Source organism: Podarcis raffonei, chromosome 17 (genome assembly GCF_027172205.1).
Source record: "Podarcis raffonei isolate rPodRaf1 chromosome 17, rPodRaf1.pri, whole genome shotgun sequence".
Lineage (NCBI taxonomy): Eukaryota > Metazoa > Chordata > Lepidosauria > Squamata > Lacertidae > Podarcis > Podarcis raffonei.
This window is the reverse complement of record NC_070618.1, coordinates 23,339,816-23,410,549: the sequence shown is the minus strand read 5'-3', so window position 1 is coordinate 23,410,549 and position 70,734 is coordinate 23,339,816. Positions and strand designations below refer to the sequence as shown.

General features: G+C 41.8%; 3 protein-coding genes across 8 annotated transcripts; 1 reads left to right on the top strand and 2 right to left on the bottom strand.

The window, feature by feature from the left end:
* Positions 1–2,123: 2,123 nt before the first annotated feature.
* On the bottom strand, positions 2,124–27,350 carry PLAA (phospholipase A2 activating protein). Of its 2 annotated transcripts, XM_053372155.1 has the most exons (14): positions 27,102–27,350; positions 21,258–21,451; positions 20,182–20,282; positions 19,951–20,071; positions 17,474–17,641; positions 16,670–16,805; positions 14,870–15,039; positions 13,951–14,108; positions 13,602–13,821; positions 13,178–13,249; positions 12,148–12,219; positions 8,148–8,249; positions 5,034–5,198; positions 2,124–2,844 (listed from the first exon to the last, which is right to left on the bottom strand). In XM_053372155.1, the coding sequence occupies exons 1-14, from the start codon at positions 27,248–27,250 to the stop codon at positions 2,279–2,281; spliced, it is 2,394 nt and encodes a 797-aa protein (XP_053228130.1). In that variant the 5' UTR covers positions 27,251–27,350; the 3' UTR covers positions 2,124–2,278. The 2 variants fall into 2 exon arrangements, with proteins under 2 accessions (XP_053228130.1, XP_053228131.1); XM_053372156.1 differs by lacking the exons at positions 2,124–2,844; positions 5,034–5,198 and adding an exon at positions 7,586–7,729.
* Positions 27,351–27,942: 592 nt separating this feature from the next.
* IFT74 (intraflagellar transport 74) lies at positions 27,943–70,520 on the top strand. 4 transcript variants are annotated; one of them, XM_053372158.1, is made up of 20 exons: positions 27,943–28,137; positions 29,427–29,570; positions 30,771–30,906; positions 31,624–31,672; positions 33,219–33,317; positions 33,963–34,023; positions 34,176–34,235; positions 35,463–35,524; positions 48,486–48,624; positions 49,436–49,498; positions 50,022–50,165; positions 50,525–50,565; positions 51,603–51,682; positions 54,329–54,382; positions 56,453–56,550; positions 58,476–58,602; positions 64,795–64,958; positions 66,851–66,976; positions 68,939–68,999; positions 69,925–70,520. In XM_053372158.1, the coding sequence occupies exons 2-20, from the start codon at positions 29,451–29,453 to the stop codon at positions 70,038–70,040; spliced, it is 1,800 nt and encodes a 599-aa protein (XP_053228133.1). In that variant the 5' UTR covers positions 27,943–28,137; positions 29,427–29,450; the 3' UTR covers positions 70,041–70,520. The 4 variants fall into 4 exon arrangements, with proteins under 4 accessions (XP_053228133.1, XP_053228132.1, XP_053228135.1 ...); XM_053372157.1 differs by having other exon boundaries at positions 29,378–29,570; XM_053372160.1 differs by having other exon boundaries at positions 27,943–28,196.
* LRRC19 (leucine rich repeat containing 19) lies at positions 38,852–46,508 on the bottom strand. Of its 2 annotated transcripts, XM_053372166.1 has the most exons (6): positions 46,389–46,457; positions 45,361–45,412; positions 44,658–44,735; positions 42,580–43,090; positions 41,374–41,565; positions 38,852–39,859 (listed from the first exon to the last, which is right to left on the bottom strand). In XM_053372166.1, the coding sequence occupies exons 3-6, from the start codon at positions 44,724–44,726 to the stop codon at positions 39,546–39,548; spliced, it is 1,086 nt and encodes a 361-aa protein (XP_053228141.1). In that variant the 5' UTR covers positions 44,727–44,735; positions 45,361–45,412; positions 46,389–46,457; the 3' UTR covers positions 38,852–39,545. The 2 variants fall into 2 exon arrangements, with proteins under 2 accessions (XP_053228141.1, XP_053228140.1); XM_053372165.1 differs by lacking the exon at positions 45,361–45,412 and having other exon boundaries at positions 46,389–46,508.
* Positions 70,521–70,734: the final 214 nt, after the last annotated feature.

Genomic DNA, 70,734 nt, shown 5'->3' with positions numbered 1-70,734 from the left:
TTGTTGACAAAGGACAGCTGGACATATACCGAGGGCCTTCTCGGTGGTGGCGCCCACCTTGTGGAATGCCATCCCATCAGATGTCAAGGCAATAAGCAACTATCTGACTTTTAAAAAGATATCTGAAGGCAGCCCTGTTTAGGGAAGTTTTTAATATTTGGTGTTTTATCGTGTTTTTAATATTCTGTTGGGAGCCATCCAGAGTGGCTGGGGAAACCCAGCCAGATGGGCAAGTATAAACAATAAATTATTATTATCTCTTTTTTGATACAATTTATTAGACAATGTCTAGGAACACAGGGAAAACAAGTGACCTCGTTAAACTTTGAAATGTTGCAGAGCTTTCAGCAGGTCTGATGTAATAACCCCTATGGCAAAGGTTCATCTAGCCCAGGGTTTCTTAAAGGGGGTGGATACTTGACCCCCTTAGGGGGTCTAAGGGACTGGGCAGGGGGTGAATAAGGACCTGGGGTGGAAATGCCCGGACTCTGAGGTCCACCTCCGAAATTAAAAACTATCTGACTTTTAAAAGACATCTGAAGGCAGCCCTGTTTGGGGAAGTTTTTAATGTTTTATCATGTTTTTAATATTTGGTTTGGAGCTGCCCAGAGTGGCTGGGGAAACCCAGCCAGATGGGCAGGGTATAAATAATATATTATTATTATTATTATTATTATTATTATTATTATTATTATTATTTAAAGGGCCCCATTACCTTCAGTAGCTTAGGGCCTCAACAAATCTAAATCCGGCCCTGTGTGGGGCTCATGTGTTTCTCATGTGAGAAGAGCAAAGCTATAATTATGTTCTCTGGCTGTTCTCAAGACAACTCATCCGCAATGTCTCAGCCTATATGGTTCTTTTGCCAAGGAATTCTTCGCACGTTGCAGGAAAATATATTCTTCAAACCCCACCCTCCCACTTGTCTTCTTCCCCTGTCTACTCGGATGCAAGTTTTTACTTTTCAGAGACATTCTTTACACAGCTCAAAGTGCATGTTTATTTTTATCTGAGCTATTTCAGTTCCAGACACGTTTTATTTTTATTTTATTTTTTAAAAAGGAACATGCGTTGTCCACTTGGTTGAGCACACTTTAGCAGCAGTGTTTGAATACGGTCAGAAACGGGTGACCTTATTCGGTGGAACAAAATGTAATTTGTCCAGACCGAAGCTTAGTATCCTTACATGTTTAGCCAAGTTCGGAAATGCATCAAGGGAGAAAGTGATAGGGGAAGTTTTACAACATTAGCAGACACCAACTTTGGTTATCGAGTGAGGTGTTGCTATCAGAAGGGGGGATTCCCCAGAATAACATTTAACATCGCTTGTTTGAATTTCCCAAAATAAAACGGTACGTTCTGATCTCAAAATACTTATTTGCATATTTAGTATTATTGCAGCTGTATTTCTAACTGGACAAGGACAAAAATAAAGGATAAACGCATGAGCTGCATGTGTCTGATAAGGAACTAAGAAAAAATGCTGACATTTAGGTATAAGGGATTAGACTTTAGAATGAACATCTCATCAATATGAATGAGACAGCTCAAACTTGGCAGCAATATTATTGCACTCTGGCTGGCTGCAGATAACATTGCACTTCCTTCAGCATTGGGAAGGTTATCGCCGAATCCCAAGAAAGATAAAACTATATATATATATACATATATATATATATATATATATATATATATATTTTACAGAGGATCAAAAAACAAAAAAGCCCGCACCAGACACCAGAAAACTCAAAGTACATGTTTCCTGGCATACTAGACATTATCAGATAAAGTGGCTTTTAAAAAAAAAAACTATGTGAAAATTAAAAACTTTTGCATTATTCTGTTCCACAAGAAATCAGGACCATGTTAGGCAGCGGTGCCTCACAATCTAAAAGCTGGAACAATGAGTGTAGGTACTAGAACTTAAAATGCTGTGGTTGTACACTGATGTGCTTTCTTTTAAAATATGACATGAAAAACAAAGCTAAGATAGCTCGTTCTTAAAACTGTCTCGGTCAATCGAGACTGCTTTGTTGATTTCTGTTGACCTTTGATTCCAAACACTCAAAAGCTACTGCAGACTGACTCTCATGCATTGCAGCTTTGAAGGACAACAAATTCCGTATCAGTGCAAAAAAAGATTTTATTTAGGTTTTTTTACTTAATGTCCAGATAGTTAACCCACAGTATTTCTTCTCTCCATTGTTGTAAAATATGAAAAAGTTTATCTTCAGCATAGCCATAGACTTTCAAGTGCTTTTTTAAAAAAACGAAACAGTTAGAGCAAGTTAAGCACCAACCTACAGCATTCGTTTACCTTAGCTGGTTCCGACACAGAGGAATATTTCTTAATTTGAGAATCAACCCCCAGAGACTTAGCTAACTGTACAGCATCTGAATCACCACTGATCAATGTCCCAAGAGCCACAAGTAGTCTAAAGATAGCTTCGAGGTCTTGCACAATTTCCATGACTGTGCTGATCACTGATAAGCACTGAGCTTTCCCCTCAATGTTATTAATTTTATGTAAACAGACAGCGTAGTTCAGAGCCAGGGTGGCTAACGCAATGTGAATGTTCTTATTGCTGCTTATTTTCAGCTCTATTGCCTGTGACATTATCAAGTCCCCCTGTGACATCATGAGCTTCTGGCCAACTGGGTGGATAAAACAGTTGCACAAAATTCTAAGCGCCAGCATCTGGTTGGCTTGCTTTCCTCCAGGGTTCAGGAATTGGATCAGGTGGCTGCTGAACTGTAGGCCATCCTTCTCGCTGCAGAAGCTTTCGTTCACGCTGGGATGCCTGATGGATAACCGGAGGATATCGAGCGCTGGAAAGACAATGTCTAGGAACACAAGGAAAACAAGTGACCTCGTTACACTTTGAAATGTTGCAGAGCTTTCAGCAGGTCTGTTGTCATAACCCCTATGGGAAAGGTTCGTCTAGCCCAGGGTTTCTTAAAGGGGGTGGATACTTGACCCTCTTAGGGGGTCTAAGGGACTGGGCAGGGTGTGAATAAAGACCTGGGGTGGAAACGCCCAGACACTGAGGTCCGGCTCCGAGGCCCTTCTGGCGGTTCCCTCTCTGCAACAAGTGAGGTTACAGAGAACCAGGCAGAGGGCCTTTTCGGTGGTGGCGCCCACCCTGTGGAACACCCTCCCGTCAGATGTCAAGGAAATAAACAACTATCCGACTTTTAGAAAACATCTGAAAGCAGCTCTATATAGGGAAGTTCTTAATGTTTAATGTTGGAAGCTGCCCAGAGTGGCTGGGGAAACCCAGCCAGATAGGTGGCATGTTGTTGTTATTAATGATGTATAGTAAAAATAATATTTATGAACTCTGAAATAAAGGGTATTAAGAATGTAGAGAGTATACCTCCCTCACCCAATGAGGAACTTCTGTGTAGGACAACTGCATCTAACATGGAGGTTCAGTTCTGAGAGTTCTACCTATACAGTGGTGCCTTGGTTTACAAACTTAATCCGTTCTGGAAGTCCGTTCATAAACCGAAGTGTTCTTAAACTAAGGCGTGCTTTCCCATAGCAGCGGGGGACTTAATTTACAAATGGAACACACTCAACAGGAAACAAAACCATGTTCTGCTTCCAAGGCAAAGTCCACAAACCAAAACACCTACTTGCGAGTTTGCAGCATTCTTAATCCAAGTTGTTCATAAACTAAGCTGTTCTTAAACCAAGGTACCACTGTAAATGAAAATCAGCTATACACAAAACCTTGAAACAGAGCTTAAAACTCTTGCTGCTCAGGAAATGCCAAGTGGATTAGGCACAAAAAGTTTTTAAGCTTTCCGCCTTGCCTGCATTTAACTTGTGCAATTTCAACCAGCTTTTGTCTTCAACCATGCAAGGTTGAAATCGCAGAAGTTAAATGTGTGTAAGAGGCCATTGTAGTGATTTTTAAAAAGACGATTCCACAATACAACGGTATTCTCAGAATGTGCTGCTGTACGAACAGTGAAGCAGACTAAACAACAAAGAACATGGTGACTCAAGACTCACAAAACCTACAGCCCAATATTCATATGCTTGTTAAAAGCCCATTAGGCCCATCCATCTCATTAGATAAGATTTTTTTAAAATGTTGTCATTATTTTCACTCATTTTTATTTTTTCCTTTTTTTACATTTTTATCAATTGCCATTACCAGGAATCAAAATTAATAAATTATTACATATTATTTCTTAAACTTTTTCATTTATAGTCCTAAGAATTTGGGTTGGGGCTGATGACAATTTGATGAACTCAGCAGCTTGGGAACTGATCTAGCCTGAATTACATCTCTCTATTTTAGGAGAATAATGGAATCCTTAGCATATTTATGTAATTCAGACACCTAAATTACAAGTGTCATTGCTATTAAAATAAGCTGGTGTGCGGGGGCGGTAAGTAGGATAGTCTTAAGATTAAACTTCAGAACTCTAACCAGCATAAAATCTTCATCCTATGGGCAATGGAACAGCATTCCCACCAGCCACTAATATATTAAACTGCCAATCACCAATACAAAGAAATAAAATTATTTGTGGTATAAAAACTGGTGTATCTAAAAAGGTAAAGGACCCCTGATAGTTAAGTCCAGTCGTGACCGACTCTGGGGTTGTGGCGCTCATCTCGCTTTACAGGCCGAGGGAGCCGGCGTTTGTCCGCAGACAGTTTTTCCAGGTCATGTGGCCAGCAGGACTAAGCAGCTTCTGGCGAAACCAGAGCAGCGCACGGAAACGCCGTTTACCTTCCCATTGGAGTGGTACCTATTTATCTACTTGCACTTTGATGTGCTTTCGAACTGCTGAGTTGGCAGGAGCTGGGACCAAACAACGGGAGCTCACCCCGTCGTGGGGACTGAACTGCCGATGTTCTTATTGGCAAACCCAAGAGGCTCAGTGGTTTAGGCCACAGCGCCACCCACGTCCAGTGTATCTTAATGAGATGTGAGATAAGGATAACTTTTCAAACTGCTACCCACCCATCTAATTTGCTGACCTACTAGATGTCCCCAACAACAATTCCATACCATTTGGCCAGTTAATTGCCTTCCACAAAGTTTGCAGTTGCTGGGCTGTGGGAGCTTCAGAGGAGGTGTTGCAGGTTATAGAGAGCATCTTCTCCAGAAGATCTAAATCATCTTCAGTTAACTGCTGTTCAGCAGGGGCACTTCTGTTAAGTTCTTTCAGTTTGCCTGTGAGACAAATGGGAGACAATTTGAAATGCTCTATTTAAACCTCTTCACGTTATGAATACGAAAATGAATTCTCGATCCAGTTCAATTCTAATGCTGCCTGTCGGCATATTTCATGTCAACCTAGTTGCCTAGTATATCCAGTATATCTGAAGGAGCGTCTCCACCCCCATTGTTCTACCCGGACACTGAGGTCCAGCACCGAGGGCCTTCTGGCAGTTCCCTCACTGCGAGAAGCCAAGTTACAGGGAACCAGGCAGAGGGCCTTTTCGGTAGTGGCACCCTCCCTGTGGAACGCCCTCCCACCAGATGTCAAAGAGAACAACAACTACCAGACTTTTAGAAGACATCTGAAGGCAGCCCTATTTAGGGAAGCTTTTAATGTTTGATGTATTACAGTATTTTAATATTTTTTGGAAGCCGCCCAGAGTGGCTGGGGAAGCCCAGCCAGATGGGTGGGGTATAAATAAATTATTATTATTATTATTATTATTATTATTATTATTAGTGGGCAAATCCCCATTGAAAAAACAATTTTGCTTCATCTCAAATGTGCTCCAAAACCTGATTTGCGTTATGCATAAACAGTGTGCTCTCTAGGATTTGTACAGGAGATATTTCCATGGCATTGCTTCACAATTGTTTTATGTTCCTTTCACCACACAAATGTTAAGATGTTTAAGTAAGAGTTTGGGAAAAGTTGTAGAATCAAAGTGAATGTATGAAACATATGATCTGTAGTCCAAAACAATTTAAGATTTAAACCTCAAATCATGAGACAGAGGCTGCAGTCCCAAGGTGTACTTACCAGGAAGAAAGCACCACTAAATTCAGTGTAAAGTACTCCCAAGTAAACCTATTGAAGTTTGGTGTGGAAGATGTTTACAATAAATTCAAAAGCATTTGTAATTGCTTTGAGCTTCTGAAAACGAAACTACAGTGGTACCTCGGGTTAAGTACTTAATTCGTTCCAGAGGTCCATACTTAACCTGAAACACCACTTTAGCTAATAGGGCCTCCTGCTGCTGCCACGCCGCAGCAACAATTTCTGTTCTCATCCTGAAGCAAAGTTCTTAACCTAAAGCACTATTTCTGGGTTAGCGGAGTCTGTAACCTGAAGCATATGTAACCTGAAGCGTATGTAACCTGAGGTACCACTGTTATAGCCCAATGGGAGAGGGAGAGAGAGAGCATGTGAGCAGCGCACCGAAGTTCTCATTTTCAGACCCTCCAGGATGAAGATATTTGCACAAATCACCCAGGAGAGCCGCTGTTCGACAGAGCAGACATTGCTGGCATAGACAGTCAGCCTGACTTGGTATAAGGCTGCTTCGTGTGTACCTCATTCTTGAGACTTTTAAGTCTCTGCCCTATGGATGCGTCCTATGAGAACTCCCAGCCTGCTCTTAATTTTGAAAGTCTTATGAACTCTGAAAATCATGAAAGGTGATAGGCTCACTAGGTAACCAGTGCTAAAGACAGTACTGCTTGCCTTAAAAAAATAAATATTAAACTAGGTTCCAGTTTTGGGGTTCCAGAACAGTGACCCAACTTACATAGCAGAGGAACAGGTAAGTATCCCTTCACTACATGCCTGAAAGAACATGCAGTGGGGGGGGGGGCAGTTGTACAAGTTGATTGGCACTGCAGCGTTGTGGCGCCGGCTGGGTGCGAAGGGGGAACTTACCGTGCCAGTGGAGCTGCACTGCACCACCTGCCTGTCCACACAAGGGGGAGCCCAGCAAGATGAAACGACCCTTGGTGGACAACCCCCCCCACCCCCATGCTGGCCAGGGGGCCATTCAGCAAGGGGGCAGGGGTTGTGGCAGCAAGCCCAGGCTGGGCTGGACTCGGGGGCCCAGAGGCCCCTGGCGGCAGGCAGGTGGGATGGGGATCCCTGCATGTGGGCGCCTGGCTCGCACCCCCTTAAAATTGTGTGCCCAAGGCTGGGGGCCCCCTGCCCCTCCCCCCTGCTATGCCCCTGAATGGCACAAATTGAATACACAGTGGAGAAGAGAGCCTGCAGAACCCATGGCAGATTGCGGCATGAGTTTGGTGTCAGCAGCAGGTTTGGGTTACACTAGCACAGGGGTCAGCAAACTTTTTCAGCAGGGGGCCGGTCCACTGTCCTTCAGACCTTGTGGGGGGCCGGACTATATTGGGGGGGGGGGAATGAACGAATTCCTATGCCCCACAAATAACCCAGAGATGCATTTTAAATAAAAGCACACATTCTACTCTATGATTCCCAGACCGCCGTGGGCCGGATTTAGAAGGCGACTGGGCCGGATCCGGCCCCCGGGCCTTAGTTTGCCTACCCGTGCACTTTTCAGGAGTCTATTCCAATATCCTTGCAAGACATTAATCACGTAATACAAATCAATAAGCTTGAAACTAACCTTCCTTTTTAATGCCTTAAGAACATAAAAAGGTTTGTACTGTACAGCTTTGCACAAAAGTCCTTTGCCACAAAAGCAGATCCACTGATTATGTTGCTGCTCATTGCTTGCACCCCTTGTCATCTATTCCAGCTGCATAGAAAGGGGAAAGTAGGCAGTGCTTTTAATGCTCCCAGCTATCCAGGGAGGACTGCGGTCAACTGAATACCACAGGGGCAAAATGGCAAGTACATTCGATATATTTAGCAATTGGTCCAGTCCTTACGGCGTATCAAAATATTCACTTCTTCTCAACAGGGGGAGATAAGCAATACTGGAATGAGCCTGACCTGCAATATTTCTAATTCACAAGAAGCAAGTGGCTGCTTTATTATATTAAAAACACAAATCTTTTGTGTAATCCAACCTTCCTATGTTTTATTTCTCAGACGTAAAACTAGGCTGAAAATAGTTTCAGGGGAGTAAAATAAAACGTTTTATGGGACTGATGTGTTTGAAGGATAATTGCTCACCACAATCATCATTTAACAAACCATATAAATACACTCACCCATTATTTGTGTAGGGTTGGCCTGATCAAAAGCAACAGCTTCCTTCTTTGGAAAATAAATATTTTCATTTTTAGGTATAGTTAATTTGTAGGCACCCGTCCCTAGAAGGGAGAAATAAATTGTTAGAAACTTAACAGTATAGCTTTGCATCCTATAGCAGGGAAAAAACATTAGCTTAATTGTCACACATTATGTAGCTATTTAAAGGATTGCTAAACCGTAATTTAAATTATTCCATGTCTACATGTTTTTAATAAAAATAATGCTTTGTTCACTGTGTGGCCTTGACCAAGTAATTTAATCTAAGGCTACCTCAAACACCTCTCTGCACTCCTGGGAGAAAGCGTGGGATAAAATCTAACAAATTAACTCCTACAGAAAAAATGGTTACATAAACAGCACTTCATATCCTAAGCATTTCAGCTTTTTAATTAGCTTAAGTGGCCTCCAAAATTTAGTTCAAAGGGAGCCCAGTATAATTAATTTTATTAACTCCATTTGTGTTTATCCATGCTCTATTACAAGCCAGTAGTCACATTTCACACCCTTCTGAGAACAGGGATGGAGAATCTTTTGCAAAAAAAATAAAAATAAAAATTATTAAAGATTTTCTTGTGTAACAGACAAATACAGGCAAGGACACATAGTGTGTCTCTACTTTCAATTCACACAAGTCTTTTTCACAGTTCATTTGCATTTGGTATGAGACACTGTTGTCATATGTGGTTCGGGGAGGAGAGAAAGTTGATTTTATCTAGGCTTCCTTGCCTTTTTGAATAGCTTCTCTTCTAAGGTTGTTGCTGCTTCATGGCGAACAGGAAGGAAAGGAGCTTTTCAAGGCAAAAGGCAGGCAGGCAGGTGAAAAACTCTGGGAGTCTTAGCGATACGACAACTGATAAGTTTCAAGGAGGGAAGCTTTTAGCATTGGTCACCTGTGAGATTTTTGAAAGCTCTCTCGGGTTCAGTAAACCAAGAGAATGTGCGCATGAATAAAGTTAACAGCTTAAAACAGATTTGATAGAAAAAATTCCCTGGAGTCTTAATTTACTTGCTACACTTTTATCTCACCCTTCCTCCAAGGAGCTTAGGGTGGTATCCATTTTCTTCCTTCTCTATTTGGCCTCTCCTGTTTTATGCCAAACAACGGATGCTTCACTTGCCGCTGCCCCAAACACGCACACCTCTAGGCTGCTCACCCCATCTCTCTTTTCCTTGCCCTACCTCACCTTACTTCCACCCCAACTTTCCCTTTATCTGCATTTCTGCCATCTGAACTGCAACCAACTTATCCACAGGCATGAATAAGTGGAGAAGTCAGCTATTATAATAAGTGTGGTCAGGACTTTCGGGGTGGCGCCATTGGCAATGGCGGACTCCCTCTGAACTGGAGGGACCAGCTCCGCACAAAACGGGTCGTTCCCGCTACGGCGAGGCGGGGACCCTTTAAAAAATCACAGGCGGATGAAGCCTGTGACCATGGGACTCGGCGGGCACTCTTAGCGCCCCCCCAACCCGCAAAGGAATCCATTAACGGGCTCCGAAGTGAAGAGGGGGAAGTGGCGCGGTGCCGTGAGTCAACTGCTTTTTCCCTGGAGCGAAGCCACATAGCCGTTGCCGGAGAGCGCTGCCTTTTTCCTGGGACAATTTGGTATTTAAAGAATCACCCGTGAGTACTTAAATCTTGAACAACTTGACTCTAAATAAGGACTGGCTAGTAGAGAGGAATTGTACTCAAAATTTACTTCAATTTGGTACTGAAACGGGAAGGTCTAAACAGGAAGTCAGCCTTCCGTTTCTTTGTAGTCAGAATAAAGCAAAGACAACGTAAACTAGAGCTTAGAAAATTACTTTTAAAGGATTGGCTTTCATCATTTAAAATCGTGGAACCCCCCTTCGGTAGCAGGAGAAGAAGGGGGATCTCTTTTTGGACTGTTTAAACCTGCAGAAGTGAGTTTAAAGTAAAGTAACTTTCCACCGTCCTGATCCTGGAGCGGAGTGTCAGGACTGATGTTTGAAGCTCATTGACCAGAGACAAATGTTTTTGACAGACAACTAAAAGAAAAGTAATATTGTGATTCCATTGTTTCCTTTCGCATTTCAAAGGAACAAATATTGACAGAATATCTTAAAAAAGAAACTTTGTTGCTATTGTTCTGAGAAGAAAGAATAAACAGAAGTTTTCCCCCTAGAGGGAGACTGTGAAACTGTAACTAATTTCAGGAGCTTGCAGCTGCCACAGATTACAATCGTAGGAAAGGACTGGTGACCTTGTAGGACAATGTTTTCAGAAGCTCTGTTGGGTGCTTTCTGTAAAATAAATGCCCTATTGGATCAGTTAAGCCAGAAGACGGATTTGATGACTAATGCGGCCAGAATTTTTGAACAGGCAGCAGGAAACTACATGGAGCCTACCCAGGAATTAAAACAGGAGTGTGCTATGACAGCACAGATGAGAGAAGAGGATGCTGTTGAATCCTGGGTGCCAGAAATGGAGGGAGTTGCGGCCCTGCAGGAACATGAGCCTTTGGATCTGATAAATGAATTTGGAAGAAACCAGATTTGGAAGGATAAAGTTTGGTTTGGTTTGGAAATGGGGGGTTGGATTGACCCTCCTATGCAGGGATGTTTGGACTTTCTGAGTCTGGCAATGGGCCGTCAGATGTTTGGAGTTGTGGGGGCTCTTAATTTTGGAGGGAATCTGAAACAGGTGTTTAAATACCACATGGAGTTTAGTCTGGACTATGGAAATGGGGCTGATTTGCTGAAAAGGGTCAAAAACATTATTAAGCTGGAGTTCCCACAAGTGAAAGGAAAACATGAAGAAGAGTCGCGGAAGGGACATGGAAGAGACTTGAGAGCCTCGGATATAAGGATACCAGGTTAATGCGCTAGATCAATGGGACAAAAAGGACTGACAAAATCCGGGACCAGGAGGAAGGGACGTTGGATGAAGATTGGATTGTCTTACCTTTTTTTATCTTTTATCATTAGGACTGTTTTAAAATAATTGATGAATGTTAGAAGAATGTTGAAATGGAACTACTTGGTTCTAGTAAAAATGTTTAAAGAATTAGGTTAATGATATGGTTATGAGAAGTTGGTAAAAATAAGATTGAAGTTTTAAGTTTTAAGGTTTGCTATAAGACAAGATGAAAATAGATTAAGGTAATGTAAGGACAAAATATAATGAACTATGGAAAGGATTTGCTGTGATAATTATTAACCAGGATACAAGAAAGGGGAGGAGGAGGAGGAGGTCAAAGAAAGAAGGTAATGAAAGTTAAAAATTTGAGAATGATGGATGTATTTTTTTCTTTCTATTTTTCTGTTTTGTCTTTTTTCTTGTTTTTTCTCTTTTTTATAATTTTTTTAAAAAAATCTTTAATAAATATTATTTTTAAAAAATAATATTTTTAAAAATAAATAAGTGTGGTCAGCTATAATAACACTGTGCTTGGTTTCTCTGATTAGAAGCAGCTCAAAGCTTAGCTGGAGTGACGTGGCAACAAGATGGCGGGGAGTGGGGATTTTGTTATTTTGGGGGAGGAGGAGGGCAGATGTAAGTGACCAGCACGGAGCTTTGGCATAAGTTTTCAAAATTGTGAGACGAATGATTTAAAGGTAAAGGTAAAGGTACCCCTGCCCATACGGGCCCGTCTTGACAGACTCTAGGGTTGTGCGCTCATCTCACTCAAGAGGCCAGGAGCCAGCGCTGTCCGGAGACACTTCCGGGTCACGTGGCCAGCGTGACGAAGCTGCTCTGGCGAGCCAGAGCCGCACACGGAAACGCCGTTTACCTTCCCGCTAGAAAGCGGTCCCTATTTATCTACTTGCACCCGGGGGTGCTTTCAAACTGCTAGGTTGGCAGGCGCTGGGATCGAGCAACGGGAGCGCACCCCGCCGCGGGGATTCGAACCGCCGACCTTTCGATCGGCAAGCCCTAGGCGCTGAGGCTTTTACCCACAGCGCCACCCGCGTCCCGACGAATGATTTACTTACCTGTAAATGGATCAGCTCCGCTTGCAGGAGCTGCAGGTTCAGATGCTGAACCTGGGACGTAGCGACCTGTACCTAGAGAAAAACAGAAACAAAATTGCATTCACATTGCTTAAACATCTACAGTATGAAGTGTTTGGGTTTAAATAATAATAATAAAATAGCAACAGCAAGCCCACACACCATTTTTGTAGCTCCCATATTTGGATCCCAACATCTTTGTTAAGCACCAATGGGTTCTACACGGTTTTTACTTCTATTATTTCCAATGTGTGTATACATTGTTTTCCTAAAGAAAGCGCATGGGATTGGAGCCTTAAGTTTCCTGTGTGAGAGAGCCCAGGATTGAGTCTCGCAGGAATCATAATCATAATCCTTTGGCAATCATTACGTGAAAGTGCAATTCGTGTCTCAACTTCTACTCTGAACCTCAAACTCAGTCTTGAAGACTGTAAGCAGCTCCTAGAGGATGCCATGACTTATCCGCCACAGTTGCCTTAGCGCTCAGATGTATGGTCGCCATCAAAACCAAAGCCCTCAATTTACTTGCCAAGGAAATGCCTTGCCAAGCGCAATCATCTCCCCCCGAGATGCAAAGTTTTGTGAAACTGCTCTACAACACCCATACTCATCTGAATCAATCAGTACCAAATGATAATTCTTTCAAGACACACCTGTTAAAAAAGGTTTTTTTTAAAAAAAACTACGACAAGTTTCTGGTCCAAAGTTGCATTTAAATGTCACGCCTTTGCTTCTAGAAATGTGGTGCTTTTTCTATTTAACAAGGGCTGAACATTCTAGGGCTCCCCTGGGTGAAGACTAGATTACCATTCCAACTCTACAATTCTATGATTCTAAGGCACATTTTTAAAAAGAAAATAAAACGATTCTGAGCCAACATCACAGCTTTGCTCCCTGCCTCGTCCATCCAGAACTCCAATCAGCTCCATTTCACCACACCAACTGTAAATCCAAAACTTTACATTTTTTCTCCCAGAAGGAAAAAACAACTCAGCCATTATTGACACAGTACCTGTAAACGGATCTGCAGCTGGGAGCCCTTCCCTGGACTCCGAGGAAGAACCTGGAACGTAGCGGCCACCGCCTATGAAAAGATAAACCAAAGAAAAGAATGTGATCCAATGCACTCTTATTATTAAAACATGGAGGGGAAACACCCCATTAACTTCGCTCCTTAATGAAGTGCCCATACTTTTAAGAACACACCACTTCATCCGCTGCAAACAGAAAGGAAAATTATTATCTTTTCTTACATTTATATGCCCCTCGCAGGTCTCAGGGTGGCTCACAAGATAAAATTACAATATAAAGACACAAAATACATAATCAGTGTTCCGCAGTATGGCCAGGGGCAAAAGAACTCTGGCACGCTATTCAGCCACATATTTAACAAGCAGCGAGGTAGCAAATTTAGGGTAGCTTGGAGCTCTTTTTACCTGTGAAAGGATCTGAAAATTCTGCATTCGTGGGTCCCAGCGTTTGCCCTTTGGTGTTATCTATTATGAATTTGGCCACCTGGTCCAAGAACATTGGATTTAGATCATTCTTCTGCAAGAAGTTGTATGCCGTCAGCCAGGGATCATCACTGATGTTGTAGGGCAGCTTGTGAGAGGGCCCGCCTTCATTCACATCAATAGTAAAAACATAGTCGTATTCCTTTTTTAAGGAAAGGGAAACGACGAGAGTGATTTATTCTTATATATACCATTCCAGTGCACACAGCCCACCAATAGGTTGGGCTGCCAGGGTTTAATTACTAAACGTTAGGGGTGAAAAATTACTTACCCTTCCTTCAAATAAAACCTTTCCAGACGTCTGCTGTGTGGCTCCTGATGAACCGACAACATCCCCAATCTTCATCCACCTCCCTTCGCCAGCACTCCACTGATAAGCTTCAACTTTCCCATTACTTTTAATAAGTCTCGTTTGTCCATCTCTTGTACCTTAAAACACAGAGAGGAGAAAATCAGCTGCGTGCCTGGAGAAAATGGTTTTAGTTCAGGGGTTAGCAAAGTTTTTGGGCCTTGGGCAGGTTCACAGTCCCGCAGATGCCACGGTGGACTGGGCACACATGCGAAAACGCTATTTCCGACGCAGAGGAGGCGTGCGCGGAAGCCTCTGCAGCCAATCAGAAGCAGCGGAAGCCCCGTCAGACGTTCGGCTTCCAAAAGTAGTTCACAAACGGAATAGTTTACAACCTTCAGGAGCCAAAACTTTTGGGGAACTAAGCTGTTTGACTTCCAATGTATGACTGTAGTCCCTAAACAAAAGGGTGGCAATCGATTTAGGGAGCAGAGGACCATAACAACCCCCAGCCAACTCTCTGGGGCTAAAGTGTACAAGTGAACATGCCAAGAACTACATTTCTGAAGATGCTATCCAAAAGGGGACCAATGGGTAAGACAGGGTTGGTTTGTTTTACAAAAAATATAGAAAGATGACAGATCTGGGAGGCCTTGGAGACCACAAAAAACCTAAAAATGTTTGGGAGCAGAGTATAATAATAATATTACAGGCTGAGGGAGCTGTCAGTTAAAACTTAACTGAAAAAGATGGCCAGTTTGCAGAGTCTTGGCAAAAAAACCTTGGTGGGGAGGGGCAGATATAGCCTGTGGATTAGTCACTCCTGCCCTAAACCTTTTATTTACCAGGACAGAATAGATGAGGAGGGATGCATGTTTGCCGGATAAATTTAAAATTATACCTGGTTCATCCAAATGCTCTCTCCCAGGAAGCTCATCAACACTGATGTCCCCTAAATCAGCAGTTTGAGGATCAATTTTTGCTTGAGAAAGTTCGTTTTCAAAAGCCTGGATCTCCTCCAGATTTGCTGTGCGCTCCAAAGACTCAGTAAACACTCTGATAATGCCATCACTGAAAGAGGAAAAATAATAATTTCATTATCTAGGAAAGCGTTCCCCTGCCCCTGCACATCCTATTTCCTTTCTTACTGCTGTCCCCGCCCCCACCCCTCTCTAAGAAAGAAATCCAGATTGCTGACCAGGTTTTATATCATAAGATTGATGCCTCATCTTCAAACCGATCTTCCCCAGGAAGCAAGGTAATTAATTTTAGAATAATCCAGTGAAATGCATCAAGTTGAGGACCCACTGCAAACTTGTGTGGTCTACATTCTTTTAACCCTAGTGTTCATTTCAGTTACTGATCAGGTACAAAACAAGAATGCACGGTCAAACTGTACTCAAGGTTAAGGCACAAATGATCTGTGTTAACTGATACCGAGTATATAGTCTTGGTCAGGGGTCAGCAAACCTTTTTCAGCAGGGGCCGGTCCATTGTCACTCAGACCTTGTGGGGGCCCGGACTATTTTTTTTTGGGGGGGGGGGGGAATGAACAAATTCCTATGCCCCACAAATAACCCAGAGATGCATTTTAAATAAAAGCACACCTTCTACTCATGTAAAAACCCCAGGCAGGCCCCACAGATAACCCAGAGATGCATTTTAAATAAGAGGACACATTCTACTCATGTAAAAACATGTTGATTCCCGGACTGTCCGCGGACCAGATTTAGAAGGTGATTGGGCCAGATCCAGCCCCTGGGCCTTAGTTTGCCTACCCATGGTCTTGGTGATCATTCTGCCTTCCAATATGCAAGGTTCAGCTCTGAGCTGACGTTCAATAGCTATCGACCCTCCTTGACAACACAATTTGTCATGCGCCAACCTATCCCAAAAATGGAAACGAGGGCAGGATCCTGAGTCAGAGCTGCTTGTTACAACACCTGGAAGTGGTAGAAACCACTGGGCTGGTGCTGGAGAAGGAAAGCAAGCTATCTATGTTTTTCTACTTTGTGGGTAGTTTTTGAGTATGTGCTTTCTTTGGGTTGGTGCACAATATTCCTGTTTGTTTTGTTTGCATACGTTACCAAAAAAAAAAACCACAATAAAGATTTAACAACAACTGTCTACCAGTAATTGGCCAGGGATCCATTGGTGAACTATGGTCAAACTTCTGCCAGTTCTCAAAATGTATGATGGAACTACACATGCGTCTTTAAAACTCTGTTTTGTTCAATAATCTCCTTTGGAAGCAATGCTGTATCATAGTTTAGCATAACAAGAATATGTATCGGGTTCACAAGTTCCACTCCTTACACCTCTACTGCACTCCTCTAGGAGGAGTTCAGAAGCTTTTCCTCTCGTTTTTCATGCTAACGTAATTATAACCGAACCCTTACAAACTGGGTTCAATGTTAACTCTACTGAAAGAAGTCAGCTACAAACCAACTGGCTGATTTCAATTAATCATAGAGTTTAGCCACAGTTTATAGTTCAGACACACTGAACTGTGGTCAATCTAAAAATGGAAGCAGAATCTTCCATTTCCTCTCCGGCTCCGCTCCAGAGAAGAGCAAGGAAGTGTGCGACCATGAGGCCAAATCGTTCCTTCTCGCGGCACAAAAATATCTACTCGGCCTGCCTTCAGCATTGTGCCTATTTATCTTGATGAACAGATGATAGGAAGCCGAAATCTGAATACCTTGCTCCAACGACAAGGTCCCCGTTGTCCAACACACAACAACACCAGATAGATTGAGCTGGAAGTCGGATTGTCTGTGTGCATTCCCCCTTTCTCCAGATCCTGAGCGATCGGTCTTCGCTAGTAGTAACAAAATCTAAAATAATGCAACGTGCCATTCATTAAATTGAGAAAGATGCAAATGGAACGTTACCCTTCCCCTAGCAGCAGCACTTGTGACTCAAAAATACCCCTCTCATCTTAAGAGCACCTTTGGATCAAATCCATCAGGTTGAAATAGGGGTAGGAAAAAACAAGGAGTCAAAGCCACTTGCCAATCAAACCACTCCATGCTTAGCTAAAACAGAGTGTTATCATTATAGTTTATCAGGTTGCAAAAAAGCTGAAGAAATATGTTATTTGTGTTTGTGCATAGCACTGGCATCCATTGACATCCTCTTCAGCCATCCATTGCAGGAATTTTCAAAGTACGTTTAGGGAAATCTGGGGATTCCTTGGAATCCTATGTTTCCTTAGCTGCCAGGTTTTACAAGAACTAAGCAAACCTGGTCAGCTCTGCACATATACTGAGTGAAGCCTCGATTGAAAGCCAAAACCTTAGATTGCAAGCCAAAACAGGGGTACTGTGGCAGATAAATTAATGTGGAGTCTTCTATGGAAGGGAGTTTGAAAACCATTACTCTAGTGCCAGTCAAAGAATTATAACTTACTCAGTTCTAAATCTACTTTTAATTAGAAGGCACAATCCTTTTTATAGCGTCTTTTTTTTAAAAAAAAAAGTATGTCTTAAGGACAGTTTCTTACCTTTACTTTGCGGGAAGACCGATATGCAGTATATATAATTGGTGTGGCCATAGTAAACCTCAAGACACTCTCCCGATACCTGCCACTTTCGAATGCTGGCATCGTTTGCACAAGAAAGAAACTCTGTCTCGCTTAAAATGGCTAAGCCCCTTACACAGTCTTCATGTCCTTTATGAAAGGAAAGATAGATAAAACGTAAGTCTCACTGAGAGCCTCTCCACATCTTATTGAAAGATGATATTCTCTAGCCATGAAATGCTTTATAAAACCATGTTCTCATGTGGTATACTGAAAAGTAGGTATCACTTTAAAATTACTAGTAGCAACCCATGTGGTCAGGAACAGGGTCTTGCTACTCCCTGGTCAGTGAGATCGTCTCAAATATAGACCCATTGTATAAGTATCATTTGTGTAATTGTAGCCTCAGACTCATGAACACTACCTGAGTTCCCTCTTGAAGACAGGAAGCTACGGCTAGCACATAACAAGATGGCTCAGCTACTGTCCAAGCACAGGCTGCTGGGAAACATTAGACTAGTGGTTCAACATGAACATTATGCAAAAAACTCAAAGGCACTGTACCCTGTTCAAAGCATAAGAGCATGAAAAGGAATCTTTAGTGACACTGCTTACAGCACAGGACTGTCCTTTCACCAAAGGCATGTTAATAGATTTCTTTCCTAAATTTGTTACACGTGAGGACGGTCAAATATTTTTCAGAGGTTAATCATCCACTTTTTAACTGATCTGTTTACATGTCAGTGGGACTACATCTACACAGAGCTTGAATACAAGTATTGAGCTACTGAAGGGAACGAAAGGTACATTGTTAATGGAAAGGCAAACTTTATATTCCCCTTCCTTTTCAGGGTGCACTTTCCTTGCAAAAACTCAGAAGCCATTGGCTCTGTCACTTTGCTGTTTCAGGACATCGTCACTGCTGTGCCTGGCAAATGGCACCTCCAAAGAAAAATTACTATTAACAATTTTCAGCTTATGAGCAAAAGGAACTCCCCTCCCTCCCAAAATGGACTTGCTCAGTGTGTTAGCTTTGTACTGTGACCTGAGCTAAGTGTTCAGTTCCAAAAACTGCTCCAGCTAAGTGTTGACAGCTGGCTCTGCTAAGTTTCATTTCTTTACCCCGGCCTAAGTTTCTGTTCTTTGGCCACACATTAAGTTTCGTTTTCTTTTTCAACAAAAGTACTATGAATAGCTCCTGGCTCCTATCATGTGAATGGCTTGGCCCAAGTGATCTACATAACGATAAGTAGCAGCTCCCATTTCCAGACCTTTTCGCGGTGAAGAGGCAGTGAAAACCCATCAATGGGACTGTTAGTTCATAAATGCTTTGGAATGCCTTGACAGGTATATCTATAAATTCTATCCACACACCCCAAATGTACCATATTCAGATGGCTATTATGCCAACAGCAAAAATCAGCCATAAAAAAAAAACCAAAAGGTCTACAACACTTTGTAACCACAGATTTACAGTACAATAATCCCTAAGAGCCACATAGAAAAGTGGGGGGAGGTACCGTATTTTTTGCTCTATAGGACGCACTTTTTCCCCTTCAAAAATGAAGGGGAAATGTGTGTGCGTCCTATAGAGCGAAGACGCCATAGCCCCGCGAACCTCTCCCGGCTGGAGAGGTGATGCGCGGCTATGGCAGGAGCCTCTTTAGCCGCGCATCACCTCTCCAGCCGGGAGAGCGCGCGCGGGGCTAAAGAAGCCATAGCTCAGCGACCCTCTCCCAGCTGGAGAGGTGAGTCGCGACTATGGCAGCAGCCTCTCCGCTGCTCCTTTCCGCTGCTTCCTGACCTGCTCCTTGGGGCTGGTGGTGGGCTTCCCCCCGCCAGCCCCAAGGAGCAGGTCGAAAGGAACCTGAAGCCTGGAGAGCGAGAGGGGTCGGTGCACACTGACCCCTCTCGCTCTCCAGGCTTCCAAGGTAGCCGCCTGAACGCACCTTAAACGGCACCTTGTTTTAGAGCGGGAAAACAAGAGGGGGAAAATTCTCCCCCTCTCTGCGCAGCGCCTCCTGCCGCTTCGCTGAAGGGGCGCTGGGCAGAGAGGGGGAGATTTTTTCCCCCTTGTTCTCCCCCCTCTAAAACAAGGTGCGTCCTATTGTGCGAAAAATACAGTATTCCATATGCTTTTAAAGATTGCAAGCGACGAGGCCTGGCTAATTTCATAAGTGAAAGAATTCCACGACTGTGGGGCCACCACTGGCAAGGCCCACCATTTTAATTGCCTTTGATTTACTAGCCTTTATTACATAAAGTTAGTGAACTTGCCATTTTCTATTCCTCTAAGCTTTCAAGATAAAGAACCACACTAATTTCTACGCATGGGGTGGGGAAGAAGAAAGAACCCTCAAAACCCAGATCCTAGAATAAAACCTCTTTAATTCTCCGGGTGTGGAGGCATATTGCTAAGTTGCGTATATACACAGAAACTGTTTTAGCCAAGTACCTACCAGTAAAAGTTCTCTCGCATCGACCTGCCTTCCACAGCTTAATAGTTTTGTCAGCTGAACCAGTCAACATTAATCCTTGTTCAGGTAGTATCTTCACAGCCCATACTGCTGCAGTGTGGCCCTATGAAGGTGAACAACATGACCGTTGATGGAGACAATCTACATTTTCTGAAGTTCAAATAATCATGATCTGCTGATAATGAACTCTTGTCACCAGCAGAGTTTCTGTACCTGTAGTGTCATCATGCATTTGTCATTCAACCAGACTTTGGCTGTCGTATCCCACGAGCCACTAAGCAGGGTGCCAAACTTCCCAGAGGAGAGGCTGCAAACTAGAAGAGAAGATTAAATAAACATCGCCAAAATTCACATTTAATCTACTCCCCGATTTGCGTGAGCGTTGCGTTCCAGGACACTGTGCACTTGTGTGAAACTGGATCACCCCGTTCCTCCCTTTTAGTGACGTCTTTTATGACATTTCCAGGTCACTTCAAAGTTCAGCAGTTTGCGCATGCGTGCCACTGTGCACATATCAGTCGCGCCTAAAACAGGGGTTGTGTGTAGCTGAGTGAGAAAAGGTGTTCTGATGTGCTAGCAAAGCAAAGCTACAGATTTTGGTCTATTTTCAGATGATACGCCATAGCAAATTTCACTAACCTAATTTTCATCCTTGGAAATACATGAGGTGATGAGAAGCTACCACAAACAACTGGAAAACAGAAGCAGCACTTTTGACTGAAAAATAGCTACACAAGTAAGGTTCTGTCTTCTCAGCTGTTAACAGATTGTGGAAAATATTTTTCTGCCTTGGCGACACTATCACCGGTCTCTCTTATGTCTTCATTAAGCCAACTCCCAAGCCGTATCTCCTACCTCCAGGCCCATTTCCCTAGAGAACCTCTAAGGTGCTAAGATTGGTGGAGTGCTAAAGACACACCTCTTTGCCCTGGCTTTTGACACTTGAGAGGTATATTTCTAGGATGCACCTTATTTCTACAATTTCAAGGTTTTTAAAACTGTTTTTAATACTGTGCAATATTTCCTTTTACTATTAATATTGTATTTTAATTATTGTAATCTGCCCTGTGGCCATAGTGTGATGGGCAAGTTATAAATTGTAATAACAATAACAATATAATGTAATATTTCTAACAGTCATAATGTTTCAGAAAATAATGCTAACATCTGCTCATGATAAAACTTTACAAATCAAGTTATTTTTTAGAACACATAAAACCAAGCGACTTTGAGTCGTTAAGATTCCAAAAGCGGTATGTTGAAAGATTTAAAAATCTGTGTTTTCTTACCTGTGTTTTTATGACCCTTAAGGACATACAGTGGTGCAGAGTTGTCCAAAGCGAAAATGCAAATGTTGTTGTCATTACTGCCGGTGGCAATTAATCCACGTGGATAAAGCTCGCTTGGAGGGATGACACACACACAAGAAACAAAATTTGAATGGCCGCTCATGCAGTGCACTTCCGTAAATCCTCTGTTGAGACTGGAGACAAAAAAGAAACCAAAGTTTTTATGTTCCTGTTGTAAGGGAATCCTACCCATTTAAAAAGCCAGGGAAAATCTATCTGGTATCTAAATGCCAATGTATGTTCTAGGCATAGTGCAAATTTCAAAGGGTGAGCTTCCAATTTGCACCACTATAGCCAAGTAGATTTATCATTGATCACATTAACACAAGCATTGGATTCATGCGCTCCTAACACCCCATGCATGTCTCCCCTCAGCCAGAAGGCAGAGGTTGGAAGCTTTTGTTTCCATTTCGACTAACTGGTGTGTTATGTATGAACTCATACAGAGAGGTAGTTAGCTTTTAACTGTATTAAATAATTGTTGTTGTTGTTATATTATTATTACAGTGGTCCCTCTAGCTGCGGACACGATCCATTCCAGGGTGCCATTCGCACCCCGAAAAGTCTGCAACTAGAGCAGTGCTTCTGCGCAAGCACAGAGCAGGATAAAGTGCTTCTGCACATGAGCGCTTCTGCACACTTCCGGGTTTGCCACGTTTGCAAGCCGTAAATACACAACATGAACCTAACGCAACATGAGGTATGACTGTATTCTTATTATTATAGCTCTTTTGAACCTGCTAACTTCAAATCATAGTTAATAATTCTGGCTTGTTTAGACAAACTTTAGTTAAGGTCAAGCACATTCACACATAACAATGAACAAGAGAAATATTCCAGTCTACTCTTCATGCCTGCTGTACCAAAGATAGCGGGAGGGAAATTATGAGCAGGAAACTCGCTCACATAACGCAAAACAGTGTTTTAGCATTACACCCAAATAAGCCATTGTGTTTGGACTTGGCCATGCATTAGTTGGCATGTCCAACAACTACATTCCGTCAGGGAATAACTGCAGTTATTCCTTTTTCAAAACATTTGTTTTTATGCACAACCTCAGTGCCACTTCAATTCAAGGTCTCCTCTAAAACATGGCAAGCTTGATAAAACTGATTAAATTCTTCAGAATGTGTTTGTTTAGTCTAAAAGACTAACCTTGTTTTGACGAGAATCATCACTTCTCCGGAAGATTAGTTGTCTTTGTTTTATTTCACTTAGGAATCTTTATACTAAAATGGTGTTGCAATTCTGTGCATTGTCAGGGTTGCATCCAGTGGTAACTTTGACCTAGAAGAGCCACTGCTGCTTGCACCTGATTTTTGCCAATTCCTCGTATCCATTAGCTGTTCCTGAGAGCAGGAGAATGGTACAGCATACAGCATAGAGGGTTGCATTTGGAAGCAGAAATTGGTAAAACCAAGGGTGCTAGCCTAAGTAACTCCACTAATGCAAATCCACCATTATGATACAATCTAGATCTTCATAAATCTCTTCCAAGTTTAAAACAGTGAGTGGTACTTTATACATAGGCTCAGACTTCATCTATCTCAATTTGTGAACTGGTCTTGACATTTTAGGGAGTTCATTTATGATTTTATGGCCCTGAAGAACATCATTTCACATATGTCAGAAAGAACCGTTCACACAGAAAAGTCTAAGAATGGCCTTAACAGTTATGGAAGTTACATAAATAAAGTAAAGGGACATTTGATGGTTTACAACAGGCATCCTCCGTAAAAAAAGCTCAACAACTTTGACCAGAACCCCCCAAAAAGGGGGGTAGATCACTGCCAGTCTTTAACTCTGTGAGTAGATCACAGTCTCTTGGGATCTGGCCACCACTGGTTTATAATAATTTACCCTAATGACAGTCACACCAGGCCTTGACTCTTTTTGGTAAGCAAAGGCACTGGGTTTGTTCAGATGAACAGCCATTGGTATTGTAGTCTGTGATGGCAATTTCTTTCAGTAGCTGTTTTAAATTCAGTGAGGACCGTCCTGTATTATAGTATTTTTTTATAAGTTTAGGGATTGTAGCCCTCACAACACTGCTGCTTGCTGAAGTCTGTATTTGCTCTCTCTTATGTTCCCACTTGTAACTCCAAGGTACTTCTCAAGCTGTTCATGTGTTTCATCCTGCTGCTACTGAGTGTACAATACTTTTCCTGTCACATCCAGACCCCAGCGCTAGAATGTTCCATGACCAGAAGAACCTGATCTCGTCAATCAAACTGTGGCCCAATAACTCTTGGCACAAGGACAGATAATAAATTATATGCATGCATGTGCATTATGTGCACACCATGATAAACACATAGATATACACCTGTATATTAAGCCTACACTAAAGATGAAAATCAACAATGCGCTCAAAGTGACCTAAGCCCAAATATGTTTTCCCCAAACTTATTTTTTTAGCTCAGGGTTCACAACAACTGCAGTCGGATCCCGAACACCTCCATTTCAGGACGTTTCGGTTCCTGGATACCTAAAGCCCAAAAGTAAATGCTCCGGTTTTTGAAGGTTTTTCGGCAGCCGAACGTCCGACACGGCTTTCACTTGAGTGCAGGAAGCTCCTGCAACCAATCAGAAGCCGCGCCTCGGTTGTCTAACATTTTCAGAAGCCAAACAGACTTCCGGAACGGAGTACGTTCGACAACCAAGGTTTGACTGTACTCTTAAATATTTCCTTCCAAGTTACCAGGGAAAGTGCTTGGAATGTGGAAGAGCCTTTTTTTTTTTTCATTCGTCTAGGCCACTAACCTATGACAACATGGATATGTGCTTGAAGGGAGACTAATCTGTGGCACAGCAGGTAACTTGCAAGCACTTGAGTATTGGCCACTTGCGACCAAGTGAAGATGCCTTGGCCGGCCCCTGACATCTCCACCATCTGGAAATCCAACTAATACCACATATCATGGCCACAGTGATCCATGCGACGGTCATCTCCAGGCTTGACTACTGTAATTCGCTCTACGCGGGGCTGCCCTTGAAGCTGTCCCAGAAACTCCAGAGGGTGCAGAATGCTGCAGCGAGGCTCCTCACGGGGTCTCTGCCATGGGAGCATATTCACCCAGTGCTTTTCAAGCTGCACTGGCTCCCGGTGGAGTACAGGGTCAGATTTAAGGTGCTGCTTTTGACCTTTAAAGCCCTTCATGGCCTAGGACCCTCGTACCTACGGGACCGCCTCTCCCGGTATGCCCCACAGAGAGCCTCAAGGTCCATAAATAGCAACACCCTAGTGGTCCCGGGCCCTAAGGAAGTTAGATTGGCTTCAACCAGAGCTTTTCAACTCTGTTTCCGGCCTGATGGAACGCTCTGCCTCGTGAGACCAGGGACCTGCAGGATCTGATTTCTTTCCACAGGGCCTGTAAGACAGAGTTGTTCCGCCTGGCCTTTGGCTTGGAGCCAATTTGATTCCCTCCCTCTCTTTCTTTTTTCCTTTCCTTCTCCTCCTGCGATGAGGCTACATTTTAATATTTTAATGTTTCAATATTTTAATGTTGCTTTTAAGTTGCAATCATTCAACTTGTTTTTATTATTGCTTGTAAGCCGCTCTGAGCCTGGCCTTGGCTGGGGAGGGCAGTGTATAAATAAAAATTATTATTATTATTATTATTATTATTATTATTATTATTATTATCCTGTAGATTTCCACCCATTCTATTTTATCGGCACAATCAGAATGAATTTCAGGAACCAAAATGCTTTTTCTGAGCAGGAGCGGTTAACGTTATAGCTCACTGCTGTTGCTTGTCTTCACTTACCCCACTGCCCTGCTCACAGTTGTTAAGGATATTCCTATGTTATGAATGGTCTGGGTCACCATTAAGAATGAGAGGTAGGAATAAGCCTGTATATATGTGGACTCTCCCTGGATCTTAACCTAGCTCAAGGTTGTCCTCTGAACTAGCCAGATGTTTAACTAAGAATCAATCGCAGTCAGTCCATCATTTGAAAAATAAGACTTTAGAGTCGTCTTGCCCAAAAATGGCATGTAGACATTCTGTTTTGGCAACTGCAACCTGGGTTTAAGGAGCCACTTGGCCCCTAGCTTATATATCTGAGTTTCTAACGCTACAGGTCACATAAAGAAATAAAGAGCCCATCACTTTAGAAAACCATTTAGGTGTTTCAAATCACAAGCTGGTGACTTTCCTAATCTAAACAGTAACTTGTAAACATGTGGCACAATTCACAACTCGGATAACTACAGTGAGGGGATAAAGTATTTGATCCCCCTGCTAAATTTGCCCGTCTGCCTCTGACGAAGAAATGACCAGACCATAATTTTAATGGTATGTTTATTGTAACTGTGAGAGACAGAATAACAACAGGAAAACCCCCAGAAACCCAGAAGACAAGTCAGAGATCGATGTGCATTATAATGAGTGAAATAAGTATTTGATCCCCTATCAACCAGCCAGATGTCGGAGGGCAAATGGGCAAATTTAGCAGGGGATCAAATACCTTTTTCCCTCACTGTAGGCAATCCTAATCCCACTGAAATCAAATGGTCAACCCATCACACCCATCAACAGTGTGATGCAGCAGCAAAAAAGCTAATGCTATTCTAGGCTGCATCAACAGAAGTCATAGTACCACTCTATTCTGCCTTGATCAGGCCACACCTGGAATACTGTGTCCATTTATGGGCACCACGATTTAAGAAGGATGTGTGCAGAGGAGCGCAACCAAGATTATCAAGGGTCTGGCAACCAAGCCTTATGAGAAGTGCTTGAAGGAACTGGGTATGCTTAGCCTGAAAAAGAGGAGACTGAGAGGAGACACACAGCTGTCAACTTTTCCCTTTTTTTGCGAGGAATCCTATTCGGAATAAGGGAATTTCCCTTTAAAAAAGGGAAACGTTGACAGCTATGGGAGACAGGATAGCCATCTTCAAATATCTCAAGGGCTGTCACGTGGAGGAGGGAGCAAGCTTGTTTTCTCCTGCTCTGGAGGGCAGGACTCGAACCTGCGCCCTCAAGTTGCAAGGAAGGAGATTCCTGACTAAACATCAGGAAGAACTTTCTGATAGCAAGAGCTGTTTGGAACAGTCTCCCTCGGGAAGTGGTGGACTCTCCTTCCTTGGGGGTTTGGAGGTTGGATGGCCATCTGTCATGGATGTTTTAGCATCTGAAGGCAGCCCTGTTTAGGGAAGTTTTTAATGACTGATGCTTTAATGCAGAGGTTCTCAACCTGTGGGTCCCCAGATGTTGTTGGACTACAACTTCCATCATCCCAGAGTTCTGGCCTTGCTAGCTAGGGGTGATGGGAGTTGTAGTCCAACAACATCTGGGGACCCACAGGTTGAGAAAAGCTGCTTTAATGTGTTTTTAATCTTTTGTTGGAAGCTGCCCAGACTGGCTGGGAAAACCCAGCCAGATGGGCGGGGTATAAATAAATCATCATCAACAACATCATCATTATTATCATTGAGATTCCTGCCTAGCAGGGGGTTTGACTAGATGACCCTCAGGTGTCCCTTCCAACTCTACAATTCCTTGGAGGTTTTAAAGTAGAGATTGCTTGGCGACCTGTCCTGGATGCTTGAGTTGAGATTCCTGCCTGGCAAGGGGTTGGACTAGATGACCCTCGGGATCCCTTCCAACTCCACGATGCTAACCCACCCCCACTCCGCCATGCCTCCAAACGGAGCCAGCAACCGGGAGATCCTCCTTTCAGAGGATATCGAAACGGCCAAGGGAGGGGAAAGGCAGAGCAAAACTCCCCTCAGGGCTCCTTCCTTCCTTCCCCCCCCCCTCGCCTTCCAAGACTGACCTGTCGGGCGCCCACAGCCGCGCCGTCCGGTCCCGGGACACGGAGACGAAGGAGCCGGCGGGGAAGGGAGAGCAGCTGAGGCCCCGCACGTCCAGCTCGTGGCCCACCAAGGAGCAGCGAAGCCGGTAGGTGCCCCCCGCGGCGGCCATCGCGAACAGCCCTCGAGCCCCCTGACACAGCAGCAGCAGCAGCAGTGCCGGAGCCCGCCTCCTCCGCTTCCTCTCGCCCGCCCTCCGCCGGAAGCGACGTCATCCCGCAGAGCGCCGGAAGAGGCGCGACGCCCAGAAGGCACCGCGGAGGGGTGGAAGGGAGAACTACATTTCCCAGAATGCAAATGGACGCTTCGGGAGCCCTATAGGGGAGAACCTGGGCTGGTGGAGCGAAGAGACTACATTTCCCAGAATGCAAATGGAGGTTCAGGGGCCAGCCAGGGTGGCGCTGCGGGTGACGCCAAGGTTGCAGGTTCGATCCCCGGCGTAGGTCACGAAGCCCCCCCCCCAACCTTTTCGAGCCCATTCTTTGGATTTAGTACCAAAAATTTAAAAAGCTCTCAGCAATTTTTGTGTAAAAAAAAAGGTCAGGAATTTTACTTTTTGAAATATGGCAACCATACTTGAGCACCAGATTTTAATATATATATATATCCCCTGTATTTTGCCATACGTACTAACCGTAGCCAACTCTTAACACTTCTATAGTTCCAAGTACCGTCTCTGGGGCGGGGGGGGGGAATGGACTGGCACGCACGCGCATAAGGCTCGTTCCTCTGCGCATGCGCCAAAGTGGAACGGTTGTGAGGCGAAAGCTGCGCGTACATCTCGCGATGGAATACGGGAGCGTGAGGGAAGAGGAAGAAGCCGCGCTCGGCTTGGTGCCAGAGCGACTGCGCGGAGGGAGCGGCGCCGGGGGTTGGCTGGCGCGGTTGCTAGGTTACGGCTTGCCGTCGCGCGCGCGGAGAGGCGTTCGTGGATAGGAGGGAACCGTTAAATTAACGGGTCTCGTTAGCCCACTGCGCGTGCGCGCGGGGAAGGGTCAGGTAAGAGAAGTCGCGCAGACTGGAGCGCGGATGCGGGAGTGGCGACCCTCACGACCCCCGTACGTGACATGCCTCAGCCCTTCCCCTCCCACAATGGGCCCAAGTCTCCGCATCACTCAGAAGGAGGCGGGGAAATGTTGCATGGAATTTAAGGCTGAGGGTGGTGACCGTCACGTGTGAACGCTCTCCTGCGCGACACGCGTCGTCGCAAAGTGGAAAAAAACAAGCGCCCAGTAACTCAGCCCTTCTCCAGGGAGTTTTTCTTTTAAAGGGGGGTGGGTTAAGGTTTGTTAAGGTTTCTGGGGAGTAAGGGACTGAGCTGCCCTAAGTATGTTGTTGGGCCATTTCTGGATTAATAAAAAATAAAACACAACATCAGGTTTGGTTTACAGAGGTTTTGCAATCTCTTCATGCCTATATTAGAGATACCCACAACATGTGTCTGTCGAAATAGTGCCTAGGCAGGGGGTGGGGGAGCTACCCCTCATCAATAAAAATCAATAAAAATATTTAACTGAGGTTCTGCCCCCCCAAAAAAAAGGATCCCCCCCATGAAACAGTGACTTGTATCTTTTCATCAATTGCTAGTGTTTTGTTTAAGATACTGTGTTCCGTGGTTTCACCTCCCATTGTAATTTCATATATGTAATCACAGAACTGCAGTCACGAGGGTCATCCAGTCCAACCCCTTGCAGTGCTAGAATCTTTGGCCCAACGTGAGGTTTGAACTCGTGACCCTGAGATTAAGAGTTTCAAGCTCCACGAACTGAGCTATCCCAGATTCATGTCTTTTATTTTCTTAATCTCAACCACATACGTCAAAGTTCTTTAGACTTTGCTCCATCATGAAATGATTCATAGATAATCTCTCACCTAAATATTGACTAGACCACAACACCTGTAGTTTTAGTAGGCTTGGTTCACCATGAGCTTACATTCCATGCCCAAGGACTGCAGGCAGATAAATTGTATTTTGATCTTCTGGCTACTGGACAGGGCTGGCTTCAAAATGATGGTGGTGCATATGCATTTTATTTTATTTTTAGTCCTACTTCCTACTGAAGACTTAATTCTAAACACGCATTTGATTCCCTAGTTACTGTGTTGAAGATAGCTGTCCTAATGGGCATATTTACCCTGTGTATGGCATGATTCCAATTAAAAAGCTAAAGAAAATTCTTACTTGTTTTATTTAAAATGTTTTCTTTATCCATGACTTAAAAGTTCTCTTTTAATACAGAATACACATTTAGAGGATTCTACTGTGTAACGTATGCTTGTTTCTAAAGAGAAATTTGAAGAAAAGAGAAAAAATGGCAAGTAATCACAAGCCTCCTACAGCCCGCCCGTCTTCAAGAGCAGGACTAGGCCTGGGAGCCAGACCGCCCTCATCCTCACTACGGCCTCCATCCGCAGCTCTGCTTGGAGGAGGAGTAAGTTAAAATTAATCTTTTTTAAAACCTACTGTGTTTGACAAGTGATACAGTTTCATTAAAGAGTTTATTTTCATTTTCTGATTCCTAAGCTAGAGCCTTTTCTATCCAGTGCAGATTACTTTGTTATTGTTTACACAGTGTTTCCAGACATCATAATATACACACCTTGTGTACAGTGGTACCTCGGGTTAAGTACTTAATTCGTTCTGGAGATCCGTTCTTAACCTGAAACTGTACTTAACCTGAAGCAGCATTTTAGCTAATGGGGCCTCCTGCTGTCGCTGCACCGCTGCTGCACGATTTCTGTTCTCATCCTGAAGCAAAGTTCTTAATCCGAGGTAATATTTTTGGGTTAGCGGAGTCTGTAACCTGAAGCGTATGTAATCTGAAGTGTATGTAACCCAAGGTACCACTGTATATTGTTTAACATAAGGGATTGTGTAACACGAAGGGATAGGTGTCTGCTCAAAGGATGTTATCATCTAAAAGTAGCAGCTAAAAACCAGTTTATTCTCCCATGTTTTTGGCATTTTATTTTCCTATTTATCTCTACTACTTTTTGTGGCTCACACTCCCGTTCCTTTTCCTTTTCGTTTATAAGCTTGTAGGCAGGGCTTCTGTGTTTGGGTGCTCGATGTGCTTATTGATACCTTTATCTTGTTATTCATTGCTACAACAATGGCTTGGATCCGAACATGCATGTGATAGAATCCTTATGGTTATTGGTAGCAGAATTGCAGAGGAGCAGAAGGGTTACTCTTCATCCACAACTTTTTTGCTCCAAATTGCACCACCAGCCTCTTTATCCCTTTTCAGGGTTTCAAAATCACCTTCCTGAAGCTGTCTTTACAAAAGTTTGTGGGGTCCTGTTAGGTATATGAGAGTCTTTAGGGTGAAGCTGTTAAACTAGGACCTTTGAGACCAGTCAGCTATGAAACTTCACTGGCTGACCTTGGGCCACTCTAACCTACCTCACAGGGTTATTGTGAGGATAAAATGGGAAGAAGGACTGTCACCACCTCGAGCTCCTGGAGGAAAGGTGGAATATAAACGCAACAAAAAAGGTGTGTGCCATGTCATTTGGTTTCATTTAAATCTCAAGACCTCAGCCTGTTTATTGATAAGTAGATAGACTAGTTTACTATTCTTCAGAATGGCATTCATTATTTTTTCTACTGATTCTGTTTTTGGTGTTAGATCCCTCCAGGAACATCAAGACCTGGTACACGTGGTGGATCCATAGGTACTGGTGTGGTTTTGTCCTCCCAGATTAAGGTTGCAGACCGTCCAGTGACGCAACAAGGGCTGAGTGGAATGAAAACTGGAATGAAAGGTATTTTAAGATATGAAGGCATACAAACATTGAATAAGTTAGTCCTGTGCCTGTGATTATAAGGGGAAACAGAGCAATGCACTTTACAGTGGTTTGGGCCTCATAGAGACATGAAATGTGTCGGAACTTAGGACAAGGCAAAGCAATTTTTTTTAATCAAAGCTCCATCCTGACGTACAGTGGTACCTCGCAAGACGAATGCCTCGTAAGACGAAAAACTTGCAAGACGAAAGAGTTTTTCGTTTTTTGAGTTGCTTCGCAAGACGAATTTCCCTATGGGCTTGCTTCGCAAGACGAAAACGTCTTGCAAGTTTGTTTCCTTTTTCTTAAAACCGTTAATACCCAGGGAATCCGTGCTTCGCAAGACGAAAAAACTCGCAGAACGAATTAATTTCGTCTTGCGAGGTACCACTGTAAGGGCAGAACTGAGCCAGCATCTGTGAAATCTCAGGTGGAACTTGGAAAGCTGGAATAGCACCAGAAGCTTTAAACCTAGACAGGTCTTATACTTTTCAGAGCGTATGACATTACATCATGGATTATTTAAGCGAATATGTACATTACATTATTTATAGAGGATTTATTTCAGCCTCTCTCTGTCTCTTTATGGTGATTTTATCACCTTGCATGAAAACAACCACTGGATTCTTTATTAACACAATTGTTTCTCATTGTACTGTGGTGTCGGGTAACAATTTGACATTTGTTATTTGTTAGGTCCACAGAGACAAATTATGGATAAATCCTATTACCTGGGAGTGCTCAGGTATGTGAAAGTTATTTGTCACCAGTGTTTGTGCTGTATTTATATGATTGTGTCAAGAGCTACCGCCTTATTGGCAGTAATTAATTGGCTGTCACCTTGATCTTACCTAGCTTGCAGTGTTTGGCAGGGATGATAAAGGTTTCTTAGCTCATGGCTCCTTAGCAGTAGCTCTTCCTCCTTTCATAGTCCAGCTGGCCCATTTTTCCTGCACTCAGCACAGGTATAGAGGACTGGCCTATGTTTTGTTTCACACTTGTCTTATCCCACTGCCTTCCCTACTGTTTGTCTGTACCAAATGCAGGCCTTTCCTTCCATTTCTTTCCTGTTTGCTGGAGTAGATACTTGTGACCAGTGTCCAACTGGCTTTCTTTGCTTTACTGGGAACCTCACTGCTTCCAGTCACCCAGCTGCGCTCCACACAATCTGACTTGGAATCAGCATAGGGTTAAAAATACTTTTTGAGGTTGAGGCGAAAGAGATTTGTGTAGAGCTTTCTACCTTCAGAAGTGCTCACCAAAGGAATGGTCAGGTTACTTAACAGATTAATATTTAATTGGCAAGTTGTCAAGAGCAGGTCAAGTATAAACACAACTCTAAAATATTAGGATTGGCTTCAGCTAATGAGTCCATCAGCAAAAGCCCACACAAGGACTTCCATTTGTGCATTGGGGTTCCCCCCTCCTCCCTTGCAACCCCCTTAGAAAAAAACAAATCTGCTGTAGAAAACAACTATACTGATCACTATGTAGCTATATTTAAAATTGGATTCAGCATCTGAAGGCTCCTAAACAAACTCTACCTTGATGAGTTGTGCTGCCTTGCAACTCATTTGCCCACCTAAAGGATAAAGTAGCATATGTAGTACACATAACTTGCACATGTCATCTTTGGGGTAGTCCTCTTGCCCCCTCACTCTCTTCCCAGAGTGACCTTCAAAAAAAAAACCTCTAGATACTGACCAGGGTTTTAGCATGATGTGGGCCTTTAGAAATGTATTGTATAAATTGACTAGGCTGCACTGGGCCATAAAGATTAAACCAGACACCCTTTTTATTAATAGTTTTTGATTGGATTGAAGAAACAAAAAGTCATACAATGCAAAGAAAACCGCAATTAATCAAGACATGTTCTCTGTGTACAACGGATGGGGCAGAGGGGAACGTCTGGTAGTCCCAACCAACCCATTTGAGCAAATAGATTTGTATAAAGAGTCCAGATATCAAGGAATTCCCCATCTTTCTTGTGTTTATGGAAGATCGCCTTCTCATATGCTGCCAGCTGAGTCATGTTCTCTGCCCACTGTAGGATTAGGGAAGTGGGATGAACTAGACATTTATCCACCAAAGGTGCCCTTAGAAGCCCTCAGTTAAATTGTCCCTCTTTCAGGTTCCAAAGGACTGGTACATAATTCAATAAATCACCGACATACAAATCTGAAGAGGTGTCCAAAACCATATTTATGTGGCAGATGACTTCTGACCCAAAGGCTGTGGCTTTAGAACAGGACTAAATTATACTTAACATAAGAACTATTTTTTTCCTACAGGAGCAAAATAAATGAACTCACCGCAGAAATTAACAAGCTTCAGAAAGAAATCGACATGTATAACCAGGAGAATTCTGTGTACCTATCATATGAAAAAAGGTGAGATAGATTGTACTTATTGTCATAGAATTATAGAGTTGGTAGGCACCCTGAGGGTCTTATAAAACTTTTGTGTTAATTAAAGTCAGTGGAATCATGTACACAAGTAAATTTGGATTGGAAACAGCAAGCTTGCAACTTACCTAGGGTTCACGTTCTAAGGATCATGCCTAAAGTCAAAATTGCATATACAGTGGTACCTCGTTTTGAGTCTGCCTCGTCGAGCATCCATTTTGTCGAACGTCTGCGGCAAACCCCAAAGTACCAGAACAGGTTACTTCCAGGTTTGCCTCATGCACAGAAGCACAAACCGCTCCATGTGCGTGTGCGGATTGGCACTTTGTCGTGCGTCCTTTTCATCTAGCGTCCGAGGCTCCGGAACGGATCCCAGTCGCAAAACAAGGTACAACTGTCATCAGAACACATTGGGTTCAATGGCAGGTGGGATTGCCAAAGTCTTTTTTCCTGGATGTCCGCCCCCATTTATTTATTTATTTATTTGCCCAGCACATAAAGCTGCATGCATGCAAGTTAAATACATGTAAGTTGCAGGCTTAGTGTGTGTTAAAACTTGAGACTTACTTTGATTACATTTTATCACATAAGCTATGTTGTATAGTAACTGTTCTTTTCCTGTTCTCTTAGGGCAGAGTCTTTAGCTAGTGAGATCAAAGAGTTTCAAGGGCAACTAGCTGATTACAATATGGTATGTTATTGTTTATATTGCTAATATTTATATATATTACACACATTGAAAATACTGGATCTAATTTTGAATTGCAGTTGCATAGATAATCACCTATAAATAATTCATTGGGAATAAAACTAGCAATTAATTGGGTTTCTGTGTTGTTTTAGCTGGTGGATAAACTTAATACCAATACCGATATGGAGGAAGTAATGAATGACTATAACCTGGTGAGTATTAACATTGTTTTGTAACAGTATTAGTTTTGCCTGAATTGGTTATTGTTCAGCTTGGACTGCTGCTAACCAGTGATGCTCAGTAGCTGCTGGAAAATGTTTGAAAACAATTGTAATTGGTTCTCAGCATATACTGTTGACCCAAATACATATGCAGAGTGACATTTCAAAGTAGCATCTTAGTTAATAGAAGGAAATATAAAAAGCCACAATTGTTCCAAACATTGGATCACAATAGAAAGGACCTACAGAATTTAAATTTCCAATTAAATGGTAGTTCCAACGGAACATTAAAAAAAACTTTTTTTTTTACCAGTGAAATGAGTAATGGAAATTTTACTGATCAACTGTTTGGGAGAGGGGAGCAAGAGCTGGTTTTAAACCGCCATCCCCACCCTCCAAAGGACCCCTTCCTGCAAAACATCTTATCAGTGAGATGCTTGCAATTTATTTGAAATTACTTGTGCTTGCACCTTCATCTGTTGCAGTCAGCATCTGTAACTTCAAATTTGCCTGAGGCATACCTTGCTGTCATTACAGCGCAGTACCTGGCAGGGATCTTTTTATTTCCCCGGGTTATTCAATCCTCTGAAAATTGCTGTTGTGTTCGGTGTTTTTAATTCTGATGACTGCTTTTAAAGCGCTCTTTTACTTTGTAATGTTTTAATGTTATTGTTTTAAAGTTTGTTTTATTTTTTGTTGGCTGCTCTGAGAACCTGTTAAAAGGTGGGATAGAAATCAAATAAATAAAAACAAGTAAATTAATATTTGTGGAGATCTGATACTTCATTCAGCTATGCCAGGTGTGGGGAACCTTTAGCCTCCCATATGTTTCTGAACTTCAAATCCTATCATCTCTCTCTACTGACAGTCTTGCTGAGGCTAATGGGAGTTTGTAGTTCAGCAGCATCTGCAGCACCAAAGCTGCCCCTGAGCTATATACCCCTTTTACCTATAGACACAGTCCAACCATTATGCATGTAAATTAGTACAGACGCATTTGAAACTGCCCTTAATTCTGATTTATGTTCCATTTCTCAAACATATTTTTAGGATCATGTTGTATTTCTTGAAAATCATTTTAAGACTGATTTATGGTATATAAGCTATAATAGCAAATTCAGTTGAATTAAAGACATTGACTCTAGAAACGGGAAATTTATTTGCTGTAGATATAGCAGAGCTATTCTCATGCTGTTGGTGGCTGTGTCTTTTTAATAGTTGAAGACTCAAAATGACCGTGAAGCTCAGGGCATAGACATCATTTTTACAGAAAGACAAGCGTAAGTATATGAATTTTTTAAAAACGAAACTGGAAAATAAACAAATGCATAGAAATGTTCTGTATTGTGTTATAATGCCATTCATAGACCCCTGACACTTGTCTGGTTTTTGTACTCAAGCAGTAGCAGGTGTGTGCTGACCTTTCACACTTTAGATTATTATTATTTATTGAATTTATATAGCGCCCTATACCTGGAGGTCTCGGGTCGGTTCACAGAGAAGATCAACATAAAAACCACAGTATATATAATCAAAATGAAAACAACAACCCAATAACATCCCTCCCCCCCCAAAAAAAAGAGCCACGTTTTAAAAGGGCATAGGATGTCAATCAGATCAACCAAAAGCCTGGTTAAAAAGGAACTTTTTTGCCTGGTGCCTAAAAGTGTATAATGAAGGCATCAGGTGAACTTCCCTGGGGAGAGCATTCCACAGACAGGGAGCCACTGCAGAGAAGGCCCCGTTCTCGTGTTACCATGCTCTGGACCTCTTGAGGGAGAGGCACATGAAGAAGGGCCTCAGAAGATGATCTCAGGGTCCGGGTAGGTTCATATGGAAAGAAGATGTTTTCTACTATTTCCAATTGTAGTTACAGCAGCAAATGCCATGTAAGTTGAGGGGGGAAAGTCTTATTTCAGTATCCATCAGATTAATGATATTTTACCTTGATCCTAAGACCACTTTTTAAGGCAAATTATTTACTATGCTTTGCAGAGTAGTTGGCTGCATCCACAGCCCTGCTCAGGCTCACGGTACCCACAGTGGGTAGTCACGGTAGGTGGGGCAGTTGGACCCGATGCTGTTGTGCGACAACCAGTGAAAGCAGCATGGGTTCTAGCAGATACCTGACTGACTCAGCCCTGTCCTCCCACCCACCCTCAGAATGCACCGTTTAAAAACTTTCCGCTGTCGCCTACCCCATAAATAAATTACAACTGTCAGACACAAACACAGGGCAACTGATCCAGGATTTTATAACATCCAAGACATGAGGAAGTGATAACAAGTTTAACGCCCTTTCTTTCAGGAATCAGGACATACTCATGGTGAAAGCACAAAGCCAGGCATGCAGTCTTCATAGCACATTTAATTTCAGGGATTTATTTATTTATTTATTTATTAAATTTCTATACCACAGGGTCCAGGTAGGTTCGTATGGGGAGAGATAAACCTTGAGGTATTGTGGTCCTGAGCTGTTTGATAATAACATATTATTATTATTATTAATAATAATAATAATAATAATAATACCACACCCATCTGGCTTGGTTTCCCCAGCCACTCTGGGTGGCTCCCAACAGAATATTAAAAACACAATAAAACATCAAACATTAAAAACTTCCCTAAACAAGGCTGCCTTCAGATGTCTTCTAAAAGTCAGATAGCTTTTCATTTCCTTGACATCTGGTGGGCGAGCGTTCCATAGGGCAGGTGCCACTACCAAGAAGGACCTCTGCCTGGTTCCCTGTAACCACTTATCACAGTGAGGGAACTGCCAGAAGGCCCTCGGAGGAGGACCTCAGTGTCCGGGCTGAACAATGGGGGTGGAGATGCTCCTTCAGGTGTACTGGGCCGAGGCTGTTTAGGGCTTTAAAGGTCATCACGAACACTTTGAATTGTGCTCAGAAACGTGCTGGGAGCCAGTGTAGGTCTTTCAGGACCAGTGTTAATATGGTCTCGGCAGCCACTCCCAGTCACCAGTCTAGCTGCTGATTTGAAGATTTTTAAGAGGTCAAAACCAGCACTTTGAATTGGGCCCAGAAACTAATTGGTAGGTGGACCAGGATTGGCTTTGTATTTTCAAACTGTCGTGCCCCGCTGAGCAACCCGACTGCCAAATTCTGAACCAGCTGAAGTTTCTCAATGTGGCCACCACGTATAATGTGTTACAGTAATCTAAACTAGAGACTATCTGACCATAGACAACAGAAGTTACGCTATCCCTGTCTAGATAAGGGCACAGTTGGGCCACCAGTTGAAGTTGATGGAAGGTGTGCTGGGCCCGGGGGTTAACCCGAGCAACGCGTTCCAGGTCCAGTCCCGGATCCAAGAATTCCACGAGGAGTCAGTCCAAAAGGGCCAAGGCAGGAAACCAGGCTAGGTCAGGCACAGGGTAATAGGCAGGTTGCAGCAAGCAGCAATGTTGCTCCCACAACCTGGGGCAGGGTCCGGCAGCCTTTTATCTCTGATGGGGTAATGACTGGTCCTGATCCCCCGGTGACTCACCTCCCTGTCTCACCTGAAGGCAAGCACTCCTCTCGAGTACTCGGGTCTCTCCTTCTCTCAGACCTCAGTCTCTGCAGCTCGGAAGATGTCGGTGGGTTACTAGACCCAGAGGCCGCCTCAGCTGCTCCCGACCCAACTGGTAGTGGAGCAGCTGTAAGTGATGGCCCAGCAGAGGGCAATGAGGTAATCCCCACATCTGGAGCCAGGGCAGGCTCAGGCCCGTAACTCGGCCCAGCTGGTGCTTGTTGCAGGGGAACCTGTGCAGACTGGGGCTCTTCAGAATCAAGCCCCAGACTCGGTTCAGATGCCGCCTGAGGCAGAGGATCCAGTGCAGACTGAGACTCCTCCAGTTCTGAGTCCCAGGCAATCACAGAAGGCACTCGGGCCACAGAGGAAACCTGAATCTCAAGCAAAGGATCCAGGAGTACTCCCAAGCTACATACGTGCATCTTCAGAGGAAGTGTAACCCCATCAAGAGCAGGCAATCTCCCAGCCATCCAGTCTAGGGAACCCCCACTAACAGTGCCTCAGTCTTATCTAGATTGAGCTTCTGTTTATTAGCTCTCGTCCAGAGCATTGCTGGGGCAAGACAATGGTCCAGGGCATCCACACCAGCACATGCAAAGGAGAAGTACAGCTGTGTGTTAGCAGCATATTTCTGGCAACAGATTCCAGACTTCCAGATGACCCTACTCAGTGATTTCATGTAGATGTTAAACACCATAAGGGGTAAAATGTACAACAAAACAAGTCAGCTTTAAATAAATAAAAATTCAGCTCACCATCACAAACCCCAGAAGTAGCATATAGGATAAAAGATTTAACATTGAACCCCGAGGAACCCCAAATTGAAGGCTCCACGGGGCCAAAGAACACTCCTCAAACATCACCCTCTGGAAACAACCATCCAAGTAGGACTAAAACCAGCGTTGAGTGGTGCCACCCACCCCTAACGCAGACAGCCACTCCAGAAGGGTACCCATGGCATCAACCTGTTTTTCTGATTTTTTGTTCATTTAAAAGTGAAAACAAGCATTTTTATTTATTTTATTTATCTTATATCGGTCATAGTTGTGTAGTGCAACAAAAGCGAAACTCAGTTTCTGTTAATTAGAATTATTTTAATTAATTACATATTTCTGGATGTTCAGACACAGAAGATATTATTTCTTCTTCATTGACGGTCAGACTCTAAACTCCAGGGGATGCCTCCTTAATGATTTGTGTAATGACTTCCTTAGCATGCCAGACCCTTGTTTTGCCTATTTTAAAATATACAGCCGTTCTTCGGAAGTTGAACAGAATTCGTTCTGGAAGTCAGTTCGACTTCTGAAACGTTTGGAAACCAAGGCACAGCTTCCAGTTGGTTTCCGATTGTGCAGGTGCGCCAGAAACTATAGCAGAAGCCGCACCTGACATTCGGCTTCCAAAAAAATGTTCGAAAACTGGAAGACTCACTTCCGGTTTTTGATCATTCGGGAACCGGAATGTTCAAGTCCCAAGGCATTTGGGAGCCGAGGTACGACTGTATAGGGCTATATTTCTCTTTCAGGTACCCAAACAAAATGCCTTGATTTACATACAAAAAAACCTTTGATCCTCCAACACCATTTCACCAATAGTGGTTCTCTGCAATGATGACAAGATTAAATAGTGCATATTTTGATTAATCACAAGCAGCAACAGTTTGGTTTTTTTAGCCCATTGCTTTATAAAGCTACAGATATGATAGCCCTTTGCACATATTTCAGAATGGGGCAGAGAGATTCAGACTGCAACATTCATAGTAACTCTTCATGTATCGATATATTTGTCTTCAATAAATCCATCTTCCTCTGGAACAAATGTATGAAATTGTTCAAAAACCACAACTGATTCCTCTTCATTGGTACCTGGTGTATGTGGGAATGCGCAGTTATGAGATGTGAAAGTTTCTTCAAACATCTCTGGTTCGTCTTCCTCCAAACGACTATGATTATAGCTAATCAAATAACGGTACCATACTGGGAATTTGATGACCATTCCAATCAGCAATGAAATGCTGATAACAACAACCAGGACACCAATCAGAAAGGTCCAACTTTTGCCAGGACGATGAACATCCACACCTTAAAATAGATCAAACATCGTTTTAGTACTTTTCAGTATAAATACAACTCCATTTTTCCTCATAAGGTTACCTTTCAGAAGTTATCAAGTAACTTCCCTCTCTCCATAGAAAAATAAAGGGTTGGCGCTAGACTCCTTCCATTCACAGAAGTGAGTTAAATCCAGCAGAGGTTCCCACTCTGCAAATTGCCTGCTTCTGTGGGCAGAAAGGGGTATAGGTGATTTTTGCAAAATCCCATCCCCACTGCAACCCCTGGTACCACCCCCTATACTGTTCCTCAGGGTTCCCTAACCTTCCATATCAGCTTTTCAGAGGTAAAAGGAGCTGCAGGGGGAAAAGAATATGCAAAAGTCACTTTGCACTTCAACCCACTGGAGAATCAAGTTTGTGGTTTTGCAATTCCCACACCTGTGACACCAACACATCTTTAGGATATTTGACTGTTAGCCTTTTAAAAGCGGCGTTTTAGTAAAGTTTGGCACTTGACTGAACATATTTCAGTAGTTGCTCTGTTAAAGAGTCCTGAAGGCATCTGTTGTTAACATAATCGTGGGAATTCAACTGGTACAGTTAAATAGACATTATGCTGTGTGCTTGGATCCCAGGTACCTGCCCCATTCCAGGTCTAGTTATGTCTGTTTGTCTGTGACTAGTGACCCCAGGTAGGCATATTCATCCAAATCAGTGGAAGAATTCATCAAGGTTAATGAGGCCCTGGGCAAGTATCTTGAATTAGATCAGCTGAGATCTAGCTGCACCAGAAAAAAGTTTAACAAAAGAATTTGAACTTTGTGCTCCCAATGACGCATGGCTGTCTGGGTTAATCTGACGTTTACCAATATGCATAAAAAACTAGAAAAGGCTATATTGCAATTATATATAGTCATCATAACTTTCAGCATATTACTTGTTTTAAAAGACAATTCAAAAGCTATTTTGGTAATACATCTAATATTATTATCAATATATCAATATATATGCTAAATATTCTAATTTATATGAGGATAGCATAGAGACTGGAGTCTATAAACCAAGCCAAGGACTGGCTCCTTGTTGAATTTTGCTTAAAATACACAAGACTGTGCGAGTTGTTCTTCCTGAGAAATGTAAAGGAAATGGTGGAGCTGCTCTTAACAATGTTTAAGGAAAAGAACGCACAGTTATAGGTTTGATATAATGGCAGAAGAGGAGGGGAGCAACCTTTACCAATTGCCCGTTCACCTTGCAGACCTTTGCACCCTCTGAAAATCTGCTGGAGAGGGTAGGGGGATTGTGGGAAGACTACAGAACGGGTGGGGATTGGGCAAAAATAATGTTCTTCCTTCCACCAGCAGGATCCCTCTGCTGGATCAAAAGCTATCCATGAACAGAGGGAGCCCTACTTTTAGCAGACAGCTAAATTTGGATTCAATACGCATTTGCTTTAAATTCTGTATCAGTGCACTAAATGATCTTTAGTATTGTTTCTGAAATGCATGGCTTCTATAGCTGGTAAATTAAACTGAAATATACCTGACATTAGTGCTTTTCTATTTGTACCATTATGCAGAGATAGACTATCATTAGTTGGATTAAGAGAAGTGAAAGATAAGGTGGTTGCTTCAGTCGTCATCTCTCTTTTCTCACAGTCAGCTATAATTGCTGCCTTGATAGGTTGTTTTTTCAGGCTGCTTGGAGACATACACACAGTACCGTTCTCATTTTCTGTAATTATAAACATTTCAAAAAGATTAAAGTTTTTGGTCTGTGCTGACCTTAAAAACAACTTCAGACAGTATAGTTTAGAACTTTAAAAATAATCCATGCGACCATCTAGTGCAGGGGTAGGCAAACTAAGCCCGGGGGCCAGATCCCGCCCAATCACCTTCTAAATTCGGTCCACAGACAGTCCAGGAATCAGCATGTTTTTACACGAGTATAATGTGTCCTTTTATTTAAAACACATCTCTGGGTTATTTGTGGGGCCTGCCTAGTGTTTTTACATGAGTAGAATGTGTGCTTTTATTTAAAATGCACCTCTGGGTTATTTGTGGGGCATAGGAATTCATTTATTATTATTTTTCAAAATATAGTTTGGCCCCCCACGAGGTCTGAGGGACAGTGGACTGGCCCCCTGCTGAAAAAGTCTGCTGACCCCTGATCTAGTGTGATACGGTTGCCAGAGGCAAATATATTATTTCCAACAATTATTCATTCCATGAAAATATTCCTGGGCATCAAATATATGAATATATTCAGTATTACCTATACTGTAATAATCTCAGGCAGGTTTGACTGTGCTATTCATCTGTTTAATAGGAGTCTTAAGGCTGGGAGTTAGTTGCATTGAACTCAGTGGGATTAATTCTTAGTAGGTGCATATAGGATTGCACCGTTATTTTTTTTCTGAAACCACATTACTTAGTACATTTCTAGTTCATAGGGCAAACGCCTCTTTTCCTATACAAAATCTGTTGGATGAATAGGCAATTTTCAGACATGACCTTTTCACATACCAACTTAATGTATGTGCTCGACATTTAGTTCATATTTTATCTTTTCGGTGTGCTTTTTATTGACAACTCCTTTTAGCATTTTTGGCTCTCAGTCTAAAGGAATCCTTATCTCAAAAATAAAACATGTGAGGATAGCTAAATTCATACATCAACGGAGTACACTTAGTCCTCCTGAAATGGAAATCGTATAGATTAAAACACCAATACATTTTTTGATACTTACCCATGGTTACTTTAGTGGTCTTCAGCCAACTCTGTAAACTAACGAGGTCACATGAACAATTCCATGGATTTCCAATTAATGTGACATTGGTTAAATTAAGGGATATTTTTGCATCAAAATATCTCATAAGGTTATTTTTTAGGTTTAAGACCACCAAGCTCTTTAGCAATACAAACACACTGGAATCTAATTGCACAATTTTGTTATTCTGTAGGTGCAAAATCTTTAGTTTATTTAAACCAGCAAATGCTGCTTGTTCAACTGTACTGATAGAATTATTGCTGACATCTAGAACTGCTAATTTTGAAAGTTTGTCAAAAGTAAAATTACGGAGAATAGAAATGGAATTGTTGCTTAGGTATAATTCTGTAATATTCTTGTACTTTTGAAGATTTGTGGTATCACTTTCATTTAAAGTGATGCTGTTGTAACTGAGAACTAGTATAGAAACATTTTTGTCTAGGCCAGGAGGAACAGAAGTATAGTTTTTTGCTGCTTCCTCGCACTTAACCTGTTAAACAAAGAGAGAGAAAATGTTACAAATACAGATTGGGGAAGATTACCAGGATAAAACAGATAATATGTTCATCAAGCTCTCATATATAGGGATATGAAAACTTTTCTAAAATATATTGATGTTATTGTTTGTTGTAAAGGAAAATTCTGCCCGGCTAATCTTCAGAAAGAAAATCAGAACAGATGACATTGCAAAATACAATCCTATAACAACATTGAAAGTGTATCAACAATATAGAAACAAAAGCAGCAGCACAAAACAACTATATAAACATAAATAAAGCTACAGCTGTTCAGATTTGTGGTCCTTCATATTAGTCAGCTATATGATCAGTATGTGAAAGAAAATGACCAGAAAAAGTAGTTCAGGCTATAGGAAAACAGGCCTGCTTCTTTTTTGTTGAAATCTTGGGGCTCAAATAAAAAATGTTGGAGTTAAACTCTTTTCTACAGTAGAATATTGAGCATAGAAATCTGAAATACCTGAATCATTCAGGACTGAATATAAATGCTTTGGCAGAGCGTTTTAGGGCTAAAGGGAACTTTTATAAAAAAAAGACCATCTATTTCCCCACCTCGCTTAATGCAAGGCATATCCCATACCAGCCTATAATGACCAGAACAAAACTCATGGAATATTTCTTCCTGGTGCAAAGAAGGGAGTACCATGAAATAACTACCGTATTTTGCAGGTGATGACAATCATAATATGATTGGTTAGGCAGTGTATTCTGTGGGTTTTGAATCCTTCACATACCGTACTCTATCATATATATTATTGGCATCCATCTGTCTCGAAAGACAATGGAGTTTGCCTCCAGGGGTGAAGTCAAATCACCACGTTAGCTGCACCCAAGTGACCTCCCCAGGGCGCAAGCCTGAACAGTGTGTATGGTATTCCTGGGCTGCTCAGACAACCAGACCTTGCTGGTGTCCAAAGGAAATCATAGCAATATGTTTGTCACCAGCTTGGTGGCAGGAGTTGCTGGAAAGAAGTACCATCCAACCATCTTAGGGACCGCACTCTGGATTTGTGTAGGATTTACCCACAAGCCTTTCCTTCTGAAGATATCCCGCAAGGCAGTGGAGGTCCTATCATATACCGTATTTTTTGCTCTATCAGACTCACTTTTTCCCTCCTAAAAAGTAAGGGGAAATGTGTGCGTCTTATGGAGCGAATGTAGGCTGCGCAGCTATCCCAGAAGCCAGAACAGCAAGACGGATCGCTGCGCGAAAGCAGCGATCCCTCTTGCTTGTTCTGGCTTCTGGGTTTGAGAATATTTTTTTTCTTGTTTTCCTCCTCCAAAAACTAAGTGTGTCTTGTGGTCTGGTGCGTCTTATAGAGCGAAAAATACCATATATGAATGTGATAATTTCTGCCACCCCACCCCAAAAGAGGAGTTAAAATAGCCTTAGGCTGCAGTCTTAAGTACGCATAGGAGTCAACCACATTGAACACAATGTGGCTTTCTTCATAGAACACCTGTAAAGGATTGAGCTGTTAACAGCTTTATACGAAAAGTAGCCAAGTAGTAGTAGCTTGATTTGGTTATGAAGCTTACCATTTGAGAAGCAGCAACTGGATGTAAAAAGAGAGCTGCAACCAGTGTCGGGAGCCAAGCCAGCTTCATATTCTGAACCTGTAGGTACACGTTATCGCTTGAATAGTATTGAAGCTCAATTTGATGATGAAAAAGAAGTTCACAAAGAGCATCATAGTTGTGATTGCAAAGCCAAGTGAATCAACAGGATTTGTAGAACTGAGTAAAATATGGAAATGTAAACTATATATCGTTTGTGCTATGAAATCAGGCCTTTGTCATCTGTCAATGTTCAAGAAATTATTTCACCTGGTGTTCTTTTTTAAAAATATTTTTTAGTTAAAATTTACAATTTATTATTCAACACATTTATCATATAAAAGAAAATAGAATAAAACAAAACTCCCCCCACCCCGTGACTTCCCTCAACTTCTCCTTCTGGTTCTTTGACATTTTGCTACTTCTGCTTAAATTTTCTCTTATTTTTCATCTTTCAGCTGAATGCTCTTACATTCTTATCATTTTTATACCAAATTTTCTTCCAGTTACTTCTTACACTTAATTAATTTCCATATTGTTTCTTAAACCTTTACTCGTTTTCTTAATTGTAAGTGTTTTACTCAAACCCTGCTGGTGAGTCCATTTCTTTACAATATTTCTGTAAATACATCATGAACGATTCCCAGTCTTTTTTTAAAGTCTCTGTTGTCTTTGTCTAGTTCACCTAGTGTTCTGATACTTTAAAAAATGACATAGCTGTGATCTGTTGAGGTGTCCTGTAGAAATACAATAAAAAATTTCCAAGTACTGGTGCTCTTTCATCAGATGTCTTAATACTATCGCTATAGCTGTTACCAAATATTAAAGAAAGAAACTGCAACAGCTATGCAGTACTTCAAATACTTAGAATCTTTCTTCCTGCCCATTCTCCCTCCAGAGCTCTGAAATGGCGCTACTGATCAGGGCTACACAAGACATGAGCCATATCTATTGCACTGGTGAGAACTGCTTGACCCTTCCCTATAGGGAAAAGTTTGCAAATCTCAAAAGATAGAGAAAAGCACAGCCAGCAATACAGTGGTACCTCAGGTTACATACGCTTCAGGTTACATATGCTTCAGGTTACAGACTCCACTAACCCAGAAATAGTGCTTCAGGTTAAGAACTTTGCTTCAGGATGAGAAAAGAAATCATGCTCCGGTGGCACGGCGGCAGCAGGAGGCCCCATTAGCTAAAGTGGTGCTTCAGGTTAAGAACAGTTTCAGGTTAAGAACAGACCTCCGGTATGAATTAAGTACTTAACCTGAGGTACCACTGTATCTAGAAACATTGGAGCACCCAAACAAGTAATATCAATAACCTCGCAAAACCCACACAAAAGTTGTAGTGTCTCTTGTGAAAACTTCCTCCTTTTAGTCCATGTATATATATGTATTAAAATCAAGTTAAATTCTTCAGGGATTCACATTTTTTTCTCAAGTGTTCCATTAAAGGCCCTCCGTTATTTAAGAAGAATAAAACGGGCAGCTTCCCTGTTTAAACGGAGGGGAAACATTTGAAAAATATTTTCCAAGCTTCCAAAGATGTCCTCTTGCAAAGCCATTGAGTGAATTCATACAGCTATGAACCAATATAATATTTAAACTATAATCTTAATAGTTGGGTTGTAAAACAATGTATTTTATTATACATTTGTTAATAAAACAAACATCTATACGTTTGATAATACTAGCAGTTTACCCAATCTCTTACCTTCTTATTTTTTCTCTGGAACATCATATACATGTTTGCGTGTATCCTTGTGGATAAAAAAAAGAAGAGTACAATGTTAACTTCGCTTGGCTTCAACCTTTGTACCCTATTAGCAAGCACGTTGTTTAAAATAAGGAACTTCAGGATGCCTTTAGCAAAAGATTGACTTGGGTTCATATGTGACTTAATAGACTTGCAGCCAATAAGGAAGTTTTAGAATATGATCAGGTATCATGTTTATGACATGAAGTGAGGGCAAAAGAGCAAGTTTACCCACGGTTAGAGTTTCCAATAAAACATGGTTGTATTGGAAACAGAGAGCCATGGGTAGAAATTTATTTTTTAGTGGGGTACAGTTACGAAACATCAGACATTATAAATATACAAAGTGCAGCTAAAAGCCTTTGCAGTTGTTAACACGCTGATCAGGTTGGAGGTTAGGTATAAGTTACATTCAAAGAATTAAAAATCACCTTTAACTTTTCTATGTCACATGTATCATTAAGTCAAAACCAGTGAGAGGAGAAGGCACTAAACATTTTGGATCAGTTCTGATTCAGCTGTGACTATAGTTGCTCTGATTCCAGTTTATGCTAACAGTAACCTGTTTGACACCCATCTGCCAGTTCAGCTCCGGTTCACATGAGAAAGTATAAATATTCATATTACGATAGTGATTTGTCTGTGTGATAGAGTGGGTATGATCATTGTGATATTGTGCCCTAATCTAAAGTTTTATATTTCGGCAATGGCTTTGGCTAGATTAAATGAATAAATACAGTCGTACCTCAGAAATCAAACCGAATCTGTTCCAGAAGTCTGTTCGACTTCCAAAACATTCGGAAACCAAGGCACGGCATCCGATTGGCTGCAGGAAGCTCCGGAAGCCAATCAGAAGCCGCGTCAGACGTTCAGCTTCCAAAGAACATTCGCAAACTGGAACACTCACTTCTAGGTTTGCGGCGTTCGGGAGCCAAAACGTTCGAGTAGCAAGGCATTCGTCAGCCAAGGTACTACTGTAATATGATACTTAATGGAGCAATTCTTTAATGTCTGCTCAGAAGTAAGGCCCATTAACGTCCATGGGGCCCAATCTCAGATAAGCCAGTATCCTAAATGTGTTAGAGAGGGGGTGCTAATAGCTGAGAAAGAACACGGGAAATACGGCTGATAACTTAATATGGAAAGATGTAGTGTGATGGAAAAAATACGAAGAGCAGTTTTTACTAAACTGATCCTGTTGCTCACATCGCTGCTGCTGCTGCTTGCCAGATGCGCTCGCGCGCTCTCTCTCTCTCTCTCTCTCTCTCTCTCTCTCTCATCTTTTAATGCTTTTAAATGCCACCCAAACTTGGACACTCACAGCTTGCAGTTCTGTACAGTGCCATAGGCCTTACCAGCACAGGTATACAGACCGGGATTTTCCCCAGGAAGAATGTGCATGCTTCACTTAGCTCAAAGGTTAGGAAGAAGGTTTCAGTAAAAGCTGTAGAGAGTAGCCAAGCTACTGCATGAGGTTCATGGCGCTCTCACCCTTCCCCTGCCAAGCTGTTTTCCCTCATAATCTTCAATAGTAAATTTCAGCCTTAAAGCTTCCTGCAGCTTCCCAACCCTTAACTTCCTTCAAGATAGTGTATCTGAAGAAGTGTGCGTGCACACGGAAGCTCATACTAATAACAAACTTAGTTGGTCTCTAAGGTGCTACTGGAAGGAATTTTTTTTTTTTGTTCCTTCAAGGTAGGAGTTCATGTGCTCAAGCTAGCCCTATTTACATAAGCACTGGCACAAGACAGAGGGAGAGGTCAGACTCACACCCACAATCCCCACTCCTGCCCTCTTCAGTTCTCTCTCTTTCTGAGATCTAGTATCTTGCAAAATGCAGAGTGCAAATTAAATGGAGAAGGCTTATGCCCCTACAAAGTGTGCCTGTGGGCTCTGTTCAGAAGCTTAATGCAGAAAAGGGTTGGAAGCAGAGACGGTGAGCATCAACCTGGATCCCCTTTGACACATTCACTGGCTCATGTGCTTCTGGCTTGCACTCTTTATAAAGATTTGGGGATTGAGGTTATTTACAAAATATTTGCTTTTGTGATGCAGCAAAGAAAATCTCATTCAAGCTGTGGAAGATGACATCCAGCAGGAAAAGCAGGCGGCGGAAAACATAGTAAAAAATATGTCTGAAGAGGATCAAGCTAAATACATGGAGATGAAAGTGGCAAATGAAAAGCTCTTGCAGGTGACGCTTTCATGTCTGAACTACATCTTGATGAGCCCCAGCACAATCAATAAAGCGTTGATAAATGAAAAAGAACTCCTTCTATAGCTGAAATCCAACAGCGGAAATCCAAAAGCTGAAATCCTTTTATGTAGGATTGCATGATCTTGACTAAGCTGTCAACTCCCCATATTTTTTGGAGGGGTCCATTTTCTATGCACGTAGCTTCTGGTAGCTTTCATTAACCAAACACACTGGTCCTGCTTTCCAAACACAGTGCGTTCCTAGGAAATTGTTCGTTAGGCGAGCTTTCGCTTAATGAGCTGGTGATTTCCAGTATTTCCTATATGAACAATTCTGTTCCATGATTTGTCCTTTCTCTCTCCCTCCCTCTTCCACTGCCTCTCGCAGTTTGACCAAACTGGCAGTGGAAGACAGGAGTGCCTGGCATGCTCTGGTCCATGAGGTCACGAAGAGTCGGACACGACTCATCGACTAAACAACTCTCCCTCCTTGGTTTCTGCCTGAAACTACTGCAGTCAATCAGCCAACAAAAGAAAAACCGAATTGTCTGATCCTTTCTGCTCCCTCATTTGTCTGATCTTTTCTGCTCCTTGATGTGCCCTATCTCTGTCCCTCACTCCATGGTTTCTGCCGAAAATGCTGCCACCACCAAGATAAACACAAGAAACTGGACAAACTCCAGCTGTTTGGATATCTGAACTTTCATTTAGCAAAGGTTGGGTATAACTAATTGTGTTCAGGTAACAGATTTCAGGTAATGAACAATCCAGTAGCAGGACCTGCATACTAATTTATTTTACTCTTGTAGGAATTGTGTGCTTTACAGCAAGAACTGGATGCTGTGAATATAAAAGAACAGTCTCTAGATGCTGTACGTATGACATTAAATTCTTCTATTCAGTTACAAAATGATTGAAATTTGAGAGTGTTTAAAATTTTGTTAATGAGAAAACAAAAGCTGGCACAAGTTGTTGGGTTTTTTTGTTTTTGCTGTACCATTAAGAAAATCTGGCCAAAATCCCATGATAGCCTATTAATTTATCTGGACACTGAATATCAATTAATGCTTGTAATAGAAGCCATGGGCTTTGTTAGTGATTGTAGGCTCTTGATTTTTAGTTCTCTACTCAGTTTTATCCAGGATTTATAGTTTTGTTTTTATCAAGTTTTAAAGGGCATTTTATTGGATACTATTGTTTGTATTTATATGGGGGGGTTGCAAACAGTATTCAGGGATATATATTTCTTTATAAACCAATCATAAATAAATTGTTACCTGGCAGTTTCAACACATGAGCACTTTTGGTCGATGTACAAAAATTCTTAACAGATCACTTACATGACTTTATTCACAAAATATTTCATCACTTTAGTAAAGAAGTTTATCTCTTCAGGAAATAGCACACTCCCAGGTTAAACAGGAGGCTCTGCAACTGTATGAAAAGCTTCATGGCCTTGAGGAACATCGGAATCAAATGATGGCAGAGGACAAAAGTATGGGCTCTCCACAAGAGGAGAGAGAGAGATTGCTAAAACAGGTATGTAGAGTGCTAAAACAGACAGAAATGAAGAGATTTTGCAAACAAAGGGCAGTTGAAAAGTGAAAACTGGGAGGTCAAGTAAGCACCTCTGTCCAAACCACCAACTATGGATAATGACGCTAGAAACAGAACTGACAGACGTCATTTATTATTATTAAGTGGTCTCCATTTTTAGCATAACCAAGTAATTTAAAAAAATTCTTTATTGCATTTTTAAAAATTTCGGAGAAAATAATAAATTAAACATTACATCCGAATATACAGAAAGAAAAAGGAATTTTTTTGCAGAGACCAACCATCTTTGGTTTTCCATTGTTATTTAATGATTATATGTTTCTTTTTTTCTTTTTTTAAAGGTGAAGGAAGACAATCAAGAAATAGCAAGCATGGAGAGACAGTGAGTGCTGTTCCATATTGTTCTTTTAGACCCTGGTTCTGAATATAAATGCAATTCTCTTATCTATTTCTGCAAAGCTGCTTAACTCATATAACCAGCTTGTATAGTTCAGCTGCTTATAGGCTAAATAAAGAAACAGACCTTGGGTTTTTTGAATGCCTCGCAAAACACTTCTAGTTACAACGTATTTTGAACTGAGATATGATCTATTTGGGATGACTTGAACTGTTACTAAAGTGCTAAAAGCAAGTAGTATGTAAAGCCCAAAGACTGTATTTACTCAGCCAAGTTTCCCCCCATATCTACATGTTCATCTTGTGGCAATTTACCTCATTCCAAGGGAATTTTGGCAGAAAGGAGCTTAGGCAAAGTGGAAGATTTCCAGGGTTCTTAAACATGCAGAAAACCTCTGCAGGCATAGAAGAGAAGTAGACCTCGTATAGTCACCCCCTTCATGTGTTTTCTGTCCCTTGTTCATACTGGCTAAAGCTGGCTGTAATCAGGCATCCCCAAACTCGGCCCTCCAGATGTTTTGGGACAACAATTCTCATCATCCCTGACCACTGGTCCTGTTAGCTAGGGATGATGGGAGTTGTAGTCCCAAAACATCTGGAGGGCCGAGTTTGGGGGTGCCTAGCTTTAATGACAATTGTGCATTCTTCTATTATAGCAAACAGTGAAATCCTATATATGTCTGCCCCATTGATTTCAGTGGGACTTACTCCCAGTAGGTGAATTAGTATAGGCTTGCAATCCAAGTCATTATTATAATGCTGATTAACCAGCAGATGGACCCATTTGTTAAGTTAAACAAGGCGAGATCGCTCCTTTGGGATAATCAAGTTTCTGTTTAAAGTTAAATACATTGAGTCAGTGCTGGAATGCTAAGAACCTAAGAGATGTTAGGGAAAGAAACTAAAAGATGTTGGAGTTTTACATTTGTTGACTTCACTCACCTTGCTATTTCCCTTCCAGAAAATACCTGCTAAATGCTGTACTTTTTCAGTTTTCATCATTTAGTTTTTGCATGGTTTTAGGCTGACAGACATAAAAGAAAAAATCAACCAACTTAACGAAGGAATACGGCAGCTTGACATGGATTTAGAGGAGCAGCAAGGTAAAATAGACAGGACCTATTAACCTGGTTTTAAAAAACAGTATTAAGGAGGGTATTCAACTAAGTTTTACTCAGAACAGGCCGATTGAAACGAATGGACATGAATAAGTTAGGTCTATTATTTTCAGTAGGCCTACTCTAAATAAACTTTATTTCATAAAAAATATATACTGTTTGATAGTTTTAAAAAAGCCCTGAAATCAAAACGAATAAACAATAAAAATATTAGTCAAAGCAGTTAAAATATTCAGAAAATTTAAACCAGCAATAAACTAAAAGCACATCAACATTCTAGGTATCTGGGTAAGCTTGTCTGAACAAAAACGTTTTTAGCAGGTGTCGAAAATGGTACAATGAAGGTGTCTGTCTGATATCAATAGGCAGAGAGTTCCAAAATGTAGGTGCCATCTTGTTTAGTTTTTCTTTCATGTAGTAGATCTGATTCAGAAGTGAATTTGTGAATTTCCCCATTCATTTATGATCTCTGGATTGAGGGTACTGAAGATCCGTGCGCACAAAAATCTGCTGTCGGCAGGAAGGTTTCTTCTTGTTCTGAAAGACCTCAGGGGGTGAGAATAGTGAGCGAAGATAACATGATGAAGTTTCTCCTAGTCAGGGCAATGTGTACTCTGTACCAGAATAGGCCAGTTCCTTTACTAAGTCCAGTCCAAGTTCTGTGATACAAATCAGTTTTGCAAATGGAACAAGTACAGTGGTACCTCGGATTAAGTACTTAATTCGTTCCGGAGGTACTTAACCTGAAACTGTTCTTAACCTGAAACACCACTTTAGCTAATGGGGCCTCCTGCTGCTGCTGCGCCACTGGAGCCCGATTTCTGTTCTCATCCTGAAGCAAAGTTCTTAACCTGAAGCACTATTTCTGGGTTAGCGGAGTCTGTAACCTGAAGCGTATGTAACCCGAGGTACCACTGTATTTTGCATAGTATTCTTCCTTATTTTGCATAGTATTCTTTCCAAGAATGACTGCTTACCCAGACTGGGGTGGGTGGCAGTTGTGGCCTGTTGCCATCGGCTCCGCAACCACCGGAGCAGCAGCCACCAGGTTGCTGGCTGTTAGAAAATCTCCGGGCCAGCTCCCACCTCATCACTGTCATTTGACTTTGGCCAATCCAGCTGAGCCTGTGGGGCAGGGCATGTGGGAGCAGACTAGACTGTTGCAGTCTTCACTCTGGCCTGCTACCACCCCATATATAAGCAACGGTCCAGACTTCAGCAAGAACAGCAGTATCCTGTTGGCATAGACGGGATTAGTATTGTCACTACAGAATGCAAGGTTTATGGATGATGATGATGATGATGATACCCCACCCATCTGGCTGGGTTTCCCCATCTACTCTGGGCAGCTTCCAGCAAAATATGAAGACATAATACAGCACCATTTGCAGACTGTGTATATATGCTTCTCGGAGTACGTATATATTATTGAGCCCTAGTATCACATATAAGAACATGAGAAAAAATATTTGAGATGTAGACGATTGTTAATTTAGCCTGAATATATCCAAAGGGTCTTATTCCTAGTTCCTGCTAATCACTAATCTGTTAAGGAACTTAAATAGTATTGTTCTTTCTTAATTGCAATCTTGGTACTCCCATCACTGCTTAATTTGGTCTCTCCATTTTCAAATAATAGTAACAATTTCTTCATTCTGCTTTTATCCTTTTTTCTTTGCATATTGCTTTTGCATTATTTTCTTGTATCATTTGGATGACTATAGACGGTAAGAAATAGATTGCTTTGGTGATAGCTTAGCAAAAACAGCACTCTCTGCTTTTACACGAGTCTGTTTTGTTTCTTGTGGCAAGAGTAATAAAACAAAGAAGTAGAAATATTCTCTAGATTTTTTAAAATGAGTCCAGGAATATATATTCATGGTCCTCTGAAAAGTGGGCTAGACTTTTTCAGGGCACTTCTGGTAAGTTTTCCTGTATCATGAAAGGGAGAGTCAGCCAGGAACAGGCTCACAGCTGCAAGGAAGTTCAAGGAAAATCATGGTCCCTTGGGGCCAGTTGCATATGTTTATAATTTGTATATGTTAGATATGAAGGAAAGCTGAAGGGATGTCGATACAATACTATTGGGGAGGAAAGAAGATGTTGGAATTCTTGACTCTAAATGTATCTATATTTAGCTTATCCTTTCAAATTTTTTGCTTATGAAACACAAGACATCCACTGAAATAATTTTTATATATTTTAAAGACTGAATTAATCCTATTAAAATACAAACAAAGTATACAAAGTACCCCTCTATCTCAAGCACTGAATATTTGCTTTAAATCAGATTTCCATACATGGATTTTGGTCAGCTCTTAAATGAACAAGATTCATTGAAACAGGTCAAAGAACAAAAGGTGTAGGAATGGATCGCATGCGGTACTAGTTGAAAGATGCTTGCACAAAGGGTATTTCCCATACCAGCTACTCACTGCAGCCCCTGTGCCTCCATAAGTCCTCTTGGGATTTGAAATGAGAGGTTGTAGTAAAAGGGAGAAATGGAAAATCAAACAGAGACAGTTTGGGTTGTGAGTTCCTCTGAGTTCAGTAGGGTTTATCTCCAAGTAAATGAGAAGATCACAAGTCTTAAATTATTAACTGTTTAATTTTAAAATGGCATTTTTGTAGGTGAGAAGAATCTGAAATACAAGGAGTTGAAGAAAAGAGAAGAAAGCATGGACAGTAAGTAGATTCAAATGTATGTTGACTTGCATTGTCAAAATGAAGGCATCTCTTAATCCACATTTCATTTGCATTAATAGCTTTTGGTCACCTGGCATGATCGCTGTTCTTAATTTAGCAACCTTAGCCCATGACGTTTCCCCACATAGCCACTGGCTTTGCAGCAGTGTATAGAGCAGGCATGGCCAAACTTGCCTCCAGCTGTTTTGGGACTACAACTCCCACCATCCCTAGCTAACAGGACCAGTGGTCAGGGATGATGGGAGTTGCAGTCCTGAAACATCTGGAGGGCCAAGTTTGGCCATGCCTGGTACAGAGCAATAATTGATTGCTATTTCAGGCATTCAGATTATCAGTCAAGACATTCCTCTTGGTTTGTAGGCTGCATTCAGTGTTTATAAGATCACAATTAATTGTGGAAAATTGAAAATAAAATAGGTCTGGGTGTGTCGGAAAATACTGTACAGACACATGAAAAAGATTGTGAAGATCAAATAACAGCAGTTTTTTAAAGTTTCATATGGCCTTCTTAAGCTGCTTTTGTATAAGGATGCATCTGTAGATTTTGCTTTTGTCAGGAGACTATCCTCAGAGGAGAACTAGATAAGGAAGGCGCTTTGTGCACCTTTACAGTGCTCAGTTGACTTAAAAGCTGCCTTCAGCATACAGGAACTCTGATGTAAGATTTGGAGCTGCCATGTATGAGTCAGAGCAGGGGCCGGCAACCTAAGGCCCATGGGCCACAAGTGGCCGACGGGGGTCGTTAAACCGGCCCACGAGCCGCCCCCGAACTGAGTTCCCGCTCGCTGCGCTAAACTGGCTCGGCGCGGGGACTTGCTTCCGCAACGCAGGAAATTGCGTCTGCGCAAACGCCAGAAATTGCAGGCATGCGCGCGATCTGACCCACAGAGGGATCTCCACTGGAGTGAACCAGCCCAGGCGAGGTAAACCTTGCCAACTCCTGAGTCAGAGCTTCCCTCTTTGGACAAATGTCCACTGCACCCACACAGCCACCTTCTCCACATTGGAAAGTTTTGCTCCTGCAAGGGTGGCATACCGCATTTTTTGCTCTATAAGACGCACCAGACCATAAGACGCACCTAGTTTTTGGAGGAGGAAAACAAGAAAAAAATATTCTGAATCCCAGAAGCCAGAACAGCAAGAGGGATCTGGCTTCTGGGATGGCCTCTTGCTGTCCTGGCTTATGGGATAGCCGCGCACAGCTTCTTCCGGGCAGGGGGATGAAGGCTCCCTCTACCCGGAAGTGGCTGCACGTGGCTAAGGCAGAAGGCTCCTCTAAGAGCCGTGTTCCCTTTAAAGAGCGTGCGGGAAATGCCCCCAAGAGCTGCACACACGCTCCATGCGGCTCTTAAAGGGAGCGCTGAGCAGAGCCTCCCGCCTGCCTTTGCGCCATAAGACGCACGCACATTTCCCCTTACTTTTTAGGAGAGGGAAAGTGCGTCTTATAGAGTAAAAAATACGGTATATGCACCAGAAGTAAACTATGCATCATGTTAATGGCATAGTCAGAGTTCTGCAGGGCTCTAATGGAGCGCTTCAGCAGTGGCACAGATTGGCAGCATTGACCTTGTGGCATTGGGACCACTGCAGTTCCCCCCAGGGCACAGCATTGTCCTCCTGGCATCAACACTGTTCCAGCTCACTGGAGCCAGGGCAGTGACACGGTTGGAGGAGGTCCAGGCTGGTAGCATTGATGTCCCACAAGGGTACTTCTTTGCAAGTGTAAAACATTTTCTGATGCATAGAAGAGAATCAGAGGGTAGCTTTTTATGTGGCTCTTCATGTGAGCTTTGACTGTCCTGTCATTGGTTGATCACCACATTGATATTAAAAGGTGAATAAAAGGCTGCAAAAACCAGCTCACATTCTAGATATTCCTTACAGATAAAATTTCTTGGTTCCATTTAAATTGCTTTAAGATGTTTGTTTATATATATTTTTAATTGCTTTTAAATTCAGAATCCTTATAGCTATAAGTCACATTTCAGGACTTTTCTGCTTTTCCTTTTATAAGCAGCAGCCTCCCTTATCTTGTTTTTCAATCTTTAGACTTTCTTGAATCTTTTGAAGAGGCAAAGAACCAGGAACTAGAACGGAAAACACAGATAGAGGCCAGTATTGTGGCAATTTTAGAGCATTCAAGCAGGGTGAGTGGCTTTGGCTCCAATCATAAGTTCCGTTGACTCTGCTGTGATTTTCATTTTACTTTTATTGATTTTTACCTAAACAAATCCAAATGAAAGCAAACTAGAACCAAACAAAATAACCAACTTATTTTAGGCATTTCACTGGGAACACTTACCCAAAAAGTACATCACGTCAATCCAAGAGCATTAAATCACTTACTATTTACCATCTTTGCAATGATACCAAAGGAAAAGCATAATCTTCCTCACAGGTAATCCTATTTTCAAAGGAAAAGAGGATCAACAAGTAAAAATTATTGGGTTGGTGTGTGGAGTCTGATGGTGTTTTTCATTTTATTTGTTTAGAATTCACTAGGATTTTTCTGCTACGTAAATGTGGCTAGGATAACATTTTTAATCCTTTTTTCATAAGAATACACATTTATTCCTTACTTTAGAATAAAGATGAAGAGATACCAATCACAATTATTAGTACTTTCCAAATAATCTAATTGTTTGGTGATAATTTAATTAGTTGCTTTTATTCTCCAGAAAGCATATCAAGTTGAAGCTTACAGGGGTTGCTTGACATATAAAAAGTTTACAAGTATGGCATTAACATGTGAGAGGGGAGAGAGAGAGAGAGAGAGAGAGAGAGAGAGAGAGAGAGAGAGACTGTAGCATACTACCTTCCTGACCCCTCTTATTCTTGGGGCCAGTGCAAAGATAACACAGACTTCCTGTTAACTGCAGTTAACAAATGAATAGTTAGCTTTGGAAATGTATGCTCCCTAACCTCATTTCAATCTTTCCCTTCTGTCTTATTTCAGACTCTGAAACCCATTAGAAATCATTGTTTCGGATCCTAGTTAAGAGAATCCTGTTTAACCGTAACTTTGGTTAACATTGATACCAGCACGTCACTAAACTTGGTATAGCATGGGGGGGGGGATCTGCTTCAGAATGAAGAGGGGTTTGGTTCCCAAGGCTGGCTCCTGTTTTGTTTTTTGTTTTTAATCCCAATTTAGGGAGAGCCATTATTGCATCTTTTTCTTCCTGCGAACCCCACCCTCCTTCACAAACAGAACCACCCTTGTTTCTTCTGCCGACACCTCAGTCTTTAATTGCACTAATAAACCTTTTATGGCCACGAGAAGAAGCAAAACATTTCATAGTTTACTTCTATCACATATGGCACTAAAACTAGGCAGATGTAGTTACTTATGCTCTTTCTAGCTTAAAGTACAGTACAAACTGCACCTAGAATCATTCCCTGTTTATATAACCTCATATGTTCTTATTTTGCCTAGTGTATCAAATCCCCCCCCCCCCAAAGTCAGACAATTTAAGTCGATAAAACTATTATTTTAACATTATTACACCTTTGGCTACATTTCAAGAAAATGTCATTGTAATGGCTTTTATGTACAACTTTCATGGGTTCAGCTTTTGTCACTCAAGGCTGCTTCATGGAGGAACAAGCATTTTCACTTTTTAGATACTGCATGCCACAGTAAAAACAACTTAATTTACACTGCGGCTCCTGCTTATGAAACCAGGATCTGATTGTCACATTCACAGTTTGGAGTTGAGTTGCCCAGGCTTTGGAAAGCAAGGTATTCCATAGCATGTGGAGGGAAAACATTTACTGGGAGCAAAAACTATCCTCACTTGAACTTCCCCAAATTGCACCAGCCTCTCACCTTTTGTTCACCCTTGGCCCTGTTTCCCCAATCATAGGTGAGACCATACAATGTTTTGTAAAACTACAACATTCTCCTTTTTATATATGAACTCCAAACAGCTAAAATGTTTTTCCTAAGGGGATTTGCTGTAGCTGACTTCAGTAGTATGGAAAAACACCAACCATTCTCATTGTTAAGCCACCAGTTGTAGCAGTGCATTTGGGGTGTCTCATCTTCCACTACTCTTCTTTAATCACGCAGAATGTAAATCGCATGAAGCAGATATCTTCTGTAACAAACCAAGAGCTGAAAATCATGCAGGAAGATCTCACTTTCAAGTCAAGTGAAATGCAGAAATCACAGAGTACTGCGAAAAACCTGGGAACAGGTATGGCAAGCGAAGTGTATGTTGTATTTATTTACAAATTTCTCTCCCACCTTCTAGTGCAAAAAAATGGCCTTAATGCAGCTTACAAGAATGAAAACCAATAAAGTAAAATTCACTGCACAAACCAAAACATCAAATCAGCAGATAAAGAGATAATATAAAACCAGCAGATAAAAGTCATTGAAATAGCTTGAATACCAATAAAAGTCCAAATGAACAGGATAGATGTTGTCTTGCACCTAAAGGATAATGGAGTTGGTCCCAGGCAAGCTCTGGGGAGAGGATTTTTTGCATGTCCCTACAGAAAATACCCTTTATCAAAGAGCTAGCTGCCTCACTTCAGAAAGCAGTACTGCCCAGAGAATGGCTGGTAGAGATTATATTAATTGACAGTAAGGTTAGGATTTTTGAAAACTGGTTTGCATCTGATATTTGATCCAGCTACTTCAGTATGATGCTGACCAGCATGGGCTCTCCAGAGTTTAAGACACGAATCTTTCCCAGCCTAGGGATGCTTGGGATTGAACTTTGGTACATTTAGCATGCAGGATGTGTGTTCTATCACAGCTACAATTCTTCCAATTCTACTTTGGAGAAGACACTTTTATAGAAAACATAGCCCTAGGCTAAAACCAGCAATGGTACTTCGTTTCCAAATTCAGTTTAAAGCCAGTAAAAATCTTGTAATACTTTGAGTGATGATCAGCAAATTTAGTCATTTTAGTCAAATTTAGTCACTGATTTGTTCATGCTGATAGAACTATCTACTTAGCACTATGTCAAATATATCCCTTTAGATGTATTCCAGTCCCCTGCTTATGTGCATAGAAAACAAGGTTTGGTGCCTCCGTGCATAGAAATTATTCCCCAAAGCTCTAAATCACGAATGGACAGTTTTGACGACAACAAAAAAAGTTGAAAGATAATTCTTGCTAAACTATTGTTTATATGTTTCTCTGCCCATGAGGCCTGGCAATTTGCTTTATTCTTCTTTAACATAAAGGCAGTTGGGATCCTGAATTCCGATTTGATTCTGTGCTCCATGCAAAAGAGGCTTGTGGACCCATGTAGTGCTGTAGAAATGCACCTTGGGGCCACAACCTCACTCTTTGTATAAAGATCATTGCACAGAGCCTTCTCCTTCCCTCCCCAAAGGAAACTCCTGTGAGTAAACACATTTGCTGATGGCAGCATTTCCCAGTAACATTTCCCTGGGTCAAAGCACAAAGCAGTTTTGTCTCAGAATTTGCTACTGTGTACACATTTGCTTGCTGAAGTCTGACTTAGTGGCATATCAGAAGGAACTGGACTGCATCCTCTTCCTGTCTCTTCCCAGAGAGAAGGGTTGTTATTTTTTTTCTTTCCTTTTTCCCTTTCCTTTTTTTTTTCACTGTAGGATGGCAGTTGGATTGAAGAAAATCCTTTACTTTCTCCAGATTATTTTACAGGGGAAGCCAACCTACAGCTAGTAAGGTCATTGTTCCATCTAGCTCAGTACTGTCTGCTCAAAGCAGCAGTGTCTCATTAGGGGTTCAGGAAGGAATTTTTTTGAGCCCTACCTGGAATGCTAGGGACTGAACCCAACACCTGCATTCAATGTATGTGTTTTGCCACTGAGCCACAACCCATCCCTTCTACAGCTCCTCCTCCTGTAGAAAGCAGGTCATGTTTTAAATGCATGCCAGTGCCATTTGAGGCATATAAGTATGCACAAAGACATATGAAACTGTCATATACTCTCAGTCTGCCCATCCAATACTGTCCAAGGTCTCAGGCAGAAGGTATGTTAGACCCTCTTGCCTAAGACCCTTAGAAGTGGAAGCACCAGAGTTGAACCAGAGACCTTGTTTGTGTAAAGCACAGGCTCTGCCACTGAACTATGGGCCATCCCTGTTGTAGCCCCATCTGAGTCCCTTTGCTGAGCAAGCAGAGTCTACGAGTCTCTGAGGAACACTTACCTGAGATCAGAATCCACATACAAAGTCAGACAGTCCAGATGTTAGGAAATCCAGATGATCACAGAGCCAAGGGACAAGATCACTGGCAGCAGTAAGGTAGAGGGCCGGGAACCACAGGCATTATTTCCAGCATCTGACAACAACAACAACAATTTATACATACATACATACATACATACATACATACCCCACCCATCTGGCTTGGTTTCCCCAGCTATTCTGGGCGGCTTCCAACAAAAGTTTAAAAATACATTAAAACTTCATTCATTAAAAACTTCCCTAAACAGGGCTGCCTTCAGATGTCTTCTAAATGTCAGATAGTTGTTTATTTCTTTGAGATCTGATGGGAGGGCGTTCTGCAGGGAGGGCACCACTACCGAGAAGTCCCTCTGCCTGGTTCCCTATAACCTCACTTCTCGCAGTGAGGGAACTGCTAGAAGGCCCTCAGAGCTGGACCTCAGCGTCTGGGCAGAAAGATGGGGGTGGATACGCTCCTTCAGGTGTACTGCTGTTGAGAGCTCGGTTTAAGAAGCCTGGAGCGAGCTGGTTCTCATCCGTGCCTTCTGCTCTGTGACCTTGAAGACTGAACAGGCGTGTGTGGAGTCTTTTCACCTTCTCCCCCTTCAGGCTGCTGTTCAGCAGGCAAAGCTGACTCCTGGCCTGTGACAATCCCCATAAAGATATTCTTCGGTACATATATACTGCCTCTCCCTCAGTCATTTGGGAAAAGGAAAAGTAAGAGGGGAGATGATAGAGGTGTATAAGATTATCGATGGCGTGGGAAGAGAGAAGCTTTCTTCCATCTCTCACAGAATTTGCGGCCATCCATTGAAGCTGAATGTTGGAAAATTCGAAACAAGTAAGGAGGTGGCTCTTCACACTGTGCATAGTTAATTTGCTCCGACAAGTTGTAGTTCCGGCCACCAACTTGGAGAAGGATTAAACAGATTCACAGAGCTCAAGGCTGTCAATGTCTAGTAGCACTGATTGCTAGGTTTGCCATCCCCTATCAGAGGCAGTAATGCCCCTGAATAAGAGTTTCTGGGAATCACAAGTGGGAGAGTGATGTTGCAGGACTCTTGGTGGCTTCCGATTAGGCATTTGGTTGGCCAGCTTGAGAACAGTAAGGGCCTTTGGTCTGATCCAGCAGAGTTCTTACAGCTTGAAAATGTAGAGCCGCCCAGAGTGGCTGGGGCAACCCAGTCAGATGGGCAAGGTACAAATAATAAATTATTATTATTATTATTATTACTCTGATGAAAAGAAAAAGTTCACTTAGCAGAAAACCTTTAAAAATTAGTCGAAGACCACCCAAAGAAAATACAAGTTTCTTAACTCTTGTTGTAACTTATTTGCTACAATACCAGAGCAATATTATACAGTATTATACAGTCATACCTTGGTTCTCGAACGCCTTGGTACTCGTACGTTTTGCCTTACAAACGCCGAAAACCCGGAAGTAAATGTTCTGGTTTTCGAACGTTTTTTGGAAGCCGAACATCCGACGTGGCTTCCGCTCGAGTGCAGGAAGCTCCTGCAGCCAATCGGAAGCCACGCCTCAGTTTTCGAACATTTCGGAAGTTGATCAGACTTCCGGAATGGATTCCGTTTGGGAACCAAGGTACGACTGTACTCATTTTATGTCAGGATGTGGGGGGGGGGGGAGCTACTAATAGACCAGTGGAATGACCACTGTATCCAATCTAAGCTCAACACAGGAAGAGAAGCGGGAAAGGTGCACAAATAGGGAAATGGTCAACGGTCCTGGGAATCTCTAGCAGAGCATACCAGTCCCAATGACAGTATCAACATGCATACAACCATGGAGGGAGCCAGTGCACTCAAGACAAGGAAAGAATGCAACACGTGCCTTTGCATCGCTGTTCATGCAAGACAATGCCACAACACTCCCTCAGCCCCAGTGGCACAGCCGGTAGTGACCATCCAGTGATGAGGTTGTGCATGTGTTCTCTGTCCGGATTCCTGTGTGTCAGTGCACAGCTGCAAATAACAGCACTGGGTATACAGCCATTTGCCCTTAACAGTTCCCTGATCAATATGATTTCTTGAGCTTCTTCGCTCATAAGAAAAATTCACACGTTTCCCTCCCTAAAACTGCACTTTGTTTCTTGCATCTTGCATCTGCCTTCATCACACTCCAATAAATCTGTTCAAAGCAGCTAGGGAATCAGATACTAGCAAATCTATTTGGGGGTAAACTGTATTCGCCAGAGCACTCTTTTGAAGAGATAGCATGTATCAAACAACTCAAATACCTTGTAGGGAAAAAAATAGAATTTAAAAAAACACCCAGTGAAAATAAAAAACAACCCTATTCCTATCATATACCCCTAGTTTCTAAAATCTTATTACAGTGGTACCTCGGGTTAAGAACAACATTCATTCCGGAGGTCCGTTCTTAACCTGAAACTGTTCGTAACCTGAGGTACCACTTTAGCTAATGGGGTCTCCCGCTGCTGCCGCACCTCCGCCGCACAATTTCTGTTCTCATCCTGAAGGAAAGTTCTTAACTCGAGGTACTATTTCTGGGTTAGCGGAGTCTGTAACCTGAAGCGTCTGTAACCCGAGGTACCACTGTACCCACATCTGCGCCTATTTTTAAATCAACATTTTTATAATTAAAAAAGCCTGTAATACATTTTCATCATTCCTTGCCACTCTCAGATTTTAGTTTATCACGAATATATCTGAGCTATACCTAAGAAGTCAACTTCCTGAAGAGCAAGAGATGGCACCCCAGGGAGAAACTAAGTGCAGTTGTAATAGCAACTTAGCACGATAGCCACTATTGCCGGCAACAAGCAGTTGAAATAAAAGGGGACCGTGATTTTTGTTTGTTCAGCTTTTCCTGAATGCTTAGGCTGGTAACAAAAATCACAATGCCTAATATAAGGCACCAAATGCCCCTAAAGAAATTCCTTGGGCCATTCTTTATTTTTATTTTATTTTTTGCTTAAATCTGGATTAAGCTCTTATACAAAAATTACTTAAGGAGAAGAATTGCTTGTCACTACAGTGGTACCTTGGGTTACATACACTTTAGGTTCCACACTCCGCTAACCCAGAAATAGTGCTTCAGGTTAAGAACTTTGCTTCAGGATAAGAACAGAAATCGGGCTCCAGCGGCGCGGCGGCAGCAGGAGGCCCCATTAGCTAAAGTGGTGCTTCAGGTTAAGAACAGTTTCAGGTTAAGAACAGACCTCCAGAACGAATTAAGTATTTAACCCGAGGTACCACTGTACTTCTTTATTCAGTTTTTCAACCCAACACATGGTGGTGAGGTTAGAATCATGCTGCCATGCGCCTCTTGTTTTCCAGCATGCTCACCTGATATCTGCATATTAGGCACCATAGGTGCATAGAGGCCTATGCGTAAAACCTTATGACATGTACACAATTTTTCAGGCCTAGACACACCAGACTAGGCCTCTAGGCCCCTTTGCAAACGCAGCCTTCAGCATGGAGGAAATAAGAGGCCACACATAAGGACCCAGTTAATGATCTGGAAGCATTTGATCAGTCAAGAGTTTTCAGGGCTGGGCAGGTGTGATCTATAACATGAGTAGGAAAACCACTGGGAGCTCCCATCTAAGAGCTGGACGTAAGGGTAATAAATATGGCATCCAAATTGCAGATATTAAATAGACTCAAAGGCAGAGAGGGTCAGCATGACCCCAGTCTGTTACTAGACAATAAAACAAAAATATGCATGTTGAGATTGACCATGTTTATTTTAACACATGCTTCAGCTTAAGATACTATTGATGTGCTCGCCCCCCCACTCCAAATTATCAACAGAACCATTGAGGGTTCTGTATATTATACCTGTCAAAACGATCCTTAGGAGCAGGTCACCTATAGACTTTACAACACTTTTCATAGTTTAAAACTAAAAAGGGCAGCAGGATCTTTTTGCATAGTTTTATGGACAAATGTAAGCTAAGAACAACAATGCTAATTCCTCTTTGCCAGTTTTTGTTGCAAATATGTCAACACTAGTCTTAGCGATACCACTACTTCATCACATAATGGATATTTGTATGTAAAACTTAAGGACGTACTTAAGAGCTTTCCTGGACTAAGGCCAAGGTGAACAAGGCAGGCAGGAGTCAGTTGTCTCCTTGAATAAGTAAATGTACAATTCACTTCTCTCTGTGCTAGAAAATAATCTCCATTGTATGTCAGTAATGCTTCTTGGCTCTTTCTGTTTCAGACAGCCAACGTCTGCGGATGGACCTCCAGAAAATGGGCCTGCTGGAAGGCAAGATGGTTGATGAACTGACTTCTCTCAAAGAAAAAATAGAGCAAATGACCAAAGACCTGGAACTTTACAACAATCTTCCAGCTCTGAAAACAGCAGGAGAGGAAAAGAAAAAGGTAGTTAACAGTCAAAACGCATTAATAATATTTGCTTGAGACCGAGTTATTGAACTATTTCAGCTGCATCTTGTTAAATGTTCTGTCTTGGTGTCCTTTACATACACTGAGGCATGGTGGAGCTGCTTCCCAAAGGTGTTAACAGCTTGTAGCTACTCACATGATCCATCCTCCAGTCAGGTAGTTATGGTGGCTGCATACCTGCCACATCTGCATGGAAGAGTGTCGTGTGGACCAGTAGCTCCTGTGTGGCTTCTCATTTCTCATCAAAACTGAGTAAAAAAAAATGCTTTGCTTTGCTTTTTGCTTTTTTTAGAGAAATTAAATGGCACCACTGTTTTAGATCTAAAACTGAACCTAAATTAAAATACATCATAGAATCTACGAGTTGGAAGGGACCCCTAGGGTCATCCAGTCCAACCCCCTGCAATGCAGGAATCTCAGCTAAAGCATCCATGACAGATGGCCACCCACCCTCTGCTTAAAAACCTCCAAGGAAGGAGAGTCCACAGCCTCCCAAAGGAGACCATTCCACTGTCAAGCAGCTCTTGCTATCAGAAAGTTCTTCCTGGTGTTTAGTCGGAATCTCCTTCCTTGTAACTTGAGGTCACGGGTTCGAGTCCTGCCCTCCAGAGCAGGAGAAAACAAGCTTGCTCCCTCTTCCATGGGACAGACCTTGAGATAAGCAACACGTAACATTTCCTGTGCAGCTACAAAGATTCAGAGGCACTTGAGTTGAGTTAATTTGGCATCCTTCTGCCTCGGGAGACAGTGGAAGAGAGCACCTTCAGGGGTCAGGTCAAACCGTTTGGAGCGTTGTACTGCTGTTACAGTAGAGACCATATGGGAGAAACGTGTTTTGGGGCAGATGAGGGCATCCAGTTTTGCTGCTACAGGTGCGCCAGGGCATTTATTCTCTCTGCATTCCTCCCAGCAGTCATTCCTCCTCTGATCTTTCTGTGACTACACAACCTGCCAGTCTCCAGGCACTGCGATCATCTGCAAGCGATTCCCATACGGCGGGGAATCGTTTGTCAGCCTTAATGTCACATTTGCAGGCATCTTTGTCTCTGAGTATCAGTTGCTGCGGAAAACGAGCAGAAGAGTACTATGGTGCGAATGTCTTGCTTGTGAGCTTCCTGTTGGCTTGAGGTTGGCTACTGTGAGAAGAATGCTGGACTAGATAGGCCTTTGAGTTGATACAGCAGGGTTCTACATATGTTCTTGGGCTTAGCATTTATTTTAGTAGTTCATTATCTGCAGAATGTGCTTTATTATCTGCATTCCTTCTTTTGTCTTGAACAAAAGCTTTCAAGGGAAAGGTATAAGAAAGTAGCCAGAGTACAATATTATGCACAGAAAGAGGAAGTGTTTCACAGTTCAAAAAAAGAAAACGTATTAAAGAGGGATGGAGAAACTGTGGCTCAGGTCGATGTTAGGTACCAACTTCCATTAGCCTCAGCCAGCTTGGCAAATAGTCAGGAATGGTAAGAGTTGTAAACTAAGAACTTTGGGTGGCCAAATGGTTTCTTATCAGTGATGTACGAGCCATGGGTTTTCATTCCTAAAGAAATAGAAAGCCCTTGTGTTCTTAGACATATTTTCTATTTTTCCATTTCAGAAAGATTAGCCAACTTGCAAACCAGTCACTACAGTCAACATAACATAGTCAAACAAATCAGTCCATACATCTTTCACACGTGAACCGACCACATACTTTTTCCATGCCGTCTGTCATATACACAATTATATGCTTTCATGGGAATGAGTGCCAGATGCTTAGATTCAAGCATAAATGCTTCCCCCTCTCTGAATTTTAGAAATAAGCTAGAGCACTTTTAAGATGAGTGCTTTTTAATGTTCCATTTTTTTATTATTTCCTTACTCTTAAGAAACTGCAAGAAGAGAAAGAAACACTAACGAAGCGCAGGAATGCTTTCAAGAAAACTATGGAGCATCTGAATAGAGAATATGAAAGCTTGAAGTTGCAGCTGCAGGAAAACGAGACACATTCACAGGTACAGTTGAAAATGCCTATTGCCTTTTGGTGTTGCCTTTTCTCTACCTTTTTGGAGTTTTGAAACTTTTGTATAATATGTCTATGCATACATAAATTGCTTTTTTACAGCCTCTTTAAATAACTTCAAAATCTTTAAAATGTGGAAAGACGTAAGATCTCTTTCCAAGAAATGCTGCTTGCGACAGGACTAAATTTGAAAAAAGAAACACAGAACTCTTCCAATTATGAACTAAAGAGCAATAATATTAATATTACAGTAGATACATAAAATGATATTAGAGTAATTGAGATGATTTTGGAGAAACTAGTCCATACTGAAGAAAAATATGTACCAACCATGCCAAATCTCAGGCAAGTCTAATATTTCTATAATTCTCTGACGTTTGTGCTCTTTCACTCCTGCCATTCTGTTAATGTCCCGGAGATTTTACTGTTGTGAAAAACAACAGGTTTGCTGGGGGAAATTGACAGGTTTGCTGGGAAAAATTGAGGGCAGGGGTAACATGGGGGAAAGAGATAACTCTCCCTCTTGCATATCAGTTTTGAATTTGGCAGAATTAAGAATATTCATCTCCCAAATAGTTGTGTTTTCTTTTTGCACATTCAAGGTTGAACAGTTGAGAGTCAGTGATGATAATAAGTGGGACCTGCAACAACTTTTTTGCACTGAGAAATGTTCCCTGTTTAGGATTCCATCCCCTTCATCCCATACTTCCCTAACACCAACACCTCCAACCAGCTTTTCCTCCCAGACTTACTTTTGCAAACCTTGGCTTTCCTCTGATCCTGCTGATAACTCCCTTTTTTACATGAGTGTTAACTACTTTGGCTACATAAACAACCACACTCAGAGAAAGTAGAGGGAATGGTGGAAACCAAATGGGATTTCACGATACAATTTGATAATTTGAAAGGCTCAGCTGTATTTATGCTGAGTGTGGCACACAAGTCACCCTGTAAAATGTATTGAAGCTTTTCTCTGTCACCTGTTGTATCCCAAAATCTACTAGCCATCAGAGGCTCAATAAAGTGCATTGAGCTCTTTTTCTGAGCAGAAATTGTGATGGGCAATTGCTGGTTTGGAAGGTGTACCAAATAGCACTACACTCACATACTAAATGTTAGCTTCCACACAGCTATTCTGAAATATTCATTGCAAATAGCTTGCATGTCTTGATGGCACAAACTTTGAACAGTAGCACCAGCCAAGCAAATCAATGCTCCACAAATTGCATTGTTAGGAAGCAGCCATCAATATAATAGCCATATTGCCTTCCTGTTGATGCTTAAAGTGTTGTCGGAGTCCCAACATTTAGCCTGCAGTCTTACAATCTTCTCAATGCAGTCCTGCTCTTATCATAGCTTTTGGCATCAGACAGGAAATTTAGCTATGGAAATGAGGAAGTTTCTTCTGTGCAGTTCAGGGCCCAATATAGTTTCAAGATACGTTGCATGATAAGCTTTACATAGTCTGAAAACAGTCGTTAACCAGAAAGAAACACAGATAATGAGAGTTCAGTGTCATGCATAAATCATAGTCTCCACACTGTAATTAAAGACAATATTCTCATGGCTTGCATGGATTGCAAACCATCTTTTTGATGCAGTGTAATTACAAACTGCATGTCCTTTGCTGGAATCCTTATCAGTTCTTGTAATTTCTCTACAGCTCTGCTTAAGGATATGAAAATCGGTGAGACTTAACTGATTTAGTAAGGCTACTGACATAGACATACTTACTAGAGAGTAAGCCCTAGTGAACGTAGTGGGATTTCTAAATAGCTATATATAGGTTTGTGCATGTTATCTGAATTGTTCTTGATCTTATTTATTTGGTAGAATCCTTTGGGTGGAAGGGCAGAATATACATTTAATAATCATTAAATTAAATTAAGGGGGGTTAGTTGTTACGCAAGTGGCTATTTTTTGCTATCATTTTTTTTTCATTTTGTAATTGCAGCTTACGAATTTGGAAAGGAAATGGCAACACCATGAACAAAATAATTTTGTCATGAAAGAATGTATCCTTTTTAAAAAAGAGAGAGAGAAGATGCTGAAAATAATCATGGTAAATAAGAACATAAGCAGGTGCTTAAGTCTCTTAAATCAGTTGGGCTTGCTTAACATTTTCTGAATCATGCCCATTCTCAGCATTCTATTCTGAAAGCCTGAGGTACAACGACTTATTCCACATGTTACAGATGACCATCATATGTCTTGACGTTTACATATATAGATAATTATATCCAAAGAAAGGGACTGTTTTATTTGTTCAACAGGAGATAATGGCTATAAAGAGACCTTTGCCAGGAAATTATGGATGATATCCAACCTTTGTCATAATCTGAGTAGACCCATTAAGTTGTTTAAGTCGACTGATTTAAATGGGTTTACTCTGTGTATGACTAATGTTAGCTCTCACCCAGTATCTCTTCCGTTATAGTTTATCTGAGGCATTTGACAACCTTAAAGCAGTTTGGTTTGCTGAGATATCATGGCGGGGGGGGGGGTGGAATTGCCTTCCTTTTGTACGCTCAGAGCCCACACAGATGACCAAACTGCTTTTCTCACTCACAATCATCTGTATCATCCTGCAAAATCTCAATGTGAATGGTGCAAATGCATAGTAAAACAGCTGTTTTTCCAGGTAGGAACTGTTGTACATGGAGATTTAAATATCTATAACTTAGGACACAATCCATCTAACAAACTGAAACCATGGGCTTCCACTTGCACAATGGGGTTTTCCCCCTTTCTGCCCCCCCCCCATTTATTTTTATTTTTATTTTGCTTTGGGGGTTGCAAGGACCCCCAGAATAGCAGGGGGGGGGTCATTCTGTCTGGCAAAAATATATGTTTGTGCAGACCAAATGTTTATTTTAGCGTGACATTGAATTCTACCCTCTGATGCTCGTTGGAGACTTTTCCTTATCTTTTTATCATCAGTTATAGCAACGAAAAGTCAGGAAAGTGATTACCGGCCTATAATGAAGAATGTGACAAAGCAGATTGCAGAATATAACAAAACTCTCATCGAAGCTTTACAGAGCAGCAGGACCTGATCTTAGGCACGTCCTTCACATGTCCGTGGACCAATGAGAAGAATTATTTATAGTTCTACACACTCCCCCAGTACACAACAGCAATATCTATGTGCATTTTTCATTCTGGCTAGTTAACAACAACCAGGAATTTGTTTCTTTAAAATTAACTTCACTGGATTTAGTCCTCTATTCTCTGCCAATGGTTTATTGGAAACAATGTAATTTACATCATTTTGGCCTTACTAAGTTAAGAAAATAATTCTATCCATCTTATTTTAAGAATTTTTCATAAGGGGAGAGGGGTGAATTGTAGGTATAAAATCAGATATGTAGCAATAAATAATTTAAAAAACTCAAGGGCGAATTATCCAGCATTATTTTCAAGAGAATATTATTTCATAGGGATCACATGCCATAGGATACAAGTTCTCATGCCTCAGAATTCAAGAAAAATGGGTTTTTGGCTATACTGTGAACATAAAATTGTTTCTAAATTTATGCATGCGTAAAGGAGAAATGTGTTTATTTTACCTTTTAATGCGAACCTACCTAATTTTCAGTTCCCAAACTAATACATTAACTGAAACACAGCTATCTTTCTCCCTTACCTGAATCTTTCAATGCAGTTCTCCAGTCAAAAAATACTTCATTCTCCAGGAGAATTTATCCTTTGAGTATCAAAGATATCAGATGTCTGATCCACGTCAATTTA

Excerpts from the sequence above, each read along its gene's own strand:
- PLAA (XM_053372155.1), bottom strand. The coding sequence starts at position 27,250 with ATGGCCGCCGCGGGGGGCACCTACCGGCTTCGCTGCTCCTTGGTGGGC. Across the intron at positions 21,452-27,101 it reads CGGCTGTGGGCGCCCGACAG|TCTCAACAGAGGATTTACGG; the intron begins GTCAGTCTTGGA and ends TTTTGTCTCCAG. Across the intron at positions 20,283-21,257 it reads TAAGGGTCATAAAAACACAG|TTTGCAGCCTCTCCTCTGGG; the intron begins GTAAGAAAACAC and ends CTTCTCTTCTAG.
- IFT74 (XM_053372158.1), top strand. The coding sequence starts at position 29,451 with ATGGCAAGTAATCACAAGCCTCCTACAGCCCGCCCGTCTTCAAGAGCA. Across the intron at positions 50,166-50,524 it reads GAGAGAGATTGCTAAAACAG|GTGAAGGAAGACAATCAAGA; the intron begins GTATGTAGAGTG and ends CTTTTTTTAAAG. Across the intron at positions 51,683-54,328 it reads GGATTTAGAGGAGCAGCAAG|GTGAGAAGAATCTGAAATAC; the intron begins GTAAAATAGACA and ends GCATTTTTGTAG.
- LRRC19 (XM_053372165.1), bottom strand. The coding sequence starts at position 46,421 with ATGTATATGATGTTCCAGAGAAAAAATAAGAAG. Across the intron at positions 44,736-46,388 it reads TCCAGAGAAAAAATAAGAAG|GTTCAGAATATGAAGCTGGC; the intron begins GTAAGAGATTGG and ends GTGTACCTACAG. Across the intron at positions 43,091-44,657 it reads CAGTTGCTGCTTCTCAAATG|GTTAAGTGCGAGGAAGCAGC; the intron begins GTAAGCTTCATA and ends TTTGTTTAACAG.